General features: G+C 58.7%; 5 protein-coding genes across 11 annotated transcripts in view; 4 read left to right on the top strand and 1 right to left on the bottom strand.

The window, feature by feature from the left end:
• The window catches only part of LOC114022452, a 6,601-nt gene extending 1,270 nt beyond the window's left edge, over window positions 1-5,331 (top strand). The window contains exons 2-5 of one of the 6 annotated variants that reach the window (XM_037885950.2): window positions 2,883-2,967; window positions 4,052-4,100; window positions 4,197-4,359; window positions 5,069-5,331. In XM_037885950.2, coding sequence (XP_037741878.1) covers window positions 2,883-2,967; window positions 4,052-4,100; window positions 4,197-4,350 — 288 coding nt within the window. In that variant the 3' untranslated portion in view covers window positions 4,351-4,359; window positions 5,069-5,331. Of the gene's footprint in view, window positions 1-2,882; window positions 2,968-4,051; window positions 4,101-4,196; window positions 4,370-4,853 lie in introns of all 6 variants that reach the window. The other 5 variants (XM_037885948.2, XM_037885951.2, XM_037885947.2 and 2 more) reach the window with 5 other exon arrangements.
• Window positions 5,332-6,124: 793 nt separating this feature from the next.
• Window positions 6,125-13,345, top strand: LOC114022453. Its single transcript, XM_037885873.1, has 6 exons — window positions 6,125-6,280; window positions 9,124-9,391; window positions 10,137-10,233; window positions 11,022-11,070; window positions 11,461-11,631; window positions 13,284-13,345. The coding sequence occupies exons 2-5, from the start codon at window positions 9,167-9,169 to the stop codon at window positions 11,597-11,599; spliced, it is 510 nt and encodes a 169-aa protein (XP_037741801.1). The 5' UTR covers window positions 6,125-6,280; window positions 9,124-9,166; the 3' UTR covers window positions 11,600-11,631; window positions 13,284-13,345.
• A 1,034-nt stretch (window positions 13,346-14,379) lies between these two features.
• On the top strand, window positions 14,380-24,347 carry CCDC194 (coiled-coil domain containing 194). 2 transcript variants are annotated; one of them, XM_043535840.1, is made up of 6 exons: window positions 14,380-14,441; window positions 14,893-17,834; window positions 20,048-20,144; window positions 20,830-20,962; window positions 21,706-21,786; window positions 22,788-24,347. In XM_043535840.1, exons 2-6 carry the CDS (start codon window positions 17,505-17,507, stop codon window positions 22,795-22,797), a joined length of 651 nt encoding a protein of 216 aa, XP_043391775.1. In that variant the 5' UTR covers window positions 14,380-14,441; window positions 14,893-17,504; the 3' UTR covers window positions 22,798-24,347. The 2 variants fall into 2 exon arrangements, with proteins under 2 accessions (XP_043391775.1, XP_037741800.1); XM_037885872.2 differs by having other exon boundaries at window positions 21,706-21,835; window positions 22,788-24,344.
• A 9,286-nt stretch (window positions 24,348-33,633) lies between these two features.
• Window positions 33,634-44,826, top strand: LOC102942123 (plasmalemma vesicle associated protein). The gene is made up of 6 exons (XM_037885864.2): window positions 33,634-34,127; window positions 37,107-37,203; window positions 39,970-40,616; window positions 42,132-42,288; window positions 42,852-42,942; window positions 43,939-44,826. The coding sequence occupies exons 1-6, from the start codon at window positions 33,747-33,749 to the stop codon at window positions 43,943-43,945; spliced, it is 1,380 nt and encodes a 459-aa protein (XP_037741792.1). The 5' UTR covers window positions 33,634-33,746; the 3' UTR covers window positions 43,946-44,826.
• Window positions 44,827-50,147: 5,321 nt separating this feature from the next.
• Window positions 50,148-63,651, bottom strand: GTPBP3 (GTP binding protein 3, mitochondrial). The gene is made up of 9 exons (XM_027834401.3): window positions 63,392-63,651; window positions 62,302-62,540; window positions 57,443-57,529; window positions 56,829-57,031; window positions 55,892-55,964; window positions 54,672-54,815; window positions 53,473-53,638; window positions 51,923-52,213; window positions 50,148-50,740 (listed from the first exon to the last, which is right to left on the bottom strand). Exons 1-9 carry the CDS (start codon window positions 63,454-63,456, stop codon window positions 50,509-50,511), a joined length of 1,500 nt encoding a protein of 499 aa, XP_027690202.2. The 5' UTR covers window positions 63,457-63,651; the 3' UTR covers window positions 50,148-50,508.
• Between the last annotated feature and the right edge of the window lie 3,353 nt (window positions 63,652-67,004).

The raw sequence follows: 67,004 nt of genomic DNA, 5'->3' as shown, positions 1-67,004 counted from the left end.
AAGATGAGGGCCCCTTTAGTAGTGCAAAGCTGGCTGGTCTAGTCAGTCCGTGTTCGATGGCCTGTTCCTGACCCTCTGTTCCTGTTTGTTCCTGAGCATCAGATCTGGTCGTCTCCTATCATTGATCCAGGCTGTCCTGGAGATCTGGAACAGGAGAACCCCAGGTCCTGCAGGTCCAGTGGGTCTGGTCTAACATGCTGTGACAAAGCGGGACTGTTCTTAATGTTTCCTCTGAATACTGTAGGGGTGCCTCAGTTTCCTCTATGCATTTCTTAAGTCTCTAGGTGGTAGGATAAGGCAGGGGGTGTCACTGTTGTAGAGCAAAGGGCCAGTGTACATAAATGGCTGACACTGTCTCCTGGCAACTGATGGCCTGGGCCCTTCCCCCTTACAAGGTGAGAGCTAAAGGGTCGGAGAACAAAGGAATCAGGTGATCTCCTGGCCCGGGAAAGGGACAAAGCCCAGAGGAGGAGGGGCTGCAGGGGGAGTCGGTTGGGGCTGGCTGGGGACGAGGAGTGAAGTGCAGACGTGGTTGTCTGGCTCACTGCCCCCCAAAATGGACCCGGCTGAGGGGTCCTGTTCTCTGCACCTACAAGCTCTCACAAATCTTGGGAGACAGGCCAGTCCTTGCCTACAGACAGCCCCCCAACCTGAAGCGAATACTCACCAACAACCACATACCATACAACAGAACCACTAACCCAGGAACCTATCCTTGCAACAAAGCCTGTTGCCAACTGTGCCCACATATCTATTCAGGGGACACCATCACAGGGCCTAATAACATCAGCCACACTATCAGAGGCTCGTTCACCTGCACATCCACCAATGTGATAGATGCCATCATGTGCCAGCAATGCCCCTCTGTCATGTACATTGGTCAAACTGGACAGTCTCTACGTAAAAGAATAAATGGACACAAATCAGATGTCAAGAATTATAACATTCATAAGCCAGTCGGAGAACACTTCAATCTCTCTGGTCACGCGATTACAGACATGAAGGTCGCTATCTTACAACAAAAAAACTTCAAATCCAGAGTCCAACGAGAAACTGCTGAATTGGAATTCATTTGCAAATTGGATACTATTAATTTAGGCTTAAATAGAGACTGGGAGTGGCTAAGTCATTATGCAAGGTAACCTATTTCCCCTTGTTTTTTCCTACCCCCCACCCCCCGGCCTTCTGGTTAAACTTGGATTTATGCTGGAAGTGGCCCACCTTGATTGTTATGCACATTGTGGGGAGAGTGGTCAGTTTGGATGAGCTATTGCCAGCAGGAGAGTGAGTTTGTGTATGTGTGTGTGTGTGGGGGGGGGTGAGAAAACCTGGATTTGTGCTGGAAATGGCCCACCTTGATTTTCATGCATGTTGTAAGGAGAGTGGTCACTTTGGATAGGCTATTACCAGCAGGAGAGTGAGTTTGTGTGTGTGGTTTTTGGAGGGGGGTGAGGGGGTGAGAGAACATGGATTTCTGCAGGAAATGGCCCATCTTGATTATCATACACATTGTGAAAAGAGTGGTCACTTTGGATGGGCTATTACCAGCAAGAGAGTGAGTTTGTCTGTGGGGGGGCGGAGGGTGAGAAAACCTGGATTTGTGCTGGAAATGGCCCATCTTGATGATCACTTTAGATAAGCTATTACCAGCAGGAGAGTGGGGTGGGAGGAGGTATTGTTTCATGGTGTCTGTGTATATAATAATGATATTCTGCAATTTCCACAGTATGCATCCGATGAAGTGAGCTGTAGCTCACGAAAGCTCATGCTCAAATAAATTGGTTAGTCTCTAAGGTGCCACAGTCACTCCTTTTCTTTTTGCGAATACAGACTAACACGGCTGTTACTCTGAAACCTGTTTTAGACCATGTTCCTGTCGTCTCATAAACCTCTGTTTTACTGGCTGGCTGAGAGTCACGTCTGACTTTCAAAAAGTTGGAGTGCAGGACCCCCTGGCTTCCCCAGGACTCCGCCTGGGCGGACTCGCTGTGGGAAGTGCATGGAGGGGCAGAGGACGCTGAATGCTCCAAGGTCAGACCCAGGAAGGTGGAAGCCGTATGAGCTTCTTGCCCTGGGGACAGGCTGCTCCCAGAGAGGAGACTTCCCCAGAGTCCTGCCTGGCTTCGTAGGGAGCAGCTCCAGAGCCTTGCCCAGGGACTCCAGGACACGTGCACCCCCACATGCCAGCACCACTGGAGTCGAGTCCAGTTCTCCACGAGAGGATGAAAGGCTGATTTGGGTGTTAGCCGGGACAGAGCTGGGGAAAGGGGAACCTTGAACTAGGAAAAAATAAGGCACCTATCAGATAATAGCCTAAGAGGCCTGTTCACTGAGGCCTGAAGGCCATGGGCCTGGTGCTGCAGTAGGAGGCTCCATTCCCTGTGAATCCATGCAGAGCAGTGCCCCGGCGCCGGGCTACGGTTATTGCTGGAGATGCCAGCTTTCAGGCTGTTCATCCATCTCCAGTAATTCCACTCTGCTCCCCGTGGAACAGCAATGAGTAGGTGTCCACAGTCATTAATGACAGGTTTCACAGTAACAGCCGTGTTAGTCTGTATTCGCAAAAAGAAAAGGAGGACTTGTGGCACCTTAGAGACTAACCAATTTATTTGAGCATAAGCTTTCATGAGCTACAGCTCACTTCATCGGATGCGTGAGCTGTAGCTCACGAAAGCTCATGCTCAAATAAATTGGTTAGTCTCTAAGGTGCCACAAGTACTCCTTTTCTTTTCACAGTCATTAAGCTGCCCTGTGGTGTTTTTCTCAGCTGCCACCTTCCGCCCCAGAGGTGGCTGCAGCCTGCACAGCACAAGTGGGCAAGGGATTTCCTGTGTGCGTCACTGTCAGAGATGCTGATTCTTCTCTTTCGTTTTCTCGCTCAGCACGACCTGCAAAACAACATCACTGCCCTGAAGGATGAAATCACCCAGCTGGGAAGCCGAGACACTGAGCAAGGACAGGTACAAGGTAAGACAGCTGCTCTGGGCAGCTCCTGGCTAATGGCCACCAACCCTTTGGGTGGCTTAGGAGAGGTCCTCTCTAAGACAGGGGACGCCTTTCTGGGGTGCACGCATGGAGCTTCCGGGGTCACGGTCATGGAAGTGCGAAGCCCCGTGTGCTGGGCCAAGTCCTCTCAGCCAGATCCAAGTAACATTACAGGAGTGGCGGCATCAGGACAAACCCTCCAGATTCAGTATGACCTGGGCCAGCCTGCTCAGAGCCAGGAGGCCAGGTCACTCCAGGAGGGGGATTTTCTGCTGCCCTGAACTGGGACCTACTTCCCCACTCCTTGAGGAGACAGGGAACTGGTTGGCTCATGAGGTTGGTAATCGGCTATGGAGCCTTGCACCCCTAGGTCGCTAGTGCCCTAGGTGCTGTTTGCTGACTGTTACGATAAGCTCAGCCTGGTTCAAAGGGGACAAAGGTCTCCAGCCCAAAAACGCCCACCAGAGCCAGCAGCCAGTGGCTGCCCCAGCAGAGAGACCAAGGACTGGGCAGGGCACAGACGCTGAGCTGTCCTTCCTTGTACATTCCAGTGTGTCTATATCCACCTGTTATCTCTTGTCTTCTGCTGAGATTGTTACCTCCATGGGGCAGGGAGCATCTTTTTGTCGTGGGTTTTTACAGCGCCTAGCACCGTGGGGCCCTTGCCCCTGGCTGGGGGTCCCAGGCGCTGCCACAATCCAGTAAATTATCGTCATCATCAACTGCAGAAAGCCAAAATCTTCTTGGCTGATAAAGGGATGGGGGAGGTGAATAGGCAGGGCCCGATCCTGTGTTCGTATAGTGTGGTGATGACCAGCTCCTCCAGCACCCAAAACTTTCCTTTGACCCTCAGCCCCATTGACACAGGGGCCTGGCTCATCTGAAATAGAGGCAGAAGGTACAGTGCAGGCAGCTGTCCCCAATGAGGCAGACAGAGGGGTGGGGGTGTCGAGGGAACCCTAGGATGTAGGGATGCGCTCGAAGGGAGGGGGGCGCACGCTGGGGGAAAAGCACGCTGCCTTATCTGATTGGCACTGGCGTCTGTGTCCCCTCTGTCGTTTTTCAGGTGAAATAGTCAAGCTCAGACAGCAGCTCCAGGAGGCTCAGCAGCATAGGTGAGACCAGCCCGTCCCTGCCCCATCGGGCTGCACTGGGGGGGGGGCCCCAGAGCTCTCTGCTACCATCTCCTTCCCTTTCACTTGTTCTCCCAGTGATAAACTGCAAGCTGCCATCCGGCAGCTGAAACAGCAGCAGCTCCATAGCCAGAAGAATCAGAGCTCTGGTGGGAGCAGCCTCCGGATCCCAATCGTGGCCGGCTACCTGAGCCTGCTGGCTCTGTCCCTCACCAGGATCCTACTCCTGTGAGAGAAGCAGGTTTGTACAGGTACTGAGGAGCCTGGATGTGGACTCGGTTCAATTCCCCGCCCTCCTGCTATCTCACCCCCACGCTCTTAGGCTGCAGGGCCCCATTCTGTCCCCTCCAACTGAGACAGCTCCTGCCTTCAGCCACTACCTCCGCAGCATGAGAGCTTCCTCCTGCCCTGCAGCATGGCCCTGTACCTCTCCGTCCCATTCCAAGCCTCTCCCCAGCTCGGCAGGGCTTGCAGAACCCAGCTGTACCAGGCACGGAGACACAGGCCTGCCCAGTCCACACTGGGAGTAGCCAAGCCAGGCAAAGGAAGGATCCTTACCCTCCCTTTTACAGATGGGGGGGGGGGGCTGAGGCCCAAGGAGACGAGTGAATCACCCCAGGAACACAGGGCAGAGCCAGGACTTGACCCTAGATCTGCAGAGTACCAGCCCCATGCCATAAACACAAAGCCACCCTCACTCCCCATCTCCCCTTTCTCTCTCCCCTCTGCTATTAGGTAGCTCAGTGCAGTCGTTCGGTGGTGGGTAACGCAGGACGCTCTCTGTCCCTTGGGATTTGTGTTTCAGGGCTGACCACGCAGCGGGAGAGTGGAGAATCCCCACGGGAACACGGTGCACTGCATAGCGCAGCCAGCTTGCCCCCATCCCCAAAATGCTCACGGGAACTATTCTAAGTCACTAGCTTGCTTGGCATTTCCCCTGGGTCGCGTAGGGAGACGGCTCCTGCCCAGCCCAGCCCTGGCGGAAGGATCTCGGGTCCTGCCCAGCACTGGAAGACGATGGGGAAACGGTGAAGAAGATCCAGAGGGTGAAGAGCACAGGGAGGAAGGCGCCAATTCATCCAGAGCCCCTGGGGTTTCTTGGCTGGAGATTGCCCCAGACGACGATTGCCCTGAGCAGGGTTAAGCCCCAGCTGCGGTATTTGCTGCTCCCTTAGGGTTTCTATTTTTCTAATAAAATGTTGCCAACCCCAAAGGTTTGTGGTGTCATTTGTCCTCCCACATCCTGCCCGATCAGAGACACGGGGCTCAGAGTGAGCAGCCCCGGAGCCGTGTTCGTGGCCATCGCACGCCTGACCTGCCTTCAGAGAGCAGGGAAGGGGCAGCTCAAACTTTGCTGCTAGTTTGGAGCACGGGGCAAACCCCCCTCCCTGCTCCTGGGCTGGGGTGATGGGTTCTGCACAGGGTGCTCTTAGGGGAAAGCGCTGTGGGCCCATTCCTGGGGCCCCGCTCCGGGAGCCAGGGGATGGCATCAGACCCGGGGCTTTCACTGAAAACCAATCCGTTTAAAAGGTCGGTTTCTAGCCCGCCTGCTTGCCAAGAAAAGCTTAAATACGTGACCCGAGTGTAACCACTGGAGCGCTGTTGCCTGAGTCTGCAGCCAGCCTGAGCCCATCGCTCTGAGAGGGCCCCTTATATCAACGGGGTGCTAACCCCCAGCCCACAGGGGGACCCTGCCAACCCCAGCTCAGCACTGGCTTCTGCGCCTAGCCAGAGAAAAGTCCAGTGAACCCCGCCCCCCCCCCCAGGTGAATACTGGGGGGTCCTACTGCCAGCACTGCAGAGAGGGGACCCCGGCTGCTCCTATGGGGAGGGGCTTTGCTGTTGCTCCTGGAGCAGGGAGCCCCATGCCTCTGCCCCGCCAGGAGCTGGGGGGGGGCCCTTTAACCCCGCTGGGTGGCAATGGGGGGGGGGCAAGCCAGAAGCCAGCTGCCCGGCCCGCTGTCCCCAGAGTTTTGGGGTCCCCCATGAACTCCGGAGCGCCCCCTCTGGCCCCAAGGGTTCGCCGCAGGGCCGGACCAGTCCCACCCCCTCCCCGCCCCGCGGCAGCTCCGGCAGAGAAACGAAACCGAAGCCGGGGAGGGGCGGAACCGAAACCGACCAGCCGGGACTTCCCGGGCCCTGGCGCGTCCCGTCGGGCTGAGGTGAGAGCGGGGCGCTGCGGGGCCGGCAGGGGTGAAGGCAGCCCCCCCTCGCACCCCGGGGGCGCTCCCCGTCCCCGCGCTGGCGGCCGGCTGGGCTGCCCGGGGCCGGGACGCAGCGGCCGGCCTCCCTCCCCTCGGCTCGGCTCGGCTCGGCGGCGCTTTTCCTGCGGGACCAGCGGTTTCCTGCCTCCCTGCTCCGGCAGCGGCCGAGCGGGTCTCGCAGAGACACGCACAAAAGCCGCAGGGTTCAGCAGCTGCCAGCCCCGGCTCGCCGAGGGTCGCCCCGCACCTCCTGGGCTGAAGTCCCCGGCTCGGGAGCCCCAGCCACCCTAGTGCCTGAAGCCCCGACCACGCTCCGCCGAGCTGGCCTGAGCCCCCCGCCCCTCTCCCGTCCCTCCTGCAGAGCCGGCTCTCGCTCCCCGGCGGTGGAGAAATTCAGCCCAAATCTACCCACCTGGTATCTCCATTTCCCCCATCACCACACAGCCACGAATGGGTTTAGCCTAGGAGGCAGGGTCAGTATTAGCCCCAGGTGGGATCTAGGGCACCCAGAGGTGAAATGACTTTCCCAAGGCTAAGCAGGGAGTCTGTGGCAGAGCAGGGAATCAAACCCAGAACACGGGAGCCCGTGGCCTGCGCCTTAACCACTAGGCAACCTTCCCACCCAAGGAGGGGGAACCTCCTCTGCCACTTTGAGTGTGTGGGTGGGAGCAGGCACTAGACAGAGGGGAGCAGGGAGAGATGGGGAAAGGGACGTAGGTGGGAAGCAAGAAGGGGGAAACATCAGGAAGGGGAGCAAGGACTTAGAGAAGAGAAAGGGGCGGGGAGAGCGAGAGGAGGGGAGAGGAGAGAGACTCTCCATTGCTCGTCCCTCCCATCCACCTTCTTCCCACAGCCATCAGTGGCCTCAGCTCCCAAACAGGCCCTAAGCAGGCGTGAAGCCCAGAGCGAAGGTAATGTCTTTAAACTGGGGTGTTAGTGAAGACAGCTGGTCGCTGGGTGTAATGAGTTTAATATACTGTAATTCATGACCACGTAATGATGTATTTCATGACTATTTTAATAATGATTACGTTGTTCAGATGCCAATGACAGACACACATTCAATAACAGAATATGAAAGACGTGTATAAATACGCTGAAAATTGCCAGTTTTGGGGGAGGCTGAGTCCTCCCAAACACCCCTCCTCCCTCGCCTTCAAGGCAGGAGGAGGCAGAAAGGAGTGAGCAGTGGGCAGGAGATGCTCTGGGGAGAGGACCTACAGGGAGGGGGCAGAGCGGGGGCAGGAAGAGGTGGAGTGGGGCAGAGTGGGAGGGGGGGCCCTTGGGGAAGGGGGCGGAGCCGGGATGGGGCACCCATCGGCAAAACCAAGAGTCATCACCTATACCTGCATCTGTACCACCCCGATGAGCCTCCCCACTGAGCCCCAACCACCTACCCCTGGACCCCCACCCAAATGAACCCCACCTCCCCTGAACTCAGACCCCCCCCCCGACCTGCTGAGCTCCAACCACTTGCACTTGGTCCCCCCTGCAGACTCCCATTGCCCCTGCACCTGGAACCTCCCTGTGCATCCAGATCCCTCACTGAGCTGCCTGCACCCAGACTGCCCCACACAGAACCCTCTTACCCCCCACACAGAACCCTCTTTCCCCCAGCTGGATCCCTCCACACTAAGTCCCTTTGCAATTGGATCCTGCTGCCAGGCTGAGCCTCCCTGCCCACATCTGGTGTGCCTGGCGCAAAAGGGGCAGGGCCCCAGGGTGTTTCTGTGGCAGGCATGGCCCTTGTGCTGTGTCAGGGTCAGGTTCAGCCTCACTGCCAAGTCCCTGTCCCAGGGGGGCAGGGGAGGCTGCACGGTGATCTCCCACCTCAGTGGCCTGTGCGCCCCACTGCCATGGCGGAGCTTCCACATTTATTTACTGTAAAAACAAAGTGCAGAATTTTAAAATATTATACCCAGAATCTGATGCAGAATTCCCTCAGGAATATGGGGCGCTGTACAGCTGTGATGGTGGGACTGTGAAGGGGGTGCAGGACAGTAGGGCCTCTGTGGGTGAGGGAGCTGGGCAGGGGGTATGGTGTGCAGGGTGCTGTGCAGTTGTGGTGGGAGGTCAGCAGGAGGGGTCTCTGGGCAGGGGGCACTGGGCATAGGGATCTGAGGGGGGAGGTCTCTGGGTGAGGGGGCCCAGGGCGTAGGGATCTGAGGGGGGAGGTCTCTGGGTGAGGGGGCACTGGGCATAGGGATCTGAGGGGGGAGGTCTCTGGGTGAGGGGGCCCAGGGCGTAGGGATCTGTGGGGACGGTCTCTGGGCGAGGAGGCGCTGGGCATAAGGGTAGGGCACTGGGCAGGGGGGTCTGTGTGGAAGGGGCATGCTGGCAGCGCAGGGCTGGGTGGGCCACTGTTCGCGTAGCAGTTGTGGGTTTGTAAACAGAGCCCTTGTGCTGGGCTGTGCCCCATTGCCCGCAACTGGCCCCTCGTTCTGCGGACCGCCCCCCATCACATGCCCTTTTTCCCCAATGGGGGCCCACAAAAAGTTAATCCCGCCCTGCTGCTCTGCCCCAATTCGCCCCCAGCCCCGCACTTCCCCGGGAGGGCTCGTTAATGAGGGATATGCTAATGTGCGATAGGCTAATGACGAACAAGCAGCGACAAGGATGAATATATTAATGAGGTGTCTGCTAATCACCATCTTAAATATGTTAATTACTGATGGTAATGAATTTGCATGCAAATACGGACTCATCTGGGCTGTGCTATTAAGGCATATATTAATGAGGGGTATGCTAATGAGGAGGCCGCTAGAAACTCTACAGGGCCAAACTGCTCCTTTCCTTTGCAGGGTGTGGCCACACGCCTGGCTCCCCCAGGCCCCTCTGACCCCGATGGGCGATCCCGGGGCTCTCGCCTCGGGCGGCAGGAAGGTCTGGCTCGCCGTGGCCACCGCGGAACTCGCCATCATCCTCATCCTGGCGGCCGGGCTGGGCCACTTTGTGGCTGAGGAGCGCTGGCTGCACAGCAAGGTGCTGGCCCTGCGGGAGGAGATGGCGAGTACCAACAAGACAGTGCAGGAGAAGTGGGAGGGCTGGGACGTGTGCAAGAACCACACGGTACGTGAGACGGCTCCCTCCAGCTGACGGCATCGCGGCGCCTGCCTGCCAACACGCCAGACTCCTGGGAGCTGGATCTGAGCCCCCCACCCCCACCCCCACTTCCCAGGGGGCCCCTGTACGCACCGCTGGGTACAACACAGCCGGGATTCCCTCCTCCCCTTCCTAACCAGTGCCAGGGGATGCCAGCCCTAGGCAAAGGCCAGGGCCAAACAGCAGCAGGAGGCAGATGGGATGGGAAGGTGCCGTGCTGAGGTTAGCACTGCCCCCCCCCCGCCCCCCAGCTCTTCTGCTCACAGGAGATGCCAGCCTGAGCAGCACACTGACATGGGGATAAGCCAGGAACAGGGCACCTTGGGGGGGTCAGCAGGAGAGAGACCAGGCTGGAATCCAGCCAGGACGTGGAGTTGTTTGGCAGTCCCCAGCCATCCCAGTGCACGGCCCCCTACGAGTCCAGCCTGAGGCTCCCTCATGCCTTCCGTCCTGGCCCGCAGCCCCACCTCTGTTTCAGTCCTGGGCATCTAGTGAGCAAAGGCTGTTGGCTCCGTGATCCTGACCAACACCTATGCCAGGTGACTGCGTCTGGCCGGTCGGCTGTTCCAGTTGGATTCAGATGTCATGCTCCACCCCAGAGGTGGCTGCAGCTCAGCAAGGGGCTGAGTGAGTCCCAGGCAGTTTGGAAAGCGCTTTGAGGATGCAGGGCTCTCTGAAGTCTAAGGCGTTTCGTCTTTCTCTCCTCCTCCAGCACGTCCTGCAGAGGAATGTCACCAACCTGACCCAGGAGGTCACCCGGCTAAACAGCGACATTGCCCAGCAGGAGGTGGAAAAAGGCAGGTTACGAGGTGAGACAGCTGCTGTTCTCAGCCCCTCTGCACAGGCAGAGCCTGCTCCTAGTTCTGCAGGAGCCTGGGGGCTCGTGGGAAGTCCTTCCTGAGGGAGGGGGTGCCTCCATGGGGGGATAAGGCAGGCAGAGACCTCCCTGGGATATCGCCCAGTGCCAGCATCTCCAAGGTTTCCACACACTGGTCCCCTTGCCACTGCTGTGTGCCGGTCACGACCCAGACCGGTCTGAGCTCCAGCACCCCCAGGGCCGCCCTGGGAAAACAGTCCCCTGGCTGTGTCCCTCACCGCAACCCTCTCCTGCCCGGTTGAGCTCATGGGAGGACCCATCCAGGGTAAACTGCATGGGCCAGGGGCCTGCTCTCGAGACCGGATGGGCTTCACAGGCAGGGGGGGAGCTCCTGGGAACAGGGAATGATAAAGGGGGGAGCGGGCGGCTGATGGGAAGGGAGAGGAGGCTGCAGTGTGGTACAGGCAGCCGGGACAGGTCCCTGACGACTGGTGCTGCAGATTCAGCTAAAGGGAAAGCGCGTGGCGGCCAGTCCGTCCAACAGAACAAAGTGGGCGGCAGGGGGTCGTCAGCACAGCGCGGGGAGCGGCTCAAGCTTCCCATGTGTCCCCAGTGCAGAAGTCTGGCCAATGGACTCGCACAGAGATTGGGCACCGTCTGGTGTTTGCGTTGGCAGGGGTGGGGAGAGGAGAGGGTTAATTGTGGCCATCAGGATGGGGAGGGGGCAACTAGCATGATGGCGGTTCTGATCCCAGCTTCCCTCCCACTCCTGTTTTCCAGATGAAATTAGCACCTGGAAAAACACAGTCCAGCATCTCCAGGAGCAAAAGTAAGGCCCACCTGCCCCCTTGGGCGATCCCTGCACTGCAGTTCTCCCCCAGGGGCTCTTCCCCGGGGACCAGGCCTCGCGGTTCAACGCCTGCAGTCCCTGGCTCCCAGGGTTGTGCTCGCCCCATTGCCCTTCTCTGGGCAGCACGCTGTGGAGAGGGAGGGTCTTAAAATGAACAAACAAGCCGATGTTTCCAGGGGGCCAGCATGGAAACGTGGTGCAATGGATGCAAAAGGTCAGGGTGAGTCACCCTTCCCTGGGGGCTCCTGGAGTGGATGAGTGATTGCCCCCCATGACCCCAATTCCCAGGCAGGGGAGATGCATTGGCAGGGTATGAGGACCACCGAAGGGCTATTTTTCACTCTTCTTTATTCCCCTCCCCCCCCGCAGGGATCAGTACCACAGGGAGGTCACCTGGCTGCAGCAGCAGCTCCAAAGACACCAGGAACTTCGCTCCAGTGTGAGCAGCACCAGGCTCCCCAGCCTCCTGCCTCTGCTGGCCGCCCCCCTCGCTGCACTGCTCCTCTGAACGGAGCCAGGCAGGGAGCCTTCAGCACCCAGGTATTTAAGGACTGGGTGGGGGCATGATTAGCGAAGGGCTCATTGACAGAGCTGCTGGGGCTGGTTCTGGCCTCTCCTTGGGTGGGGGGAACCCAGAGAGCATTGATACCCCGGGCGTCACTGTATTTACACAGACAGGCCCCAGTTCTCAGCTTAATTGGGGGTTGGGTGAGGCTGATTCCCTCCACTGGAGTCAGTGGGGCCAGATCCCCAGCTGATGTAAATGGGCCCAGCTCCACTGCAGCCAGATCCCAGCCAGCACACTTCGGTTTATGCTGGTGCGGTCACACTGCCATAAAGAGAATTAGGCCATGTGTGAAAAAAGGCCCAGAGCCACCCAAGTATTCAGGCACTGAAATCAGTGGGAATCAGGAACCTAAATACTTTTCAGAGTAGCAGCCGTGTTAGTCTGTATTCGCAAAAAGAAAAGGAGGACTTGTGGCACCTTAGAGACTAACCAATTTATCTGAGCATAAGCTTTCGTGAGCTACAGCTCACTTCATCTGATGCATAAAAGTGGAAAATGCAGTGAGGATGTTTTTATACACACAGACCATGAAAAAATGGGTGTTTATCACTTCAAAAGGTTTTCTCCCCCCATCCCACTCTCCTGCTAGTAATAGCTTATCTAAAGTGATCACTCTCCTTACAATAAGAACAGGAGTACTTGTGGCACCTTAGAGACTAACCAATTTATTTGAGCATAAGCTTCATCCAATGAAGTGAGCTGTAGCTCACGAAAGCTTATGCTCAAATAAATTGGTTAGTCTCTAAGGTGCCACAAGTACTCCTTTTCTTTTTGCGAATACAGACTAACACGGCTGTTACTCCGAAACCTCTCCTTACAATGTGTATGATAATCAAGGTGGGCCATTTCCAGCACAAATAGGTTGTAGATCCTTGAGGATGCGTTGGAGAGGTTTTAGTTGGGGGCTGAAGGTGAAGGCTAGTGGCGTTCTGTTATTTTCTTTGTTGGGCCTGTCCTGTAGTAGGTGACTTCTGGGTACGCCAGCCATAAAAATGTTGGCATACTGTGGGGCCACGCGGGTACCCATAGCAGTGCCGCTGACTTGAAGGTATACATTGTCTCCAAATGTGAAATAGTTATGGGTGAGGACAAAGTCACAAAGTTCAGCCACCAGGTTTGCCGTGACATTATCGGGGATAGTGTTCCTGACGGCTTGTAGTCCATCTTTGTGTGGAATGCTGGTGTGGAGGGCTTCTACATCCATAGTGGCCAGGATGGTATTTTCAGGAAAATCACCGATGGATTGTAGTTTCCTTAGGAAGTCAGTGGTGTCTTGAAGGTAGCTGGGAGTGCTGGTAGCGTAGGGCCTGAGGAGGGAGTCTACATAGCCAGATAATCCTGCTGTCAGGGTGCCGACGCCTGAGATGATGGGGCTCCCAGGATTTCCAGGTTTATGGATCTTGGGTAGTAGATAGAATATCCCAGGTCTGGGTTCCACGGGTGTGTCTGTGCGGATTTGATCTTGTGCTTTTTCAGGGAGTTTCTTGAGCAAATTGTTTCTTTTGGTAACCCTCAGTGGGATCAGAGGGTAATGGCTTGTAGAAAGTGGTGTTGGACAGCTGCCGAGTAGCCTCTTGTTCATATTCCAACCTATTCATGATGAGAACAGCACCTCCTTTGTCAGGTGGGCCAACATTTTTATGGCTGACTTACAACAACGCTTCCTCAGCTCTCGTCCCCTAACGCCCCTGCTCTACTTGCACTATATTGATGACATCTTCATCATCTGGACCCATGGAAAAGAAGCCCTTGAGGAATTCCACCATGATTTCAATAATTTCCATCCCACCATCAACCTCAGCCTGGACCAGTCCACACAAGAGATCCACTTCCTGGACACTACGGTGCTAATAAGCGATGGTCACATAAACACCACCCTATACCGGAAACCTACTGACCGCTATTCCTACCTACATGCCTCCAGCTTTCACCCAGACCACACCACACGGTCCATAGTCTACAGCCAAGCTCTACGATATAACCGCATTTGCTCCAACCCCTCAGACAGAGACAAACACCTACAAGATCTCTATCAAGCATTCTTACAACTACAATACCCACCTGCTGAAGTGAAGAAACAGATTGACAGAGCCAGAAGAGTACCCAGAAGTTACCTACTACAGGACAGGCCCAACAAAGAAAATAACAGAACGCCACTAGCCATCACCTTCAGCCCCCAACTAAAACCTCTCCAACGCAATATCAAGGATCTACAACCTATCCTGAAGGACAACCCATCACTCTCACAAATCTTGGGAGACAGGCCAGTCCTTGCCTACAGACAGCCCCTCAACCTGAAGCAAATACTCACCAGCAACCACACACCACACAACAGAACCACTAACCCAGGAACCTATCCTTGCAACAAAGCCCGTTGCCAACTGTGTCCACATATCTATTCAGGGGACACCATCACAGGGCCTAATAACATCAGCCACACTATCAGAGGCTCGTTCATCTTCATATCTACCAATGTGATATATGCCATCATGTGCAAGCAATGCCCCTCTGCCATGTATATTGGTCAAACTGGACAGTCTCTATGTAAAAGAATAAATGGACACAAATCAGATGTCAAGAATTATAACATTCATAAACCAGTCGGAGAACACTTCAATCTCTCTGGTCACGCGATTACAGACATGAAAGTTGCGATATTACAACAGAAAACCTTCAAAACCAGAGTCCAGCGAGAGACTGCTGAATTGGAATTCATTTGCAAATTGGATACAATTAACTTAGGCTTGAATAGAGACTGGGAGTGGCTAAGTCATTATGCAAGGTAACCTATTTCCCCTTCTTTTTTCTTACCCCCTTCCCCCTCCCTTCCTCAGACGTTCTTGTTAAACCCTGGATTTGTGCTGGAAATGGCCCACCTTGATCATACACATTGTAAGGAGAGTGATCACTTTAGATAAGCTATTACCAGCAGGAGAGTGGGGTGGGGGGAGAAAACCTTTTGAAGTGATAAACACCCACTTTTTTCATGGTCTGTGTGTATAAAAACATCCTCACTGCATTTTCCACTTTTATGCATCAGATGAAGTGAGCTGTAGCTCACGAAAGCTTATGCTCAAATAAATTGGTTAGTCTCTAAGGTGCCACAAGTACTCCTTTTCTTTTTGCTAAATACTTTTGTAGATCTGAGCCAGCCAGCATAGCCTAGAGCCCCAGGGATTCACTGGCAACATGATCCCAACCTGACAACCCTTTATTTGATTGGTCTGTTTCAGGACTGAGTCCCCCAGCTGGGAGATCAGGAATCTCACAGGGAATACGCAACACTGGATCCTGTGGCCCGCACATGCTGCTCCTCCATGTGATCTGTACTGAGTGATCAATGGGACTCGAAGCTGACTCTTCCCTGGCATGCATGTGGAGGAAGCCTCGTCTCCTGCCAGAGGACTGTTTACTGAGGGAGGGGGGCTGTGACGGACGAGGGGGACGCAGTGACGGGTCCATGGATGGAGATAACCCTGCAGTTTAGACACGTCACCCAAAGCCCCAGATGACAGTTGCAGCAAGTTGGGCCTGACACATCCTGCTTGGGTAGGAAATACCCATGGACCGCAGACATTTTTTCAGAGGTGGCCATTGATTTGGGGTGACCGGTTTTGGGGTGCCCCCGGCCCCCACATGAGGCACACCCAGTCTGACACTTAGGGGAAGGGGAGGGAAATTAAAGTGACTGTAACAAACCAGCCCTCGGCTGGGAGAACGTTTGCAGAATAAATGGGCTTTGCTGTTCACCACCATGCGTCCCACTCCCATTCTGCGCAGGGGTCAGTTTTGAAGGGTCTGGATTTGCCATACTGGGGCCTGCTGGGAGCACAGGAAACAGAGTGTCGGAGCTACAGGGTGGTAGGGATGGAAGCTCCTTGTGTGGAACGGGAAATTCCAGCCCTCTCCAGCCACAGCCTCCGTCTGAGTCTTGTTCTGCGCCCTAGGATGGCCCACAGATTCCTGAGCGACGCTGCTCTCTGCCTGCTTGGCAGGCAGGTGAGACAAACCGTTATCTGCCACGGGCTGCAGTGCACCTCACTCGGAAGGGCTGGGAGGGAGGAAAGATGCACCGCCCCAAGGATCCTTCCCCCTGTCAGCACCCAGGCCTGGGCCAGTGCCAGAGGCAGGATACAGGAATGGCTGGACCAGGGCGCTGAGCTAGTGTCTGCAGGGGTGAGGATGTTTCACCAACCAGCTGGCCTGCCCCCACTGTAATTATCTCTTCCTGAGGCGCCAGCCGACTTGCACACGGAGGAAAAGCCTCTCTTGATTCTGCCTCCTTCCAGGGCAGAGGCCAGCCCTAGGTTTTGTCTGCAACTGAAATCCATGGTCCCCTTAATCAAGCGGCACTCGTGGACAGGAGAGGTTGGGCCGAGCGGCTGCAATTCATCCCCCCAGCCGCACCCAAACTCTTCCCCCTGCCACGGAACAAAAGCTCCCCCCCTGCAGAGCTCTCTGCAGCTGGGGCCAGCAGGAAAGGGACAAGAAAGGCAGCCCAAGGACAGGGGAAGCAGTCTGACCCCTTGCTGGTTCCAGTGGGTCTGGCTGTTGGGTGGTCGCATGACCCAGGAATTTGGCACCGGGTGGAGTGCCAGGTGGAGACACCAGAGCCGAGTCTCCCCTGCACATCCTGCAACATCCAGAAGGGCGGGAACCTTACTGGAGAGGAAGGATTGTCCAATGGTTAGTATACGGGCTTGGGAAGCCGCACTCGGGGTTTCTATTCTTGGCTCTAGGAGGGAGCTGTTAGAGCATGGGGACTGGGAAACAGGACTCCTGGGTTCCATTCCCAGCTCTGCCGCGGTGTGACCTTGGGTGAACCACTTCCCTGCTCTGTGCCTCAGTGTCCCCCTCTATCAATACAGCAATGGCTGCCTGCCAGGAGAGCTAGTGCCTCCAATGGTTGCTGCTCTCCACCCCAGAGGTGGCTGAATTTTGGTCTGGGAAGCGCAGATGCAAAGTCTGAACCCAGGAACCGAGGCTGGCCTCTTTCCCTCCCCTCCCCGTCTCGGAGCACTCGTGATTGCTGTAGAAACTCCTGAATGAAAACAGGTGGTGCTCCACAGACGGGGGCGTTCTCAGCCACAAGCCACTGAACAGGCCAGTCACCCCACAGGAGAGCGAGCGCCGCTTCCTGCCCTGCTTAGCCCCACAGATTGACCCGCGTGGGCCACTGGCTCAGCCTGGGTTCTCGGCTTTTAATTCCTCCCGACGGTTGGAACCAAAGAATCTGACGCTGGCTAGAGGCTGTACACGTGTCTACCAGCCAGCTCTGCAACTGCCCTTCGATCCTGACCCACGGTCCCCTCCGCTAGCCCAGCCCTGGGCACCCCCTGGCTTTGCCGGTGCCCCCCAATCCCAATTCACAGCCCCCTGCTATTCCAGCCCTGAGCTCCCCCAGCTCTCTGTAAGGGGGGGCCATGGAGTCTCAGCCCTTGGCTCCCCACAGCCTACGGGCAGCCAGCCCCCTCCCCTTTAGACCCCCCCCCGAACAAGCCCCAGTTGAGGAGTTCCCTCGAGGCTTAAGAAGCTGAGGCAGCTTTTCCAGGCTCAAGGTTCCCCTCCTGCTTAATTCAGGGGATTTAAACCCCTTCCTCTGCAAGCCCCCCCTCTCTTTGGGGAGCCCAGAGCCCCCCAGGGCCCAGTCCGGGGCCCTCTCCAGCCTGTGACAGACAATTCTAGAATGGTCCCTGGTCCGTGACCTGCGGAAACCAGAGGCAGGAGCTTTTTTGGTCAAGGAAGCCCACACGTAGTAATTAAAGTGACACAGGCAGTGACCTGGCTGCTGGTTCCCAGCACACGGCGGCAGCAGCTGCAGGCGGCAGGTCGCGGCACGGGGACCATGGACCCCGCGGTGGCCAAAGCCACCCTGAAGGTGCTGGGGCTGTGCGTGGTCCTGCTTTTCCTGGTCGCCGCGGTGACGGTCTCCGTGGCGGTGATGATGCGGCACTCGGAGGCAGCACAGAAGCTGCAGGGTTGCCGGGAGCGGGCAGCCAATGAGACCTCGGCTTTGGGGGGCCGCGTGGCCGAGCTGGAGCGGGACGTGGCCGAGCTCACGGGGCGGCTGCAGGAGGACGCCCAGAAGGAGAAGCAGCTTCAGAGGCAGCTGGGCCAGGCCAAGGATGAGGGCAGGAAACTCAATGCCACCTTGCTGTCCTGCCGGGAGCATGAGGTATGAGCTAGGTTGGTGGGGGGGTGTGTGTGTGGAGTCCAGGGAGCCCAGGATTTAGCGTAATGCTGGGCTCCCTAACTGGCCCCCTATAGATTCTCCAAGGGGCATCTGACAGGCTGAGTGCCCAGCTGTGGCTGTGAGGCTGTAGGAGATGCCCTGGCCTGGGGGTGGGTCTGGGTATTATCTCACTTGTAACCCAGCCAGCTGGCGCAGCGTCCTCCCATGCTAATGGCTTTCTCAGCTGGTGGGTCTCAGGCACTATCATGCTGCAGCAATGTTCAGCTTGCAAACTGGGCGGGGCCTCGGGCTGAGCTGGGGGGGGCGGTTTGAGGGGTTCGCTGGCATCCTTAGAGGCCCTGGTCTCCCCAGGAGGGATGGCATCCGGCAAGCAAGGAGACCAGAGCTCCTGGTATCTGGGCTCTGCAAAAGACCCCAGGGCGTTAAAAAGGCCAGCGAAAAGTGTTGGCACTGATGCAGACCCAGCGCCGTCCCCAGGAATCCCGGATCTCACAGCCTGGAATGCATGGGAGCAGGAGGGATATGGGGGTGCTGGGGTACTCCCTCTGTTAAGAGAGGAAGTGGCCCCAATGGGCCACCAGTGCAGGTGGTGGGTTGGCTCTGGTTGGGTATGACAGACATTCACGGGGGCAACAGCCATACCACATCGGGGACGGGGTCATCTGTCCCTGTCTGACCATCCCCTCAAACGAGGGATGCCAGGGCTCCTGCCCCAGTCCCAGGGAGCCCCATTGCTGAGATCCCAGTAACCCACATGACTTCCCTCCATCCCTGCTGTGGGATAACTGGGCCCAGGGGCTGCTGAGGGTCTTTCACCCAGCATGGCTGTTTCCTGAGCGAACAGGACTGAGCCCTGGGGCGTGACCAGCAGCTGCTCCCGGGGCTCTGCTCAGGACAGGCCCAGCCCTCGGCTGCAGCGAGAGCCCCTAGGATGGTGCTAGGCAGAGGTTGGAGCAGGAGCCCTGCAGCTATTCCTAGCTGAGACACAGACCAGAGCCATTTGGGACACGTATAATTAGGTGTCTCAAGGCAGCAGTGGGGGTTGGATCCTGGTCTCTCGCAGCCTGTTCTTTCCGGCACGTTATTATTAGCTCCAGCTCCCAGCTGGGAAAGGGCCGGTCCCAAGGGGCAACCAGCCCCACCCCCATCTCCTTGCTCTCAGACTGGACTGGTCCAAAGGGCTGGCTTTGGACGCTTCCTGCTAAACAATGGGCTGCTCTAGGCAATGAAGGGTCTGGAAAAAAATCACTCCTGCTTCCCGTTGTTCTCCCAGCCCCACTTCCTGTCCAGCTGCTGGAGGCGCAGGGGACGCACGCAAGGGCCTGGGGTCGGTGCATACTTGGGGTGGATTCCATTTCTTCTAACCCCCTGGAAGGGTGAGGCCACCCCCCATGTGCGCTGACCGCACCCTGCATCCCCTTCAGGACTCGTCTGAATGCAGTTGTTCAAACAATAGGTGGGTCCACTGGGGGCACATTGGCCCTCCAGGCCCCGCCCCGAGTTCAGTCCCCCTCTCCCCCGGCCCAAAATTACCCAGGCTTTGTAAAGGAAACACAAACTCTCACAGGTTTTACCCCAGCGTCAGGAGGGCCCAGCTCTCCCGCTTAAGAGCCTCTGTCTGTTTCCCTGTATCTCACGCCTGGATTTTGTCCTTCTCCACAGGCTTTTCCAGCTGGGCCTGTGCAGCCCCTTCCCCTGCCTGGAGAGCTTGCTCCCTCCTTGCAATCTCCTGCAACTTCCCTCCTTTACTGCAATTTCCTGCTCTTTTTAGCCTGGGAGCCCCTGATCCAACCGGCGTAGTCCCAGGCTCTCCAGCCCAAAGGCAAGCCACCCTGTTACACCCCCTATAAAAAACCCTTCTGCCTTAAATCATCACAGACCAGTGGGACAACCTGCCCTGCCAGCGGGGAGCAGGGCTCTGCTGACCCCATGGGGTCACACGTCTCCCCTGCACCACAGCGGACCTGGCCCCGAGAACAGCTTGGTTAAAGATTCGCCACCGGATGGGAGCTGGGTTGCGCCACGTTCAGCGCGCACGCTGCCCCCCGAGGGCTGGATTTCCAAGCAGCCTCGAGCAGGGGAACCTGGCGTGGACCCCTGCTTTGGGAGCGCAATGGCCACCCCTCCCCCTGCCCAGCCAGCCGTTTCTAAGCCCTATGCCTGCTTCTTTCCCTTCTAATTGTATTGCCCCACAGAGCACGCTCTCCGCCAACGTGGCAGCCCTGCGGAATGCGCTCGCGGCCATTCAGCTGGAGGGCACCGAGATGGACACCAGAAACATCGCCTTGCAAGGTGGGGGGAGGCAGGGGCATCCGGCGTGAGGGACGTGTGGTAGGGGGCAGGAGAATCCCCCCCCGCCACCAGGCTCCACTGCTGAGCAGGGTGAGCGTCTGCCCCATGGCGTCGGGCCCATCCCACCGTGGGATGCTCTTGTGCCATTGCCAGGCAGCGCCCTGCATGGGTCCGGCTGCACTGGGAAATCCTGGCAGGGCCCCACATGGCAGCTCTACCCCAGCCTCATGGGAACTGGCCTCAGTCCACTATCCACCCTATTTGCCCTTCACTGAGCAGCCACAGTTGGGCTGGGCCCTTTCCATACAGTCGAACCCCACCTCCGTTGGAGCATGCCGGGTGAGCACCCGATCCCGCTAGCACTGTTCCCTCTAAGCCGTGCGCGTGTGCGCGTGCACACAGATCCTAAACCCCGCGCACGCGGCGAAACACCGCACACACAAAAATTTGCACAGAAGCACAAAAATTTGCACAAAAGAAATTTTTTGTGCACAGGGCCTGTCAAAAATTAGAGGAAACATTGCCCGCTAGCCCCATCCCCCGGGGGGTCCTGCGGCTGTGAGCATGGCCACTCCCGGGCCCAGGGCTTGCAGGTCAGGCTCTGAGGGGAGGAGGCCCACAAAGGGGGTGGGTGCCCCCTGCCCTGCGGTGGGTGTGAGCCCCGCTCTCTGCCTTCCTCCTGCAGCGCAGCTGACCCAGTGGCAGGGGAAAGCCACGGAGCAGGCGCAGCGGCTGGAGGAGGCCCTGCAGCAGCACCAGGCGTCGGAGGCGCGGCGGGGGCGGTGCGAGGCCCAGCAGAGTGAGCTCCAGCGCAGCATGTAAGGAACTGGACAACGGCCTGGCCCCCACTTCCGGCTCCCAGCCAATCGTATCCTGGGGAGGTATTAGCTCCAAGGCAATCCTATCATCAGGGAGCATTAACATCTGGCTCACAGCCAATCATATCCTGGCCAAGCATTAACCCCTACCTCCCAGCCAATTGTATCATCAGGGAGCATTAACCACCTGGCTAACAGCCAATCATATCCTGGCCAAGTATTAACCCCTACCTCCCAGCCAATTGTATCATCAGGGAGCATTAACCACCTGGCTAACAGCCAATCATATCCTGGCCAAGCATTAACCCCTACCTCCCAGCCAATCATATCATCCCTGTCCATTGACCCTGATTCCATCGTAGCCTCCTGGGGCGTTATGCCCAGCCCGCCAGCCAATCAAATCCCCAGCCATCATCACCTGACTTCAACCCAGCCCCGTCCCTCTTGCTCCCAGCCCGCCACCTCCACTGGGGCCATTAACCCCTGGCTCTCAGCCAATCACAGTCTTGGGAATTGTTCCCCCCCCCACTCCTAGCCAAGCGACCCCTTGGCAACACTGAGGTTCCTCCTGCCGCCTGGCCTCCCCATTCCTGCTGCAGGGGCCTGGAGGCTGGAGTCCCCCCATCACTTGTGGGGGGACGGGGCCGGGACACGCTGGGGCTGCTGGCTCTTTGGGAAGGGGCATGGTATAGCCAGTGGGTTTGGCTGGACCGTCCGGACCTACCTGTGCTTTCCCACCGCAGGCGGGACTACAGGGCCGAAATCGACTCCCTCCAGCGGCGGCTGAGCTCCCGAGCCACCAGGCGCAGGTGCCCCCCATTCTGGTATTTTGTGTGGGTGATGGCAAGCACTTCTTGCTTTATTTTCTTGCTCGTAAGTCCCATGGAAATGACAGACTGAAAAAACAGCATGCGTGTGGGGGGGAGGGCTGGGCGGAGGGGGTCGGGAGGGAGGAGTCACCCCCTTGATCGCCAGGGGGATTGCTGGCACTCGGCCCCATGCCCAGTTCCACTCTTGTGTCCTGAAAACAGCTTTCCTCGTATGGCTGGACAGCAGAGCTGGGCTTGGTACACATAGCCTGCACACACCTGCACACACACACACACAGACACACACACTCATATGCGCGCACGCACACACACACACACGTGCAAACATACTCACACAGGCAAACTCACATGCTCACACACACAAACACAAACACGTGAATGCATGTACACTCATGGACACATACATGCACATAGGCCCAAACATGGACACACACACATGTGCCTACTCATGTACACATCCATGCCTGCACACACACACACACGGGTTTTGGACACACACAGCTCTAAGGACACCCTGCCTTTTCACTGCGGCCCACACTTTATCCTAATGGCCTCTCCCTTGTGCGCATAAAGCCACTAACTTCTTCCTGCAAATCAAGGCCCGTTGCCATGACACCAAGGAGAAATTGGCCCAGTAGCGATGGCTTGAAGGGCAGATGGGGAGAGTGTCCGTGTAGATGAACAGCTAGAGTCATATCTTCTTCAGCTGGCTCCCAGTGGCACAGCTCCATTGACCTGGCTACGCCAACGTACACGAGCCAAGGACATGGGCCTTTATGTGCAGAGACCCTTCGCATGGTGCTTCGACTGTACGAACAGGGACTGCCTTGCGCAATGGGCTTTTGCTGCTGATTTCACTTTGAGTACTTACTGCTGTGTATTACCATTAACCCTCTGTGTGAATGATAGAAACAGCCTGGAGTGCAGACATGTATATAGCGTGTGTGGATAGACGTGAATGACTTACGATTCCATATATGTTCGCTCTTGTGCAGGAAGGCTTGAAATCTTATGTCTGAGGCATCTAGAGGAAGCCAGGCTTAAAGGAGATGACAGGGCTCGTGAGCGACCATTTACGATCCCCCCCCTCTACAGAGCGGGACACGCTGCAGCTCCACACCAGAGACAGCTGCAATGACCCGAAAACAGCTCCATCCCGCCCCAGAAGCCAGCAGCCTCCTCCTGCAACAGTAACAGCCATAAACAAATTGAAAAGACACTGAGTCCGCTGGATCCTACTAGGCCGAGGCATCCCAAGGGATGCTGGGAAATCTGTCATTGTACGGTTCAGAGTCTGCGGCGTGGACTTCTCTCTCTCTCTGTGTCCTGGCTCCATTCTGTCTCCCTCTCCCTGCTCCTCCCTTCCCTCCTTTGCGACATGCTTCTGCTTGGGGTCTACTGAGCTCTGCATAGCGTGTGCCTGCGTGTAAGCTGCCTGGTGTATAATCTACTCCCCACGAGGAAATCAGACCACCTGGTGCTAATTTCCCCTCTGGGCCTGGACTCACCCATGGAGGAATCTAACCAGCATTTAACAGTCTGTGTTTGTATGCAGATCTGCTCATTAATATTCAAAAAGTAGCTGCCTGACAGGTCTCATTAATGACACCAGCACCACGCCAAGGACCAGGTATCCCTGCAGGCCCTTTGGCCTCCAAGAACATAAGAACGGCCAGGCTGGGTCAGACCAAAGGTCCATCTAGCCCAGTGTCCTGTCTTCCGATAGTGGCCAGTGCCAGGTGCCCCAGAGGGGATGAACAGAACAGTGAATCATCAAGTGACCCATCCCCTGTGGCCCATTCCCGGCTTCTGGCAAACAGGCTAGCATTTCAGAGAAGATGCTAATTCTGCCCCACACCTCCATGCAATCCTTTGGTTAACAGGTGTTAACGCGAGTTAAGATTTGGCCCTGTCTCCACAGGGATCTTTCACCCACCACTGAAATCTACCCGCCCCTGGGGAAGAACTTAGCAATTGTTTAACCGCACCCAGCCAGGCAGCATCACCACAGCAGGGTTTGGGACAGGAATAAATTCTCCAGCACAAACTACAGAGAACATTAGGGAAGCTGAATTCGATGCTTCAAGACGGGAACAGGCCAGGGTGCCTGGGTGAGGATTAGAAATGTTGTTCTAGGACTACGCCTGCTTTTGAGCTGGGAGGCGGGATCCCCAGCTCCTGTGGACGTTCCCGCACTAGCTGTGCTCGAGCAAGCACCCAAAACCAGCAGAGCGTCCGCCGCAGCTTGGGCTAGCTGCTCTGAGTACAAGCCCACCTCAACCCCAGGCATGTACTCGGGTGGTAGTCTGAGCCCCCCCCCCACATGGGCATCCTGCTAGTTGTAGGGGCTAGCACCTGGGAACCGCTACGCCTGCTGGAATCACACCTCCCTGCTCAAATGTAGACGTACTCTCTGTCTCCTCTGAAAGCTGCTATTTCCTGCCGCTCAATAGCACATTAGTCCAACCCCGACTTGAGGCATAGCCACGGGTAACTAAATTCCGCTCTTTCAGTAGTTTATAAGAGTCATTTCTATCAATATTAAATACTTCTATTTTTACTGCATGGGCCAGATTTCTCTGCAGGGGCAGAGCAATGAATAGCCCTTGGAACACTGGTTACTTAGCTAGATCTGTAGAAATGCCATTTAGCAGCTAAAAACCAAGCAAAGAATTGTGCTGTTCTGTCTCGGGTAACTCTGCCCCAGTGCCCCCTGTATCTGCACACATTTTACTCATATAGTTCATATACATATGCATTTAGTGCACTGGTCTTGGGTGGCAACTAGTTTGGGAAGGACGTTGTTTGCCCATAGGAAGGCAGTTTTGTAACAAAGGCAGATTGGTTACCCAGAACGTCGCCATGTGTGAAGCAAATTCCAGCTTCCCCCCCAAGGTCTTTCTCTCCTGCCTGTCCCAGCCCTGAGGCCACAAAGTTAAACAGTTGGCCAGGTGGATGGCTGGATTTTAATGTTTGCTCTCTCAGTGCTAAAGCCACTGTGAATTTTCCTCTGTTAAAGCAAAGGGCTCTTAGAGTCAGGAGAGCGACTCTGCACAAATAAAGTCCCAGGGATTCCTGATCCAACCAGCTCAGTTTATGACCTGCAAGGATATTTCTAATGCCACCTGGGTGCTGCTAATCCAGCCTCATGTTCCCTGCCTTCCAAGGCACCAGCAGTATTAAAAACTCTGCCATGGGGAGTTCAGCTACCATTTGTGTTAGTGGTACTTGGCAGGATAGGCGCCATTTCGCCCACCCGTAGCTGCGTTGGCTCCCAGGGGACTGGCAGGGTGACAATGCAGCAAGACAGGCCGTGGAGAGCAGAGATGAGGGGTATGCAGATGTTGTTGTTACAGAGACATTTATCGGATTCTGCCCACACTTGAAACCAAACACAAAAGGTTTCCCGGAAAAGTCACAGATTTTTCTGCCCCTGCTATAGCAACTTCCTGTGCAGAGGGCAAGTGGTTAGTGTTTGCATAAGAGCTTCTGGCCTGCAGCCTGCAAAAACCATCAGAGAACTACGCCAACAGCACTGAATTCTGAGACTCACAAAGCAACGGGCAGGCAGAGTCCAATCCGGGTGAAAGTGTCCCAGCTGGTCCACACACCTATGCAATATGGATGCACACATACAAACGTTGTCCCGTGCATGTGCTCAGACCCACCACGTGTGAGCACTAATAACACTTCTATGAACATGCTAAGATGGGGATGCTCGACTCTCATGCTTCAGGCCATCAGCTGATCACAGCAAGTGTCAGGAGGGAATTCTTCTCCTGCGTGTACAGCGCTGACTAGACATGCAGAGGGAACTTGCACCTGTTTGTGATGCATCAGACATTAGGCCAAGATGGTAAATCCAGTGTCCTTGCGTGCACATAAACACATTCATAGACACCCACATATATGCAGTTATCCATATACACATCCATGCACGGTTACACACCTCCATATACACATCCATGCACACTCATGCATATACACATACCAGGCACACACCATTATGCATGTGCACACACACGCTCCACACTGCCCTGCCTTGCCCTACAGAGGTTTTTAAACCCTGCCGATCCTCTCCTCTCAGCATTCACAGTATGCGGGAGCCCTGTTTAGACTTCGCAGCCCTGGAGATTCCGCCCAGAGAGGCAAACACACCATGAGATTCACTTTCATGGCTGGGTTTCAACCTGCTTTTCCCTGTTTGTAATTGAATCTTCTTTGAAGATTGCTCTTTGCTGGCAGAGTTTCACAGGCAGCACTGACCAGCTTGTGGAGCAGGTGCTGGGCTGGGGCTCGGGAGATTTGAATTCAGTTCCCAGCTTGGACACGGACTCTTTGGGTAAGTCCCTGCAACTCCAAGCCCCAGCTGCCCCATGGGGAAATTGATTCTTCTTTTCTCCCTCCTTTGCCTGTTCAGGCTGTGTGGGCAAGGCATCTCTCTCCCTGGGTCCGTGCAGTGTCAGGCCCGATGCCCCTGTCCTTATCTGGGGGTTCTAGGTGCTACCCCAATGCAAATAATATCCGAGAAGAAGGTGATTTTCACTGAGTTGTCCACTGCCTGCCACTGCCCATCCCCCTCTACTCTGCTGATGGCTCCCACTTGCATGTGCAAAATCGGGCCCTGCTGAAAAAGGTCCTATGGAAGCACAAGCAGAATCCTTCCCTCCCGTTGCTGGAGCTGCTCCCCCCAGGCCTGCAGATGGCCCTGGCTCCCTGGGTTAGGATGGGGAGTCACAGTAGGAGGGAAACTGCCCGCTGGCTTCATGGCCCAAGGGTCTGGCGGTGCTCCCGAGAACCCTCACGCAGGCTGCACGGCTAAACCACGAGGGGGAGCTGCAAGCTCGCAGGCCCGGCGACCCAGAGAGACCTACTGCTCGGAAAAACGAACAGGAGGACTTGTGGCACCTTAGAGACTAACACATTTATTTGAGCATAAGCTTTCGTGAACTACAGCTCACTTCATCGGATGCATTCAGTGGAAAATACAGTGGGGAGATTTATATACATAGAGAACATGAAACAATGGGTGTTACCATACACACTGTAACCAGAGTGATCAGGTAAGGTGAGCTATTACCGTGGGGGGGAGGGGGGGAACGGACCTTTTGTAGTGATAATCAAGGTGGACCATTTCCAGCGGTTGACAAGAACGTCTGAGGAACAGTGGGTGGAGGGAATAAACATGGGGAAATAGTTTTACTTTGTGTAATGACCCATCCACTCCCAGTCTTTATACAAAGTAAAACCACTGAATGCATCCGATGAAGTGAGCTGTAGCTCACGAAAGCTCATGCTCAAATAAATTGGTTAGTCTCTAAGGTGCCACAAGTCCTCCTTTTCTTTTTGCAAATACAGACTAACACGGCTGCTACTCTGAAACCTGTCATTACTGCTCTGAGTCACCAGTGGGAAGGGAGGGTTTTAGCTCAAGCCCAGGCCACTTCATCCACAGGCTCAGCTCACAGCAGCCTCACTAGATCCCAGGGGGAATCGATCCTGCAAGAACAGGGGAGAGGATGGGATTCACGCTCCACCATCTTTGCAACCCTTCTCGAAGATATTCCATGAATAATGCACCAACTCCAAGGGGGCGCCCACTATGGAGCCACCCGCCCCATTCCCTGCAAAACAGCGCCCCCTACGGAGCCACCCGCCCCATTCCCTGCAACGCAGCGCCCCCTTGCACCGCACTGGGGCCAGCACTGACTCCAAAGGGAGCACGCCTCCTGCTAAACCACCTGCCCCATTCCCTGCAAGACAAGACCCCCTTGCGCCACACTAGGGGCCTGGGGTCAGCGCGGACGCAGAAGGGAGGGCACCCACCGCGGAACTGCCATGGGCACTTTCTGCTGCTCCCCTGGCCCCCCATCCCAGGCCTAGCTGGGTCTCACCCCAGGTCACTGCGAAGAGTGGAGCCCCAGGAGTGATGCTGGGAGTCCGGCTGAGCTGTGTGGAACTACCAGGCCGGCCCCACTCCCAGCCTGGGGCAGAATGACCCAGACAATGGCGAGCGGGGAGCCGGTCTCCTGTCCCAAGGGGGGCTGGGTGGGAGGTGACTCACAGCTGCTATTCCCAGTTCAGGAAGGAAGCAGCAGTAGCCGGCTGACACTGGCCTCAGCAATTACAGACACTTAGCAGCCCCCAGCCAGCCCAGCTGCCTCTGGGAAGATGCAGAGAAGGGAAACCAAGATTGCTGCTGTAGGATCAATGCCCGGCACGGAGCCCCCCGTGCACACGCGCTGCTACCCCAGGGCAGCCATGCCAGTCGCCCCAGGCAGACATCTCTCCGCACGCCCCGAGTCGCCCCGGCCCATTCGCTCCAGGTCCGTGCTGTGCCCACGTGGGCTCTCTAGGGCTGCAGGGGTGTACGCGAGGGCCCCATGCAGCCCGCTCCTCCACGGGAGACCTCAGAACGAAGTCCCACCAGCCCATCTTCGTCCACCAAGGCTCCCCCCCAGCCGTGGGCACGTGGGCAACCCCAGCTGTGACTCACATCCCGCACTATCGCTAGACAGGGTGAATTGATGTCAGGACCAGCACTCTGCCCAGCCCACCAGACCTGAGACTCCCCCTGCTCGGCCCAAGCCCAGGGCCTCAGAGGCAGCTCCTATAAGTCTGGTGCGCCCCAGCCCCCACTACAGAGAACCTCACTCCCCTCCCCCCGCCTCCAGCTGGGGCAGGAATGGGATCAGAATGGTTGCATGGTAATTTGGTAGCACCCTGCTCGTGAACGGCCAGCCCCAGAGACCCAGCTACTCCCCCCCGCCCCAAATGGGGCGCCGTGGTCTCGGTGCACCACCCAGCCCTGCCCCATAGTGGGCACGCTGCCCTATGCACCTCACAGCCCCAACTCTAGCTCCTTTCACTCTATCTTCACCCGCTTCCCCCACCCCACTGGGAGAAGCAGCCCTGTCCCGAGCCTGGCCTCCCATGGCGCCCCTGTCTGGGCCATGCGGCGTCACGCGCCCTCGGTCCTCCACGCTCTCCTTGTAGGAACCTGAGACCCGCCCGGAGAAGGGCCCTCTCATCTCCTTCAGCCAGGCTACAGCAGGGATCTTTCCTCCCAGTGTGACTCCAACTGGCGGCCTCCTCGCCGCGGACTCTGGATAAGCCAGGAGACCCAGGGCCCGATGCCTACTGCTGTCCAGAACTTCCACTGGCTTCCCGAGAGCATGCGGTGCAGCCGTACCCCGCCCCGTTCCTTCCCTCCAGCCTCCTCACACTGCTACTGGACGCCGGCATCCCGACCTTCCTGGAACTGCGTAGCCCTCCAGTTCCCACTCCTTCCTTCCGTCCACACCTCCCCGCTCCCTCCACCGAGCTTGCAACAGCCTCCCCGTATGACCTCCCCACTGCGGGGTCACAAGCTGCCTCCGCTGCATCACCTGCCATGGGGGGCAGCCAGCCTCCCTGAACCTCTCTGCCTCGCCCCCGAATGTCCATGTCCCCCCGCAAATCCCAGCTGCAAAGATCCCCTTCCCCCTGGCTTAGGCCTCCCCCACTCCAATCTGCTCTCTCACTTCACCTCTGGGCACAGTCTGTAGGGGGGATGTTCTGTACAGAACCAAGCCGGGTCCCTGTGTATTTAATGCAAATGGTGCTGCTTTTCTGGATGGTTGCAGGTGCCTCATTGCACATTTCCCTGCACTGAAAAGCCCCTTCCTGCCCCGTCCCCAGCCACTCAGCCCCTCCTGCTATCCCCACTCACCTCCCTGCCTCACCCATGTCTCAGCCACACCACCAGGCACCCGGCTCCCAGCTCCACTTTCTGTGCCCACAAGGACGCGGGCCGTAGAGTCCATCCTGGCAAGGAGGCCTGGGGCGGTTCGCTTGGCTTGGGGCTGTGTCGCCATTTGCTGTGGGCCTGGCTCGAGGGGAATCTACTCCTAGAATGGGAATGGGGGGAAACACCACAAACCCAGGTCTGTTTTCAGCCACGTCCCAAGACTGTGAAATCTGGCAGGATTTGGCAGCAGTGGAATTAGCCTCTGGCCTAAAGTATCCCCAGAGCTCTCCTACGCTCTGACACTTTTCCCCAGGCCAGGGAGGGAGCGGGCAGGGGGTGTCTGGGAGCTGCCACACCCTCGTAAAGAGCGAGGATTTCGATGCGTCAAGATACAATCCAAGCTATTTCCTCCATTGTCCCAGTGCATCAGTGAGTTACACAAGTGGGCGGTTCGTACCAAATAGACTCAAAGCCCCCCAGGAAAGCTTCTCTCTGACCCAGCACTGGGTCCCCATGACCCCGGGCCCCTAGGATTAGCCAGAGAGCTGTAAATTGGACGATGGCTTGTAATTCTCTTTCCCAGCTCGCTGGTTCTCTCCAATGCGTGAGCTCTCTCTTCATTTTCCAGGTGGGATGCATGGCACCCCTCCCCCAGAGTGTGGCACATTATCTCCCTGGCCTGTGCGGCTATCGCCTGCTGCAAACACCTGCGCTAGCAAACATCTATGGCATGAGCTGGCAACATCTGTATGAAAGCCTCCCTGCTGGCAACATCTGCACCATGAGAAACATCTGCATTATGTCCTGCCTGTGGGAACAGACCTGTGCTACCTGGTGAGAACACCAGTGGTGCGAGCTCCCTGCTGGAAACCCCTTTGCTACCTGGCTGGAGGGAGCCGAGAGAAGAAGCCGGGCCGGTGCCTCCTGGCTTAGCTGGCAGAGAAACCCCCCTGGTATCTTTAAAGGCCCAAGTCCCTGGAATCCTGACCCGGCTCTTCGGAGAGCAGATTCTGCCAGCTGTCCGTGATCGGGTTCTCCTTGTTCCCCTGAATTGCTAGTGATTCTCCAGATGCGATGGGGGGTTGGCTCCATGCACCTTCTGCCCAGTCCAGGCATCTGGAGTTTGCAAACAGCCCCCATTACATTCACAAGACGCTGGGGCATGGAACTGCAGCCGGAAGCAGGAATAACAGGCTGTTCTCCCCAAACCATCTGCCAGCTGAGAATGGCGAGAGTACAGTATTGCCCCTGCCATACTCCCTCCCACCCCACAGGTGTGCTGCTTGCTCTGGGGCAGGGGTGGCAGAGAAGCCAGCTAGTGACTCCCCCATGCTGGGAGCCTCTCAGCTTGGCCAGATCCAGAGTAGTGTAAAGGGGCCAGAACAGGTGACAGAATGGGGCCCTATTATTCTCACAGGCCTGATTTGTTCACGCCCCTGCCCCTTGTTTGGTCATGTACACCAATGCCCCATTTACACGTGACTCTGGCGCGTGCCCTGTGAGTGAAGTGCCACCTTCTGATAGCAGGGGTCCTGTGGGGCCCTCCCCCAGCTCCAGCCCAGCCCGGACGTCTACATTGCAGTTTTATAGCCCAGCAGTCTGAGCCCCCGTCAGCTGACCTGGGCCAACAGCGGGTGTTTAACTGCAGTGTAGACACATGCTCCATGTCAGCCCCTAGATCTTCTCCTCAGCCATTTCTCAGGGAGGTTTCCCAGCAAACCCCTTGAAAAACAAGCCAGTTTCACGTCACACGACTTCGTTTCAGTTTCAGCCTGTGTCAGTTTCCCCTTCCCGAGTTCTGGGTTCAAGCAAACGCAGGTCGCACAGCAAGTCAGGCTCAAAGCCAGGCACAGAACCCAGGAGTCCTGAGTCTCACCCCTTGCCACACAACTAGAATGCAAGCGGGTGAGAAGAGCCAGACCCATTTGCTCCACTGCATCCTGCCCATCGCCCTTAAAGGTCCCAGGAGCGCGCTGGCCCAGGGGGCTGAAGGCAGATGAGAAGAGTGGCCCGTGGAGCGAGATGCAACCATGAGATGTCTAGTCCCAGCTCCGATCGGCCCCTGACACCAGCCTCCAGCACCCACTTGTTACATTTTCTAATGAGCCACTTCATGCTTTCTCCTCTGCTGCCCCGTGCCTGGGAGGTCCTCACCATAAACCTCTGCAAAGCTCCCTCATTGTCCTCCTCCTAATCCCATGATAACACGCCCCTTTGCCAGGAGGCCTGCACCCCACTGATGGCTCTGGTGCGCTGAGATATGCTGACCCAGCACTGTCTTGCAGTTTCTTGGGCACCCCCATCGGCCTGTCTGTACCGTGTGCTGGCTTGTTTTATACTTCCATTGTAAGATCCTTGGGGTAGGGTCGGTCTTTTGTTCAGTGTTCGTACAGCGTCTAGTGTGGCCAGGTCCTGGTCCCCGCGTTATGTTAATACAGATAATAAATAACAACAACTAGCACCTTTGTTCTGCAGGGAATTCAGGAGACCTGGGAACAGTAGGGGCGTCAGGGCTGGGCTTTTCCTGTCCCACGTCAGGGACTTCGGGGTGACTGTGCCCACCAATCCCTTTAGCAGGTGCATAAGAGAAGATGCCAAAAACAGGGTATTCAGACATGTGACTATGCCAGGGACGGGCTGGCCCGGCTCACAGAGAGCCCCTCAATGGGCCCTAGCCACAAGCCAACACACACAAGCCCAGATCTCTGTGCAGCTGAACCAACTGGTGTTTTGAGGGCCAGGCAGAGTGACCTAGGGACTGAATCTCCACCCCGGATCCCACAGAAATCGGGCCTCGGTTTCTCAGAACGAAACGTCACCTGCTTCCGGGCAGAAACAAACCACTGAGCGAGTGGGGTCAAGAGGGAATTTCCCCCAAGGGCAGGTTACTCCACAACTGTCCACTAGGGGCTTTCTTGGCCCCTCCTCTGAAGCAATTGGGCGAGACAGGATATGGGACTAGATGGCTGACTAGGACCAGAACAGCCCCCCTGTTGATATTGATACCAGTCCAGCAAAGCACTTAGGTACATGCGTAATTCGTCATGCGAGTAGCCCCAGTGATGCTGAGGGGATGAGTCACGCGCTGGAAGTCACACAGCGTCTGTTCTTAGCCCTGCCATGCACCACCAAGGGTCACTGGCTCGTGAGATCCATTGTTAGTCTAGTGCAGAGGTGGGCAAACTACAGCCCGCGGGCCACGTCCGGGGACGGGGAACAGGGGCGGTTGGATAGGTGTGGGAGTCCCAGGGGGTCTGTCAGGGGCGGGGGTGTGGATAGGGATCAGGGCAGTCAGGGGACAGGGAGCGGGGGGGTTGGATAGGGGGTGGGGTCCCGAGGGGCGGTTAGGAGCGAGGTGCCAGGAGGGGACGGTCAGGGGACAAGGAGCAGGGGGGGTTGGATGGGTTGGGGGTTCTGAAGGGGGCAGTCAGGGGGCGGGAAGTGGGAGGGGGCGTATAGGGGGCAGGCTGTTTGGGAAGGCACAGCCTTCCCTACCTGGCCCTCCATTCAGTTTTGCAACCCTGATGTGACCCTTGGGCCAAAAAGTTTGCCCGTCCCTGGTCTAGTGCAAGTGCCCCCAATGGAAAAACCCCCTCCAAGCTAATGCAGGAGGAGATCTTTCCTATACCCTGCACAACCCTCTGTTAATTACATTCTACGGGCTGGCTGAAAGCTTCGGTAAAGGGGTCTCGTTCTCCAAGAAGTCTGATAGGAAGCAGCGGGATCTGACATTTCCCATAAGGAGCGGAGCTGGCTGGAACCAGAACCAGGCTATTTCCTGTGGAGACCGCAGCCTGCTGGGATGGATTCGGACAGGAGATTTTCCATTGATTTCACAGAGCCTTAGACCAGGCCCTGTGAGCCCGTCCCAGGGAGCATCCCCCTCGCATACACACACAACCCAGCTCTGAAGTAGCAGCGGGGTCGTCAGTTGGAGATGCACAAATAAAGCTGCGGGGCGGGGGGGGGGGGGGGGGGGGGGGGGGAGTTTTTCCCAAGTTTCGCCCCTGTCCATTACAGGCTGGGAACAATAGCCCGTGTGGAAACAGCAGCTGTGTTGTGCCAGTGCATCCGGAGAGGCAGGAAGGAGCCAGGCAGGAGGAAATATTAAATAGAGCAATATAAACACTCGGCTAGGGGGATAAGAGGCGGACACACCCCGCCCCACCATCACTGCCTGTGAAAGCGGGGCCAGAGAGCCGCGCGGCGGCAGTGAGCCGGCAGCATGGACAAGAACGCCTATGCCATGGCCAAGTTCGGCCTGGAGTCCAGGGACAACCTGATCCCCAAGCGGGACTGTGGCTTCTACATGAAATACATCTTCCTCTTCACCTCGGTCATCCAGTTCCTCATCATCCTGGGGCTGGTTCTCTTCATGATCTACGGCAACGCCCATGCCGGCACCGACGTCCACCTGCGGCACCTGGAGGAGCAGGTCCAGGAGCTCTACAGCAAGATGATGCTGCTCAATGCCAAGAACAAAAACCTCACCCAGCAACTCAACGCCACCAGCAAGGAGAAGCTCGGCTGCTCCCAGCTGATGACGGCAACCCAGAAAGAGCTGGAGAAATGCAACGGCAGCCTGCAGGCCTGCACCTCACACCAGGTAGGCCTGCCTTGGAGAACCATCCCCTGGGGGCATGTGCCCCCGTACCCGAGCTGTCTGTCCTTCCATCCATCCCTCCTAGTGTGTGTCTCTCTCTCACCACCCTAGAACCTAGCATGTGTATCTATCCCCTTAGGCTGTCTGTCCATCCCCCCACAAAGAACAGAGAGAGCAAGGATCCCCTTGGTCGCAGCCAAGAAATAACAAATGCAATGCTGATTTCGAGCCAAATTCACACTCAGGGTAATTCAGTGGAATCCCACCATGCCCAGCCCATCCGTCCATCTCTCCTTTCTGCTCAGGGGCTGACCAGGGCAATAAGATCCACTGAGGCACGGAGGTTCTTTTGCAACCAGAAAAGTGACCGATTCAAATTTCATCTCCAAATATCCTCATCCCCTGACTCGGCCGCTACAAATGGTTGTTTTGTTAGCGTGGGTAACCTGGGACCACACTACCAAGCATCCTCTCCATAGGGCTTAACTGTAATACTCATAGACGTGATACCACTAAGCAGGGGAAATTCGGAATTTAAAGAGAGATCTCTTCTTGAGGGTGGTGTGCATTGTTAAACATCTGTCACGCTCCACCCTAGAGGTGGCAGCATTTCAATGGTGGTGGGTGAAATTACTCCTCTGTCATTTCTCCGTTCTTACCATGCTCATTGAAGGAGTTTCTTAACACTTCTCTATTGCTCATTAGCTAGCCAGAGAATTGGAAAATGGAATGATTTTTTAAAAAAAGCCAAGGTGCTTTTCATTCTGCACCTTTCCGATAGAAACACTGATTCAAAAGTTTCCATGAAAATTCTTATATGTTCAGTTTCTTGGTCTTGGGCTCCCCCCCTGAAAAAGGAGAATTCAAAGCCACTAAACTCTATTTCATGGTTGGTTTTCGGGTTTCTGCTGAGAATGTTTGTTTTCTAACAAAGGTCGATTTTGGAGCAAAGAAAAAATAAAAAGGTTTTCTTGGAAAAATGTCAGCTCCTTCGGGGTGTCCACAGGGCTAATCAGCTCCTGCAGCTGTTCTGATGCCCAGAGTGCGACCGCACCCTCCTGTGCCCTCAGGGTCTGCCCCGTGTTAATTCCTTAAAGACACAGTTTTCTCCCCTTTGAGTGTCTAACAAAAATCAGACTGTTTTTCTTTAACTTCTCATAAAAATCAGCACAAAGATCGGCTTTCCTCAGAGACTCAAGCTCTCCTTCCTCTCCATCTTAGGTTCTTATATGACCCTGCCTATCCAAGCACCTCACCACCCTCCGTAGAAGTGCTTTTGTCCACATTCTCTACGTGGGGAACCTAAGGCACAGAGAGGCTAAGGGTCTGTCTCTGTTGCAATTAGACAAGGAATCAAGGAGCAAGGCCCTGGCACGGGTTTGCCCTGAACTGGGAAACGGAAAACTCACTTTGCCAGAAATTAGAACCCGCTGGAAAAATCTCAGGTTCTGGATTGAGGGCAGCGTTCAAGCCATTTGCAAATGCAGGTTCTGTTTGGTGCCAGCCACATGCTGGGTGCCACAGAACTTTTCATTCTGTTCCCCAGTCGTCTCGGCATGGGGGCGAGAATGCCTTTCCAACTGAGTTTTGATGATCTGATTAGAGCTGGATTCCAGCTCGTTACAAGTGTGTGGGGGGGAAAGGTTCGCTTAAACAGATCGGGGGGCTGGGGGGCACTTGCAAAACTCAACATCATCTTGCAAACCCCAACACGCCTAATGCAAAAGTCTCCCAGGTTTCCCTGGTCCCAGGCCCCCCCAGCGTCTCATTCCATCCCGTGAGCTATTCTGAAGAGGACAAAGAATCCATCAGAAGCACAGACGGGGTCACAGCATCCACTGAGCAATTCTACCCTCCCCCTGAAACATACCTAACCCCAGTGAATCCCTGCTTCCCAGAGATGGGGCTGAGACAGATCTGGATCCACCAAGTTCACTGGGGAGCTTGGATCCAGGATTTTGGCTCAGGTCTTCTTATAAAGACTTCGTGTACTAACCATAATGTGTTCTGATCGGCTGAGCACCCCACAGCTCCCAGGGATGAGCGAGACCTAGAGTTCAGCACCTCTGAACATCAGAAATGAGTCAGAGGGATTCTTTAGTTACCGAGCACGGTCTGGTATGTTGCAACATTCCTGTTTCATCAATGAACGTTTCTCTCCGTCCGTCCATCTGTCTCTCCCCGCTCCCTATTGATCAGACAAACAGACTCACCGGGACTCCCTGCAAAGTTCCATTGTGGTTTAGAGCGACGCCCAGGAGCAGAATTACAGAGACAGGCTTGGGGCTGGGAGCTTTGCCAGCGCCAGCACTTGAGGAAAGCGAATGCACCCAGTGATTCACCCACAACCTTTGTCCCACTGCAGAACACACAATTCACACCACACTGCCAGGCACACGGGGAGGAAATCAGCCAGGGAACTAGCAGGCTTCTCTCCTGGTCACTTTGTACTGGATTCTTCCTCTGAGCTAACAACCCTTCGCCTTTCGCTGGCTCCTTCCACCTCTCAAATGTTCTGTTCAAATGTGTTCGGGGCAGCAGGAGCAGCTGGTCTGCGCAAAGCCACACGGCAGCAGCCTGGTCAAGTGTCTGGTCAAGTGTCTGCCCTCAGGAATGGAAGCGCAGGGGGGTGCAAATCAGGACTGAGGGGCACTGGCAGAACTGTGTGTAAGGCGAGCTCAGGGCTGGGATAACAGGGGGGCTGCAAGTCAGGACTGAGGGGCACCAGCAGGGTGGGAACATTCACAAGGAAGCAGCTTCCACGGTGCTTGTCTCGACAATGCCCCCCGCCCCCCTTGTCTCCAGGAGTGCCCACGTTCCTCACCGTTCTACAAAGGGAGAGCGGCCAATTCCCTCCCTCCATCTCGCCTGCCCTCCCAGGAATTTCCTGGGCAGGGCTCCCCTGGTGCCGTGGTGGCCGCGCGTCCCTTGTGGAAGGGAAGCTCTGACGCTCTCCGCCCCCCCCCCCCATTCTCTCCCCAGACCCAGTGCCAACAAATCTGGAACTACGCCGGGTACAACAAGATGATGGCGGACGAGTGCTACAGGAACATGAACATCCTAAACGTCACCTGCTACGGTGCGTGAGAGCTCCCAGCTCCTCTCCCTCCCCTGCCCAGCTCAGTAGCAGTGGAGTCACGTCAGGGCCAGGCGGGGTCCCCGCAGGCTCTCCATGGCGTGGATGCAGCCAGCCCCCAACACCCCAGGCAGCAGGGAACTGCCTGACTGCTCACCGCACCCGCCTGAGGTCAGAGATTCTGGCCTGCTTCCCCCTGACACCACTGGGGCTGGTCATCACCTAGGCATGCCCATCCTCCCCGAGGGAGCGGGGCACCTGGGGCTCCAGGGTGGCCCGTGGTGAGCAGGAAGGTCACATGGCAGCATTGTGCAGCTCACTGTTGCGGAGAGTGGGGTGCAAACCCTACTTTGTCCAGGCTGCGGGAGCAGGGGCCCTCCCGGCCCCAGTTGGAGCCCCTGGGATTCCTCCCTCCAGCCCCCCAGTTTTAGCAGCAGATAGTTTTAGCTTTGTAGGACCTGATCCCAACCTAGGGTTGTCAACTTTCTACTTGCACAAAACCGAACACCCTTGCCCCACCCCTCCTCCAAGGCCCCGCCCCTCCTCACTCCATCCCCCCACCCTCTTTCGCTCATTTTCACCAGGCTGGCTCAAGGGGTTGGAGTGTGGGAAGGGGGTGATTGAGGGCTCCGGCTGGGGGTGCAGGCTCTGGGAATGACGGTTTGGGGTGCAGGAGGGTGCTCTGGACTGGGCCTGAGGGGTTCAGAGAGCAGGAGGGGGATCAGGGCTGTGGCAGGGAGTTGGGGTGCAGGGGGGGTGAGGGCTCTGGCTGGGGGTGCAAGCTCTGGGGTGGGGCCAAGGTGTTTTGGTTGCAGGAGGGGGTATGGGCTCTAGGCTGGGGATGGGGGTTCCAGGCTGGGGCCGGGAATGAGGGGTTTAAGGTGCAAGAGGGGGCTCTGGGATGGGGCAAAGGGGTTGGGGTGCAGGAGGTGGATCAGGGCTGTGGCAGGGGGTTGGGGCACAGGAGGGGTTGAGGGTTGCAGGCTCCAGGCAGCGCTGACCTCAGACAGCTCCCAAAAGCAGCAGCACGTCGCCTCTCCGGCTGCTACGTGGAAGCGTGGCCAGGTGGCTCTGCGCCCTGCCCCGTCCGCAGGCAGCACCCCGCAGCTCCCTCTGCCCATGGTTCCTATGCCTAGGAGCCAGAGGGGAGACATGCCACTGCTTCCTGGAGCCACGCAGCGCCACGGCAGACAGGGAGCCGGCTTAGCCCCAGTCAGTGGTGCTGACCAGAGCCACCGGGTTCCCTTTTCCACCGGGCATTCGGGTCGAAAACTGGACACCAGCCCATTCTATCCCAACCACAGAATTCCAGTGGGGTCACCCCTGCCCTGTGGGAGCAGGGTGCTGTATTGCACCCCCACGTGGCCCCCCTGGATTTCTCCCCCACTCAGGACTGCTAACCTGGGGAGTTCAAACGTCAGGAGTCGGACCCCGGGAGACCACCAGGGCTGTGACGGTGCTGAAGCTTCGCGCTACTGCCCACACCCCAGAGCCTAATTAATTAATTAATCCTCTTCCCCTCCCCCACATCTGCCCCTTCCCCAGCCCGGCAATTAATTCTGCACACACACCCCCACCCCCATCACAGCTGCTCCTTACCCCCAACTCACGCCAGGGTCCTGTAGCTCCGGGGGGAGGGGGGAGCAGACTGACTCATTGTTCACGTGGGGGGGGCAGAGTCACCCTGAGCTGCTGGGCTCTTCCTGTCCCCTCCCCTCCTGGGGGAATGGTGTTGGCTGCTCCGTCACCCTCCCTCCCCTATCCAAAAACTCCTCTGGGCTTCTGGGAGGGGGTTGCGCCGCCTGCCTCCTGCAGCAGCTGTGATTGGCTGCTCTTCCCCAGGAGTTCCCCCCGCCCCCAGCAGGGCTGACTCCAATGGGGGGATTGGGTCCGGGGAGGGCAAACCGAGGGGAAGGGTACTGTAGGGGGGAGGAGGGACCAGGGGGATGGGGGTGCTGGGGGAGCAGGGTCCACAGGAACTGGGTGCTGGGGATGGGGTGCTGGGGGATGAGGGTCCAGGGGGAGTGGGTGTAGGGGATGGGAGTGCTGGGGGAGGAGGGTGCAGAGGTTGGGAGTGCTGGGGGAGTAGAGTCCAGGGGGCGTGGGTGCTGGGGGAGGAGGGTCCAGGGGGAGTGGGTGCTGGGGATGGGGGTGCTGGGGGATAAGGGTCCAGGGGGAGGGTGCTGAGGATGGGAGTGCTGGGGGAGGAGGGTGCAGAGGATGGGGGTGCTGGGGGAGTAGGGTCCAGGGGGAGTGGGTGCTGAGGATGGGGGTGCTGGGGGATAAGGATCCAGGGGGAGTGGGTGTAGGGGATGGGAGTGCTGGGGGAGGAGGGTGCAGAGGATGGGGGTGCTGGGGAAGGAGGGTCTGGGGGGGATTTGGTGCTGGGGGAGGAGGGTCCAGGGGGAGTGGGTGTAGGGGATGGGAGTGCTGGGGGAGGAGGGTGCAGAGGATGGGGGTGCTGGGGGAGTAGGGTCCAGGGGGAGTGGGTGCTGGGGATGGGGGTGCTGGGGGAGGAGGGTGCAGAGGATGGGGGTGCTGGGGAAGGAGGGTCTGGGGGGGATTTGGTGCTGGGGGAGGAGGGTCCAGGGGGATTGGGTGCAGGGGATGGGGATGGGGGTCCAGGGGGAGTGGGTGCAGGGGATGGGGGTGCTGGGGGAGGAGGGTCCAGGGGTTGGGGGTGCTGGGGGAGTAGAGGGCAGGCAACCCGGATCCCAGGGGGAAGTAACCCCGTCGGCCCAACCCCTGCTTTGTCCTCTCCCGGCACAGCCGAGAAGCTGAGCCTGCGGGAGACCCGGGACCGGCTGTTGCGGGAGGCCCAGCAGCAGCGGGAGAACTGCTCGCAGGTGACGGAGAAGCTGAAGCAGGCGGCCAGCACGGCCAGCGGGGAGCGGGAGCTCTGCCGGCAGCAGAGCATCGACCTGCGGGCCCAGTGCAGCGGGCTGAGTCAGGGGCACGACCTTTGCTGCAGCCTGCAGGAGAAGGTGACGAGAGAGCTCCAGGCCGTCCGGCAGGACATCCAGGCCAAAGCGGGGACCTCCCAGTTCTACCAGCCCAGCAGCTGCTCCGCTCTGACCCAGCTGGTGACCTCGCAGCTCCAGAGGGTGGGGGACAAGGTGCAGCAGGAGGTGCAGACCCTGGCGCAGGAGAACGGGCGGCTGCAGGGCGAGAAGCTGCGCTGTGAGGCGACCCTGCAGGCGTGCGGGCAGCAGCGTGCCGGGGAGAGCCAGCAGCACCAGCACCAGCTGCAGACCCTGCAGGCTGCCTGCGATGCCGAGGCCAAGCGGAGCTACCAGGAGAAGCAGACGCTGACGGAGGAGAAGGGGCGCCTGAGCCAGCAGCTGCAGGAGAAGAACAAGCTTCTTGCCCAGGCTGAGGCCACGAAGGCCCAGCTGGAGAGCTGCAGGAGGGCAAAGGTGAGGGGGGCCCCATGCTGCCTGCCTGTCCGCACCCACCTCCGTCCCGACGCGGGGGGCGGGGAGGTGCGCGCCTCCTTGTCGGCACATAGGAACTTGCCCACAAAGCCAGCCTGCCAGCTGGGCATGTCCGTCCCGCCGGGTGTTTGTCTGTTCATTAGGGCTGCCAGGCGTCTGGTTTCCGACCGGAGCGCCAGGTCGAAAAGGGATCCTGGTGGCTCTGGTTGACACCACCGACCGGGCTGTTAACAGTCTGGTGGGCAGCACAGCGGGGGCCTGGGGCTAAGGCAGGCTCCCTGCCTGCCCTGGCTCTGCGTGGCTCCCAGGAAGCAGCCGCCAGGTCCCTGCTGCCCCTAGGCACATGGGCGGTCAGGGAGGCTCCGTGCGCTGCCCTTGCCCCCGGGGGCCGGCTCCTCAGCTCCCATTGGGCAGGAACCACAACCAATGGGAGCTATGGGGGCGGCGTCTGTGGGCGCGAGGTCAGCACATGCAGCCTCCCTGGCAGCGCATGCGCCTAGGGGCTGCAGGGACCTAGTGGCTGCTTCCCAGGAGCAATGGTAAGCACTGCTAGGACCCCGAACCCCTTCCCACACCCCAACCCCTTGCCCCTGCCTGGAGTCCCCTCCCACCCCCAAACTGCCTTCCAGAGCCTGCACCACCTCCCCACAGCCCCCTACATTCCCTGCCCCAGCCTGGAGCCCCCTCCTTCACCCCAAACCCCTCATCCCCAGCCCCACCCCAGAGCCCACACCCCCTGCTGGAGCCCACACCCCAACCCCCTTCCCCAGCCCGGAGTCCCCTCCTGCACCCCAAACCCCTCAGCCCCAGACCCACTGCAGAGTCTGCACCCCCAGCCGGATTGCTCAACACCCCCCCACCCCCATGCTCCAGCCTGGAGCCCTCTCCCGCTCCCAAACCCCTCATCCTCGCCCCCACCCCAGAGCCCTCACCCCCCTCACATACCCTGCCCCAGCCCGGTGAAAGTGAGGGTGGGGGAGAGGGAGCAAGGGGAGATGCAGGGAGTGGGAGAGGGGCCTTGGAGAAAGGGCGGGGCCTCGGGAAGGGCCAGGTTAAGGGTGTTCCTTTTTTTGCCATTAGAAAGTTGGCAACCCTACTGGTCATCCATTGATGTCCTCGTAGGTTGTGGCGGGGGCATAAATAGTGTGTTTATCCTCTCCCCCCCACCCCAGCCTCCTCCTCCCCACATGCACACCCTGGAGCAGATCCCCCAACCCGTACGACTCCCCCAAGGCCTCCGTGCTGCCTGCTGGCTCACGGGGCCCCCAGGGCTGGGGCAGCACATAGCAGGGGACAGAGGCCTTCCCCGCAACCTCCTCCAGCCACATCCTTGCCAGGAGTCAGCCCGGGAGGGTCTCCCCAGTTCCTTCCGTGCACATCACCGTCTGGTGCCAGCTGGGCAGAGTCAAGCGTTCCGGACTGCCCGTGTGCTGGCTCCGTGGCTTGCAGCTGAGCTCCAGGCCCCGCTAGCCAGCGTGACTCTCCTCTCGTTGACAGGGCAGTGCTTTCCCAGGGAACCCAGGCCTGAGAAATCCTGGCAACCCCGGGACCTTCGGCAACCCCGGGGCCTTCGGGAACCCTGGCACATATGGGAATCCCGGCACCTTTGGAAACCCAGGGACACTGGGGAATCCCGGGACTTTCGGAAACACTGGTGAGTGCCCGTGCGAGGAAGGGCAAAAGGCAGATGTCCAGATGCTTTCCCAGTCTGGCCTGTAGCTTTGGCAGGTGGGCGCCAGCCTCTGGGCACAACCCTCACCCACTTTCCTACCCCTGCTCTGAGAAACCCCAGCCCCACCGCCACCCTCGCCATCTATCGTGAACGAAACCCTGCAGTGTTGGTGAGGTTGGTGCCACGGAGCAAGTGGCATGGAGGTTTCCACCCACCCGGCTCTGCCGCTGCCCACAGCCCCTTGGGCTCCCTAGCACTGTTGTGCATTCCTGTCATTCCCGACTGGGACCCGTTATTACAGCAGCTCCAGACAAGGCCTGCGTGCAGCTGGGGGACGAGGGGGACCCCTTGCTGGGTCATCGGCATGCCGAGCCAGACCCCTCTTGTGTTCCTGCCACACCAGGAGCCCCATGTCCCCGACTTGTCCAGGAGTGGCGAGGCCAGCCCTGGATTGGGGGCTTGTGAGCGGGAGGGAGGCCCCTTCCCCTGCACATATGGGCAGTCGATTCCAGCCAAGAGACCTCTGGTGCTTCTCACCCTGTTAGACCGAGCCAGCCTGGAGGAATTCAGAAAGCGAATCCTGGAGGAGGCCAAGCTGCCCAACCAGTTCCCCCCAAAGCCCGTGCCGCAGCCCAGGTAAGGAGCGAAGGGCAAGGCAGGTTGGGGTGTATCCCCTGCATGAGCACTCCGAGCAGCCTAGCATAGCAGCTGTCCCTCTAGCACCTCACCCCACGCCTCTACCCCGGTATCCCTCACCACCATATTAAAGCAGACCATTGGCCCCTTGCAGCCAGTATCCTGCCTCTAGCACTGGCTGCAGCTTCCCCGTCCCACTAGTGCGCCTGGTTGATTGCACAGGACAGTCCGTGTGTGTCTAGAACCCTTCCTGACCCTTCACACCCTGAAGCATGAGAGCTGGGGTCCGGCAGCATCTGGCCTCTCGCTGCTGCTCAGTTAAGAAGCCCCCTGACTAAACACCATCTCAGCGTAAAGCAGCTGGCATGTGGGTGAAGCCTGGGATAGAACTAACATCTCTTGCTGGACGTGCTCAAAGAGCATTTCCTGGGGGTCGGGGCGCAGAGCTCCTGTTTCACAGGTACACGCACTTGCCCCCTGGGGGCGACGTGGAGGGAGACGTGGTTAGTGTTTGCGAAGCTCTTTGAGCTCCACCGAGGCAAGGCGCTGCGGGCCAAGGAGATATCGCAGGCGCCGTTATTGTGCAATAGTGCAGGGAGTTGCAGGGATGCCGTGGCGGGGGAGGAGCGTGGGGTCAGACCCCCACAGAGCATTTCCTGAGCGGCTTGGGGTGGGGGGGCCTTGTGCACGTTACTAATTATCAGTAGCTGGACAATACTGCGTCTGGCCAGTGACTCCAGCGGGCGCAGGATCAGGCCCTTTGTTTTCTGGAGACAAGGGCTAGCCTGGGGGCATGAGAACCTGCCGGAGCCGAGCCGCAGCCCGCCCAGGCTCTTTGACCGGGGGAGAGGGCAGGGGCCACGGGAAATCCTGGGGCAGCAGGATACCACAGCAGCCGGCGACTTCCTCGCGGGGCAGGAACCCGGGCGCAGCCACACGGGCTGCGTGTGAGCGACGTTAGCGCCGACCCTCTCGCTGTTTTCTTTTCCACGCCAGCGGCTAAGCAGAGAGCGAGGCCACGGGGAGCAGAGACCGGGAGCTGAGCTGGAGCAAAGGAGAGGAAACCGCGACTTGATTGGCAAGACACTTAGGAGACTGAGCTGGTGCACGGCCTGAAATCTCTCTCTCACTCACACAGCCAGACAGACAGACACGCCTGGGCAGAGACGTACAGACAGGCGCCCGCACATACATGTGAATGCCCCCCCACGCACACAGCTAAAATACACGCCCCCCCAGCTGAAATCTCTCGCGCGCACACACACACCCCCAGCTGAAATCTCGCGCGCACAGACATTTGGACAGACTCAGATCGTCCCACTCCCGCTCACCCCAGATACACATGCTCTCTGGGCCTCCCCCTCCTGCCCCTTATTCCTCGTCCAGTTACCCCTGGTTCACCAGCCCCCGGAAGCTGATCTCGTCCTTTGGCAGCCGTCCCTCGGACTTGTAGCTCTTGGGGGTGGGGGTGTCTGGCCAGACCTGGCAGCACTGCACAGGCCAAGCCTGGAGGGGGTGGGGGAGGACCGTGGGTCCCTCTGTCTGACCCCGCTACTACCCCTGCTGAGATCCCCTCCATCCTCCCACCCCGGGCCTGACCCCCGCTCCAGCCTCACCCCCCGCCCTCCTCCAGCCACTCATGCATCCCTGCCCAGGCCTCGCTTCCCCCAGGCCTCAAGCCCCTGTTCTGCTCGGGCTCCGCGGCCCCAACACCCCTCCAGTACTGCAGCCCGTTCCCGTCCGGGCCCTCTTTCGGCTCACCCCATCCCAGGCAGCCGTGGGGCTCAGGTGCAGGGGGCCAGCCGAGCTGAATGTGATTAGCTCATGGCACTTTGCTGTAAATTCTTCCACCCCGCATGGAATACACGCCTGACGGCAGCCCGGCCTGGCTTTTGTGTGCTTTGTTCTCGCCCGCTGGCAAGCCGGTCACGGGGGGCTGGGCAGGGAGCTAGGCGTGTGACCTGGTGGGTCTGGTTCTGCTCTTGCTGACCCTGGCCCAAATCAGGGGTAGTTCCCTTGAGCCACCGGAGTCCCCTGCCCTGAGCCAAGGCTGGAGACTCGGAAGGTCCTGGAAGGCCCCTGTGCAGAGCGGGGGCTGAGCGCTGACGGTCCTGGGGTTGCATGTGAGGGTGACATTAGCTAGGGGGCTGGGTTCCCAAAGGGGTTTTTGCCCCCGAGTTCTGACGAGGACAGGAGAATTGGGGGAGGGGACACACGTCCCCATGTGCCTCGTCTCTTCCGCCACCCCCCAGCCTGCCCCCTCCACCATGGCCATCAGCTGCTGTCCTGAGACAACTGCCCCTGCCTTGGGCCCAGCCACGGCCAGCGTCCCCTCAGCCATTGCACCAGTTCCCATGCTGCCTCCCCCAGGCAAGTGGTGCAGAGGAGTCTGGGTGGCTGTGAGCGGGGCCCAGCTCTCAAGCCAACGGGGAACGTCCTGTTCTGGCCGCCCCGGAGGAAGGGACTGACAGGTGCCGCAGGAAGAGCCAGGCCAAGCTGGGACCCAAACAAAGGAACATTGAAGCACGTTCCCAGAACTGCTGGGATCAGGATCCAAGCCTGGCCCAGTGGCCCCCGGCCAGGAATTCTGCACGCTTGGCCTCTGGCCTCGTTCCTGCTCCAGCCTCGGCCCGGCCGCCAGCTCCGGCTGCGCCGTGGAGGGGCTGGTTCCGGAGCCTGGTCTCAGCCCCAGAGGAGCGGGGTGGGGGGGAGAGGGGCACAGATGCTTACCAGAGATAAGAAGCCCCAGGCAGGCAGCCACACACCTGTGCCATCCGCGCCTGCCTTTCCAGCTGCAGGGTGGCAGGAGTGGCAAACAGACGATGCTGGGATCATGGTTGGGGGAGCCAAACTATCTGCTGCCAGGCTGTAGGCCTGTCATACCTGCCTCCCAGGAAAGGGAATCCCCCTCTCCTGCTCCACGGAGCCAGCTCTGGTGGCCCCACAGAGGGAGACGAATCCACGGACGGGTGGATAATCCGTGGGAGTTTTGCTGGGTAAACCAATGGCATCTGGCCCCATTTAGGTCAGTTGCTCACTTACAGCAGGCTGCACCCGCCTGGGGTCTCTGCTCCCAGTCCCACCTCTGTCTCCCCCTTGGGGACGTTCCCCTTTCAGTCCCCCAGCCGAGGGGTAGCTCCCCCCCAGAAGCTGACACAAGAGCATCCCCTCCAGGCTGGAAATCTAGCCCCAAAGCCTTGGTTTGTTGGACAAGGAAAGTGGCCTGAATAAATGGCCTCCCAGGACTTCCCCTGCAGGCCCCATTGGCTCTGTCGCCGCCAGGGAGGAAACGTGACATGGCCGCTGAGGCTGGATGCTAGAGGCCCTGGCCCTCAACTCAAAGCCACTTCCCCTCTAGACCTGAGGCCACCCATGCTGAGCTGGGTTTCAGCAGCCCTCCGCTGGGGCTCAGCCATGAAAGTTAGTTAAGTCTCGGAGCTGCCCCACAAGGGAGTTATCAGGCCCACTTACAGAGGGGTAAACTGAGGCACAGAGCAGTGGAGTGGCAGAGCTGGAAGTAGAACCCAGGGGTCCTGACTCATGTGCCTCTCACTGCTAGGCTGCACTGTCCCTCCCAGAGCCAGGAACAGAACCCCGGCGTCCTGGCTCCCAGACACCCCCCATGATTCATTATGTACAAACAGTGCCGCAAAAGTAGGAAACCGAGCGACTGACAAAGCGATTCCTGTTAAATACATTAATTGCGCCTTGCGGCTCAGTTCTGGGCCAGGCTGCGTTTCCTAAGGATGCCCCTGAGCCTTGGCAGGATGAGAGGGTTAGTTTAGAAACCCGCAGGACACGCTAGAGCCAGCGATCAGCCGTGTTGTTGCCGGGATATGATTTATGGCTGGACTTTATCTCCCCTTACTAGTGTGTAATCGGTCTCTCCTAACACAGTGTGCTAGATTGTAAACTCCTTTGGGAAGTCCCTGCATCCTCCTGGCTCTCTGCACAGCGCTGAGTGTGTGGTCAGGGTTTTAGATTACATCCTAAAGCCAGTCACAAGCCCTGTTCACAGGAATCACTTACTTTCCCCTGCCACCAAAATGCGGCCACCTCTGGGGGCAAAGGCAGCAGCTTAACAGTGCTCAGCAATGCTATGGGAGGACTAAAGGATCATTATGTATCCAGCTGACATTTAGAATTGGGTGGGGAGCAGGATGTAGGAAGGTCAAAGGAACCCCCAGAGCTGACGTTGGGTCAGGACAAGGGGGTTAATGAACAAATGGTTTCATGAGATCCTTCAGGACCTCAGTCTCACACAGCGCCCCCTACCTGCAGGGCAGGGCTGAAGGGAGAGTCCCTCCCCGCATGGACAGTGGGGCCAGCACTGGCTGCCAGGGGAGAGCCCCCCACCCCACTTCCTGCCTTTTCTCTCCCACACAATGGCAAATTGGCCTGAACCCCAATTAGCAGATAAGGTCACAGCCCAGGGGGAGCAGAGACAGGGAACAGAACAGCCCCCCCACCCCTCCAGGAAAGGGTCATTCATCCAACAGTGGATTGCTCTCTGGTTACACAAGGCCACAGGGTAGGCGCTTGCCACAGTGATGGACTTGTCCCACGCCACTGGGACTGAAACAGCTTCCTCCTGGCCTATCGCACGTGGAACCCGGGACCCGCCCCATCCTTCCTCTCCCCGCAGCTGCTGGCCGCACGCTCAGGAGGCAGCGCAGCCCGGGGGAGGAGCACCCAAGGGTGACGGCTATCAACAGCCCTGCTGCACCCTGGGAAACGCTGCGGCAGCCACATGCACCAGGGCTGGAAAGGCCCCCCAGGAGGCTAGATTGCCAAGTATTGCACCCTAAACCTTGAACTTCCTTGCACCCTAAACTCCCCTCCCCCAGCTCCTGCCAACTAATTGGCGCCCAGCAGGCTCAACCTGGGCCCAACTCACAGCTAAACCAAGGCCCTGCTAGGCCCCTCTGGCCGCACAAGGGGACCTTAAAGCAGGTGGAAACAGCCCCCCGCCACTCCCCCTGTGCACGGACCTCCCTGGCCCCCATGGAGCTGGCATAAGGACTCTGCACCTACCCTGTCCCCAGCCCCAGGGGACAGAGCGGGGCCAGGGGGGAGACACTGTGCTGCACTCTTCCCTGGAGTTATGGGGAGCAGAGTGTAAGTCAGAGCAGCCCCGAGGCTGCTGTGACTGGCACCAGCCAGGGCCCTGCTCTAGAATAGGGGGTGCACAAAGGTGGCTTAAAGCCAGCCAGACACCCCCACAAATACACACGCTCCAGGAGGAAGTAACAGAGAATCAGGCCTCTGCAGTGGTTTCACCCTGGGCCCTGCTGCTGTGCAGGGGGAGCTCACCCTGCTGCTCCCAGGGCACAGGGCAGCAGCCCCAGGGCTGTCGCTCCAGTGCCCGTCCCCACTACTGCCCAAGACAGGCCTGCAGGGGACTTGGCTCCTGGGTTCTGGTCCCCCCGCCCCACTGGAAGAGCAGGGGGAGAGCTCGTTACTTGGAGGAGCATCAGGAAATCCTCTATAAATAACTGTCAAAACAAGGGCTTCCTCAGTAGGAGGCCAGGAACCCCAGCGGTAATGAGCCCCAGGGGGGAGCTTGGGGCCAGTGAGGCAGAGAAGCCAAAGGTCACACACTGGAAACAGAGCCAGGCTGCCAAGGGGGGGCCGGCCCAGGGAGCAGGCTGCAGCAGAGAGTGGGGGGAAGGAACCAGTGCTCAGCTCTGAACCAGCACCAGGTGGGGTCCAGCGAGTTGGGGGCGGGGGGTCAGGACTCCTGGTCTCCATTCCCAGCCTGGCAGTGGAGGGGAGGGGAGTTTAGGGATACGCACCTGGAACACCCTCAGCCACCTGTAACATCCCAGAAATTGGATGCACCTCTGCCCTCTGCTGGCTGGACTCTGAACTGCTCAGCTGTGTGTCATAGGCCCCGTACAGCTAACAGGGGTTCTCCCTTAGCTCCAGGGGTCGCCCCACAGAGGGCCCAGAGTTCAAGTCTTGCTGTAGCCGCCGTGATCCCCGACGGTTGCCCAGGCCTGTCCCAAGGCCTCCAGCTGTGACAGTTCAGCCGCCCCACAGCCTGCGGGCAGGGCTCCTGGTGCCACGGCCCCGTCACCCAGCAGCGCTGTGGATGCGTTCGCTGAAGGCTACAGCCCTCACCTCCTGCCAGACAGGGCCCCGGCTTTCCCGGCGCTGACTGAGGGGAAGTTCAGGCCAGTTTTTCCCTTCCAGCCGCTTGAGGGCCTTGTTTACTCTCCTCCTCTGGAAGCAGAGCCGGCTCGCCCAGGTGACCCCTGCTCCGGAGACGCCCCCCTGGAAGACAGGCAGGGAGGAGCCACCACAGACAGGCTCCCTCACCCCCTTGGCACCCTCCACACTCAGGAGGTGCCCCCAAATATAATCCCCACAAGGGGAGGGGTGCTGCCCCCCACTCCTGGGCAGGTTAGAGCCTAGGGTTGCTGCTTTTGCCAGCCCTGCCTGTAGAGAAATGGCCTAACCTTGCTCTGCGGCACCCCCAGCTGGTTAGTCTAGGAACAGCACTGGCAGGCTCCTGGCCCAGCCTGGGCCCTGGCAGCAGGGGAGAAACGTGCATCCATGGCAGGAGCAGAACCTGCATGGCCCCAGAACCATCTCCTGGCGAACCCACTGCGCCAGGGCACCCAACGCCCGGCTGCTCCCTAGCTGCTGAGGTTTGTGACCAGAGCCGGCGGCTCGAGGGGCTGGACGCCTGGGTTCCATTCCTGGCTCTGCCCCAACTCATGGACAAGCCCAGGCAGCTCCAGCACCCCAAGGCGCTACCCACCCCTCACTCCATCAGCAGCGCTAGGCGAAAACCCTCCCAGCACACCCCTCCCCGCCGCCTTGTAGCAGCCAGGCCCTGTACAGCTTCGAGCACACGGCTGGCTCTGAATGGAGAGACTCCCTCCCCCGTGACTCAGTTTCCCCCCTGTAAAGTGCGGCTGCCGGGGCTGGGAGGCTGAATTCATTTGTGTGAGCAAAGTGTTCTCAGACACTGGCAAAGGATCATTGACCCTCCATGTTAAAGGGAGCACCCCCCCAACCCCAGCCAGCCTCCCCACCCAGCTGGTAAGGCTGTACAGGTATATGCATAGTCCCGTCTCCCCCCCAGCAGGACGATCTCCCCTTGCCTCCCCAGGACCCGATGGTCACAGCGCAATGGGAGGTTGGGCACCTCCATGGGCCTCATGCTGGTGGGAGGAAAGAACAAATCACAGGGCAGGGAAGGGGACCAGGGGGTTTAATAAACACAACCTGGGGGGCAGACAGCCCCGAGAATCAGGTGCAGGTGCGGGAGGGGGCTGTCCTCTGCCTTCTGTGCCCCCAGCACACCCAGCTGTGCCGCTGCCCCTCAGTCCTGACCCCCAGCCTCCTGGGCTCCCCCCTGAGACCTCTGCCATTGCCCCTCAGTCCCAATCATCAGCTTCTCCAGCCCCGAGGACAATTGCTGTGGGAGCTAAGCTCAGACTGGCAACCTCATCGCTGCCGAAGCGGATCGCAGACCCAGCTCCTCCCGCGCCCGGCGTCTCTCAGTTGAAATATCCCCTCGCTCTTCGCACAACGCCGCGCGGGCGCCCCGGCCCCTCACTTCCCAACACAGAAGTCCCTGAAGACGATATCCAGGATCTCCTCGGCGCTGACTTGGCCCGTGATCTTCCCCAGGTGCCTGCGGGCCAGCCGCAGCTCCTCGGCTGCCAGCACCAGATCCAGGGACTTGTAGCCGTGGTACCGGCCCAGCGAGCCAAGGCAGCTGGTGAGGTGGAGGCGGTGCCGTGCCTGCGTGAGGCTCGGGGAGCCGGCCAGAGGGTCGCCACACCTGGCAGATGAAAGGAGGGGTCACACCCGTAGCCCAGCTCACTTAGGAGACCAAAGAGAAGCTTCGGGCAGGTGGTGGCACTGCTGCTCTCTGCATCGCTGTGTGTCATAAACCCTGTACCGCTCGCAGCTGATGGCGATTCTCCTCTAGCTCCTAATCCCGCTGCCACCGGAGCGGAGCCCTAGGGCATCACCAACCTCAGACACTATGTGCATGGGGCCGGTCTTCCTTTGCTGTGGACTGGCAGCAAGGAAACTCCCTGTGGAGGATCCACTCCCATCACCCAAGGTGTTAAAGGCACCGTGAATGAGCCAAGGTGCCTTAACAGCTCCATTTCCAACCCTCGCAAAGCCACTCCCCCCCCCGAGCTGGGACGAGGGCACAGAGCAAGGCTGAGGTCCAGCTTCGCCGGTGGGAACCCCTGGAAAGTGGAGGCCTCTCAAACCTCTCGCCAGTTCTAGCTATTCTGGGTGTATTCCACACATCCAACCCGCTAAGCAGTTCCGTGATCTGAAGGAGGCCGTGCTGTCGAGTGGACGGAGCACTGGGCTGGGGCTCGGGGAGCTGGGTTCTATTCCCAGTTCTCCCATTGCCTGCTGAGTGACTGCACGTGCGTCTCATCCCTCTGTGCCTCAGTTTCCCCTCCCAGCCTTTATCTATTCAGGCTGGGAGCTCCGTAGGGCAGGGCCTCTCTCTGTGCAGTGCCTGGCACAGCGGGGCCCTGATCACACCTGTGGCTTCCAGGTGTTACTGGGACACTGATAACAGACAGCCACAGTATGCGTTCGGGCCTTGCCCCCCGCGGGGAACGAGGCCCCGCTGGGCTGCGAGCCGTGTGGACACGGACGGGATGAAGCTCAGCCGCTGGCTCTGAAAGGCTCCGGTGGTTAGAGCCAAGCCAGCAGCTGAGTTAACACCCCAGAGAGTCTGCAGCATCTTCCCCGAATTCCAATGTCAACAGATCCCCTCAGCCCCACTCCCCGCCCCAGACAGCGCCCCCTGCTGCCAGGGGGCATCACCGAGTTCTCTGTCACAGCAGTCGCCTGGGACAAACCTGGAGCCCAGCCCATGAGATGCCTCCCCACCCCCAAGGCCTGGCCTAGCTTGTCCCACCCACCCCTGCCCCTCATATCACACATGCAACCCCACCCCGCCCCTCAATCCCGACCCCTGGGAACTCACATCTGCTCCAGCTGTGTCCCCAGCAGGCTCAGGAGGCTGTCCACGCCCTCTCCGGTCTTGCAGGAGAGCAGGCAGGCGGGGGGCAGCGCCCCCTCCCCACAGGCTCCCAGCAGGGCCCCCCCACGCCCCTCCTCCAGCAGGTCAGCCTTGTTCAGAACCAGGATGCAGGGTGCCCGCTGGGCCGGTGGTCCGGGTGGCAGGACGGCTCGCAGGGCATCAGCAAAGCGCCCGGGCTCCGGATCAACGTCCACGGCGGCCAGCACGGCCAGCACCACGTCCGCTCGCTGCAGCCTGCGGGGGAGAAGGGCCATGACACTGGCCACCGAGACACACCCCCCCTCCCATGCACACCCTGGGAGTGCTGCCCGCTGAAGAGCGGGTGCTTGCTCCGAATGGATGGCAAACATGGGGTTAATGGTACCAAGCGGGCACTGAGCATGACTCCAGCCTGCCCCGTCACTGTGCCTGCCCCACACCCGGAAAGGGACATGACCCTGCCCCCCCATCACAGCCCCCGTGAGCAGGTCTCGGAATCTGCCCCACAGTCAGTGCCCTCCCACCAGGGAGCCTGAATGCACGGGACAGAGAGAGGCCCAAGCCGCACGCCCTTTGCCAGGGGGCACTGATGATGTCTCGGGTGGGGCCGGGATGGGCCTGGCTCACGGGAAGGATCCGGCTGTTTGTTTAGCGCCTGCCTGACACCCCGCAGGCCACGGCCAGAGAGGGCCAGCCCCATGCATCCGGCCCCCAGGGACCCGCCGGCCCGGGACAGCCAGCAAGCAGGGGCTTCCCAAGGGGAGGGGTTGTTTGGCAGGCTGGCTGCCCGGCAGCGGCTGGGAGAGGAGCCTGCATCTGGGCTGTGGGTCACTGAGATGTCAGCTCAGCAGAGCAACACGGACCTTACAGCTAAACGGGAAATCACTGCCGCTCAGCCCTGCTGGCGCCCCCCCGTTCCGACCCGCAGCCCCCTGCTCTCCCAGCCCCCTGCTCTCCCAGCCCTGCCAGCGCCCCTCAATCCCGACCCGCAGCCCCCTGCTCTCCCAGCCCCCTGCTCTCCCAGCCCTGCCGGCGCCCCTCAAACCCGACCCACAGCCCCTGCTCTCCCAGCCCCCTGCTCTCCCAGCCCTGCCGGCGCCCCTCAAACCCGACCCACAGCCCCTGCTCTCCCAGCCCTGCCGGTTCCCCTTAATCCTGACCTACAGCCCCCTGCTCTCCCAGCCCCCTGCTATCCCAGGCCTGCCGGCACCCCTAAATCCCGACCCACAGCCCCCTGTTCTCCCAGCCCTGCCAGTGCCCTTCAGTCCTGACCCGCAGCCCCCTGCCTGCCGGTGCCCCTCAGTCCTGACCCACAGCCCCCTGCCTGCCGGTGTCCCTCAGTCCCGACCCGCAGCCCCCTGGTCTCCCAGCCCTGCCGATGCCCCTCAGTCCTGACCCACAGCGCCCCGCTATTCCTGTTTCTCAGAGCAAAGCCGCTGTGAGGCACAGGACAGGGCCACGAGGAAAGGCTTCCGGCTGCCTTTTCACCCGCCCCCAGCCAACACCTGCCTCACCTCTCCCGAGCTCGGTTCACACCCTCCCGCTCAACGATGTCCTGGGTCTCCCGCAGCCCGGCCGTGTCACTCAGCACCACGGGGTAACCACCAATGTTCAGTGCCGACTCCACCACGTCCCGCGTCGTTCCCGCAACGGGGGACACGATGGCCGCAGGCCTCTGGCCTAGACAGAGAGAGCGAGGGGAGAGCGGGGCAGTTACGCGGGAGTTCAGGGACCACGCTGGGAACAATCGGTGGGGAGGCCTGTTGCTAGGAGTGAGACTGGAAGGAGGAGCCCTCAGCACAGGGGTGCCCCCCCCCCAGACACACCTTCCCTGGCCCCGAGATCTGGCAAGGCCTGGGCCCCCCACCTCTCCCAGGGCCCTCGCCAGGGGCTGCTCTGTGAAGAGTCATCCCATGAATCCAAAGGATCCCCACCTTGTACGCCCCGAGCCTGGGCCTAGCCTTCCCCTCCCTCAACAGGGCACCCTCTGTACGGCCACCTCCCCCCATGGAACAGGGGCCAGAGGCATCTTGTGGCCGTCAGGGCCCGTAACTGGCGAGGCCAGGGGCCCAAAGGGACAGCTGCAGACATGTGGGGAGGCCAGACCCAGCAGCTCCCCCCCCTGAGTCTAACCCATACAGGGGGAGCACCCCCACCCCCCCGACACCAGTACGAGGCCACTAGTCCTTCATGCTGTCGCCGGGGGGAAGGCGGCCGCGTCACCCCCTTGCACCTCCTGGGGCCCTGCTGCGCTGCCAAAGCCAACCCATTCAGCCGGGGCCCGGCAGCCCCTGGTTACACAAAAATAATGAGCAAGAGACTCCCTGCCCCATGACAGCACCCGGCCCAGCGGGGACTCGTGCTGCCATCTAGTGGGCACTGGGGAGCTTTCCCGCACGTTTCCTAACCCCGGGGAAATCGGGACGGTTTCTCATTAGCAATAACAAGCGACTCGCAAGCCCAGATAAGTAGGTGGAGTCCCCACCCCGGGGGCTCGTGCCCTGATCCAGAGCCTCACCCCGACCCTGTCCCATCGCAGCCACTCATCCAGCCACATGCTACCAGTGCAGGCCTCGAGCCTGGGCCCTTGTCCTTGGCTGTCCAGCCAGCGCCTAACCCCACACGGGACTGAACCATCCTCTGGGGTGCGCAAGGCACCGAACGACTGGGGACACCAAGAGCTGCAGATGGAGGTTCACCTGCCCCGACTCACACAGGAGGTTAAGCAGGCTGCTCTTGCCAGCGTTGGTGGGGCCGGCGATCACCACGTGAACTCCTCCGCGCAGCCGCTCCCCGCGCCGCCCGTCCTGCAGGTGTCCGCTCACCTCCTCCTGCAGCGTCTGCACGGCAGCATCCACTGAGACCGGGGCACCGGGTCAGCACCCCAAGAGCAGGGAGGAGAGGAAGGAACAAAAAAAGCAAAGTGAAATGAAATGAAAACACAGCACAGATGAAGGGACCCCAGCAATGCACTGAGGCCCCAATCTGGCAGTCAGGCCCGCACAGGGGACAGCTGCCTGGGCAGGCTGTTATCATTTCATGCATTACGGTAGCACCTAAAGAAAGACCCCGCCCAAGAGCGGGGCCCCACTGAGCCAGGCGAACCTCGCCAGAGAGCGGGGCCCCCTCCTGCAGACACAATCTCTGCCCCACAAAGCACTCAGTCTGGAGGGACAAAGGGAGGACCGTCACCCCCCCCCACACACACACACACAGCATAAATGGAAAAGGAGACCCAGGATAGATTAAGTGACTTGCCCCAGGCCACACAGGGAGTCTGTGGCAGAGCTAGGACTTGAATCAGACCAGTCCCAATCCAGTGCCACAACCAGAGCAGCGCTTCAATCGACCACCAGTTCGAGGGCTCAGGATTTAGATTTTGGTATGAAATCAAGGGGAGTTCACCAAACTAAACAGGAACCCAGGGTATTTTTCCAGAGTTCCAATTAAAACAGGCTCCCTCCCCAGTATTTAAATTCTTTCCCCTGCTGTCATGGAAACTGGGCCACAGCTGCTGTGTGGTGCCCTGTGAAACTGACCCTGGACAGGATGAAACTGACCCCTGGCCAGCAGAAGGGTCGGGCACCTTTCGCCCCAGTCTGCCCTGTGGCACAGAACAGGGCCATGACTGGATCATGGCACAGCCTGTGTCGAACCAACGAACCAGATGGCAGCAGAGGAAATTCAGATTTCCAAGAAGCCTTTGCAATTTAACGCTCCAGGGCGTCGCAGACAGAGATCTGCAGGGTCCTAGAAGTCACGGCCCCAGGTCACTGCTGTCCGGACCCATGTCATCATTCACACCAGCCCAACCGAGCGGGGAACGCTGCCACGGCAGCATCTTGCCCCTGCTTCGCCCTGGCGCAAGGGACAGAGCAAGGTGCAAGGCACGGGCGGACGATGACCCTTTAAAGGCAGGTCAGCACCACTCACCTTGAGCCAGCACCCCCTCCTCTAGATTGTCATCTTCGCTGAAGTCGATAAAGGCTTCTACATGGGCCAGAGCCTAAGGGGTGGAAAGGGGGACAGCACGTCGCGAATTACAGCCCCGATCCTGCCGTCAGGTCAGACTCCCGCACCCAGGCTGAGCCTCACCTGGCTCCAACGGCAGGATTTGGGGTCTATCTTTGCTCCCCCAGGGCCCCTCCATGTTCAGCAGCGACCAGCAAACCTGAGCTCAACAGCCAGAGCCCAGGGACCCTTCTCCGGCTCCCGCAGGTGTCTTAACCTCCTGGGGTGCAGGGGTCTCTTACACCAGGCCAGCTACTTCAGTGACCTGTGAAAGCCGCTAACGCCTCGCCCTTAGCTAGCGCTTCCCTCCTGGGAGCTCAAAGCAGGGTCAGCACTAGAGCTGGGGACACGGAGACCCAGAGAGAAGACGCCACTCGCCCAAAGCCACCGACGGAAGCGGGGTCAGAGCGGGGAGCGGAAGCCAGGACTCCCCAGCCCGCTCCTCAGACACCCCATCGGGAAGCCTTTCACATTACCCCTTGCACTGCGGAGTTCTGGCCTCCCAGAAAATGCCCCGGGCGGGCACAGGGTGGGCGTATTCAGATTCTAACCGTGTCTGCGGATGGAGTCAAATGCTGCCAAACGCAGCCCTTGGGAACATGGGTAATACCGCTTGGTGCAAGAATATTTAACCCCTCTGTGCCCACGGAGCTCAAAGGAGGGCTGATACCAGCACCCCCATTACAGATGGGAAACCGAGGCCCGGAGGGATGAAGTGACTCAGCCAGAGTCACACGGAGTCAGGGACAAAGCCAGGAGTCCCCCCTTCCAGCCCATGCTCCTAGCCACGCTGCCTCCCTTTGCTCCCAACATGGGCATTCAGGCCCCAGTCAGGGTTTGGGGGAGAGGGGGACCTTGCCTTGGTGAGCTCCTCGCTCCAGCGTTGGTACAGCTGCCCCAGCTCCCCCTCCATCTGCCGCAGCGCCTGCCTCCTCTGGGCCTCCGTCTCGGCGTGGATCAGGTCCCCCAGGCCCTCCACCTCGGTCAGGCCCAGCTTGCCGTTCTGGAAAGCTCGCTTGGTGAACTCGCCGGGGTCAGCTGGGCGCAGGCCGGGCAGGCGCCCTAGAAAAACCACACGCAGCAAACCTGAGCGGGGGCCCCCCCGGGGCATCGCTCCTCATGCAGTCAGGCAGGGCTAGGCAAGCTGCCCCAATTCTAGGAGACAAGAGCTCCCCAGCAGGAGAATCAGTGCCCGCGGGGGCCATATTCTGGGGCCATGCAGGACCCCTGCCCAGCCCCCACTGTCAGTCACAGGCTCCAGGCTGCTCTACCTTATACTCGGGGCACTGAGATACACAGAACAGCCGCAGCACGCTCTGGCCATGCCCCCGATCTGCCCCCGACGCCTGGGTGAGGGCCCCAACGCCAGCTCAACCCAGCCAGGGCTTGCCAGGGGCCGTTTCTCCCCCTCCAAGCCCAGAACGCAACAGGAACAGAAGCGACTGAGAATCCAGGACGGAGAGAGACACTTACCCAAGGCCTGGAGCACGCCGCCCACCACTGCCGGCCCCCCGTGGACGTGCAGCTCGGAGCAGTCCTCCCCGGTGAAACTGTGGGGCCCTGCAGAGCACAGAGCCCATCAGAGACTGCGTTCCCCGGGGACAGGGATAGGGCATTAGGAACCACTCTTTCACGCGGAGGGTGGTGAAGCCCTGGCATGGGTCCCCTAGGGAGGGGGTGGAATCTCCAGCCTAAGAGGTTTTTAAGGCCTGGCTTGACAAAGCCCTGGCTGGGATGGTTTAGCTGGGGCTGGTCCTGCTCTGAGCAGGGGGTTGGACTAGATGACCTCCTGAGGTCTCTTCCAACCCTGATCTTCTCTGATTCTCGAACACGTGGCCCTTGGGCGGCGGGGGAGGGGAGGAGCCACCCAACCGGGGTGGGCACGGGATGAAACATTAAAGAAACTCTTTCTGTCTCCGTGCTGGTGCTGTCAGGACGGGACACAGGCCCATCAGCTGTAATGAGGACGACGGGCTCTCGTGCTGCCGGGAAGGGACAGACAGCTGAGACTAAGGACAGCAGAGGAGGAATCAAAAGCTCCATCTGCAGAAAAGAACCAGACAGTGACTAGGAATGGAGAGGGAGGAGGCCTCTCCTGAATGGTGCCTTCACACGGAGCCTCATCTACAGATCGCTTCCCCCCACCCCTAAAAGGCAGCCACCTCTGGCTGGAGCACAGCAGCTTGCCTGACAGCGCCCAGCGATGGTCTGCAACAGTTCAGCAGGGAGCAAAGACGACTCCTCTGGCCAGGGCCTCAGAACAGAGTTAACGGCCCTGCTCTTGCAAAACGCTCCGGGGTATCCCAAGTGCTTCGGGTCTGAGCTTGAGGGGCCAGAGAGCCAAGGGCCCCATGGTGGGGCACTGGAGTCTGTACTGGCAAAGGGAAGAGTCACCCACACCATTCGCTGGTTCCACCCCTGAGGCAAGCAACCAGCCCAACCCTGCCTGGCTTCCTAGCGCAGAGATTATCCCAGCCCCCGGAAATCCAGCCGTGTGTGCCACGCAGGCTCAGCAGCATGGTGCTGTCCCCCTCGGGACGACGGTCTATGGCTGCAGAGGTTGAGCTAAGGCGCCCGAGTTCGTTAGCTCAGACAATAGAGACTGGTTTCAGAGTAGCAGCCATGTTAGTCTGTATTTGCAAAAAGAAAAGGAGGACTTGTGGCACCTTAGAGACTAACCAATTTATTTGAGCATAAGCTTTTGTGAGCTACAGCTCACTTCACTGGATGCATTCAGTGGAAAATACAGTGGGGAGATTTATACATATAGAGAACATGAAACAATGGGTGTTACCATACACACTGTAACGAGAGTGATCACTTAAGGTGAGCTATTACCCGCAGGAGAGTGGGGTGGGGGGAACCTTTTGTAGTGATAATCAAGGTGGGCCATTTCCAGCAGTTGACAAGAACATCTGAGGAACAGTGCGGGGGAGGATTGTTTTACTTTGTGTAATGACCCATCCACTCCCAGTCTCTATTCAAGACTAAGTTAATTGTATCCCGTCTGCAAATTAATTCCAATTCAGCAGTCTCTCGTTGGAGTCTGTTTTTGGAGTTTTTTTGTTGAAGTATTGCAACTTTTAGGTCTGTAATCGAGTGACCAAAGAGATTGAAGTGTTCTCCGACTGGTTTACGAATGTTATAATTCTTGACGTCTGATTTGTGTCCATTTATTCTTTTACGTAGAGACTGTCCAGTTTGGCCAATGTACACGGCAGAGGGGCATTGCTGGCACATGATGGCATATATCACATTGGTGGATGTGCAGGTGAACGAGCCTCTGATAGCGTGGCTGATGTTATTAGGCCCTGTGATGGTGTCCCCTGAATAGATATGTGGGCACAGTTGGCAACGGGCTTTGTTGCAAGGATAGGTTCCTGGGTTAGTGGTTCTGTTGTGTGGTGTGTGGTTGCTGGTGAGTATTTGCTTCAGGTTGGGGGGCTGTCTGTAGGCAAGGACTGGCCTGTCTCCCAAGATCTGTGAGAGTGATGGGTCGTCCTTCAGGATAGGTTGTAGATCCTTGATGATGCGTTGGAAAGGTTTTAGCTGGGGGCTGAAGATGATGGCTAGTGGCGTTCTGTTATTTTCTTTGTTGGGCCTGTCCTGTAGTAGGTAACTTCTGGGTACTCTTCTGGCTCTGTCAATCTGTTTCTTCACTTCAGCAGGTGGGTATTGTAGTTGTAAGAATGCTTGATAGAGATCTTGTAGGTGTTTGTCTCTGTCTGAGGGGTTGGAGCAAATGCGGTTGTATCGTAGAGCTTGGCTGTAGACAATGGATCGTGTGGTGTGATCTGGATGAAAGCTGGAGGCATGTAGGTAGGAATAGCGGTCAGTAGGTTTCCGGTATAGGGTGGTGTTTATGTGACCATCGCTTATTAGCACCGTAGTGTCCAGGAAGTGGATCTCTTGTGTGGACTGGTCCAGGCTGAGGTTGATGGTGGGATGGAAATTGTTGAAATCATGGTGGAATTCCTCAAGGGCTTCTTTTCCATGGGTCCAGATGATGAAGATGTCATCAATATAGCGCAAGTAGAGTAGGGGTGTTAGGGGACGAGAGCTGAGGAAGCGTTGTTCTAAGTCAGCCATAAAAATGTTGGCATGCTGTGGGGCCATGCAGGTACCCATAGCAGTGCCGCTGATTTGAACGTATACATTGTCCCCGAATGTGAAATAGTTATGGGTGATATATGCCATCATGTGCCAGCAATGCCCCTCTGCCATGTACATTGGTCAAACTGGACAGTCTCTACGTAAAAGAATAAATGGACACAAATCAGACGTCAAGAATTATAACATTCAAAAACCAGTAGGAGAACACTTCAATCTCTTTGGTCACTCGATTACAGACCTAAAAGTTGCAATTCTTCAACAAAAAAACTTCAAAAACAGACTCCAACGAGAGACTGCTGAATTGGAATTCATTTGCAAACTGGATACAATTAACTTAGTCTTGAATAGAGACTGGGAGTGGATGGGTCATTACACAAAGTAAAACTATTTCCCCATGTTTATTCCCCCCCGCACGGTTCCTCAGATGTTCTTGTCAACTGATGGAAATGGCCCACCTTGATTATCACTACAAAAGGTTTCCCCCCCGGCCCGCTCTCCTGCGGGTAATAGCTCACCTGAAGTGAGCTGTAGCTCACGAAAGCTTATGCTCAAATAAATTTGTTAGTTTCTAAGGTGCCACAAGTCCTCCTTTTCTTTTTGACAATAGAGACTGGTGCTTGTTTAGCTCAAGAAGTCCCGGGTTCAGTCCCTGCAGCTGCTGCCCCAGCGAGGGGCGCGCGCAGCATCACATGGGAGGGCGGCCACTGAAAGGGGACCCATGGCCAACCCCACAAAGGGGATCGGCTCGTTGGTAATTATGGTATCAGTGGCAGCCGTCCCCAGCCCTCTGATTGCCAAGGAGGTCAAGCCCTGCACGGACTTTACCTGGACTTAGCCGCAGGAAAGAAAGGCTCCCTGCAGCTGGGACTATCTCAACCCTTCAGCGTTTGACAAAGAACCGCTCATGCCTGCTAGGAAACCCTCAGACAACATCCTCTTTGGAATTCTGCCCGGGTGTCCTGTGCTTTCTGGGAGGCTCCGCTCTATAACCCCAGAGGCCACCTGCACCAGGTGTTTACTCCCCACCGAGCTGCGATAACCCAGCCGCTCACTGGCAGCCTCGTGGGACTGGGTGGGGAACAGATGAGGGAGCAAAGATCCTGTTTTCAGACCAAAGTACTCAATAATAGGAAAGCGGAGGTGGGGGGGGAGAGTGGGTACAGCGAATAGGCCGGAGCGTGCAATCCTGTTTGTAAATGCCATAAGAAACCCATAACCTCTCTGGAGCATCATGGAAGCACCAAAAATAGAGCCGGGATCTTCCTGCTCCACAAGCTCTTGAGCTAAAGGAAAACTCCCCATTAGCTGTTCTCGGTATAGGGCTTATGATGCACAGAGCTAAGCAATTCCGATTCCATCGCGCGCACACAGGGCAAGACGCCACCAGAGTTGAGAGAGAGGTTGCAGATTTAGCAGAAAAATGGAAAACCCATCTCACCTGCCACATCTCACAGGCCAGCAAAGGGTGCGAGGCTGCAGGGTGAACATACCCTCCCAGGGCTAGCGTGGCACTGGGGCAGGACAGGCCAGGGGGGCAATGTCTGCTCTGGTATCTAGTGTCTGCACAAAGCCAGGCAGAAAGGGAGGTGCTACCCCACTGCCAAGTGCTACGAGCCTCCATTTCGGGCCCGATCCTGGAATCTCTCTGCTTGCAGAACCCCAGACAAGATCAGTGCAAGATCCACTGGGAGGGTCAAGCCCAGGATGTCATTTGGCAGGAGCTCACCCTTGGGGGAGCGACCGGGAGAGCGGGGACAGTTCTTTAATGACCAGGAGAACACAACTGGGAATCCACCTGGTAGTGGGGTGGGAAGGAGGAGAGATCCCCGTGGGAGAGAGGGGCTGTGAATACACAGGCATGTGCCTACAGGGGGCTGGGCCGGACACCTTGCTGCAGGTTAATGCTGGGAACTGCAGACAGGGGCGAGCGAGCGATCGGATCTAGAAGGGGCTGCAGGAGCACACGCAGCCTGCGCAGGCAAAGCTGACCAGCGGCAGGGGTCCATTTTGGGGGAGCTCCCACCAATGAGCAGTTTCCATCCAGCTACCGAAGGCAGTAAGAGCCAAAGCAACTGTTATGGTTTGCAGCACAGAATCAATATCCCCCGGCGTCTTCACTCCCCATGTGAATCCGAGGTGGGAACTGCCCAAAAGACCCCCGGGGTGCAAGGGCTGGGCACCGCGGCCCTACAGAGCCTGCTGCAGCCTTCAGCTCTAACCTGGGAACCAGATGACCAGGCCCCTGTCCAGAGTCTCCGCGGAGCTGGGGTCAAGGATCCTCCGCAAGGCGACGGCTCTAGGCCGGGGTAGCTCCTGCTGTCCAGTTAGACTCCGCAGGGCTGCCCCGCTGGCGGGGCCGCTGGTCCGGACCACAGCCACGCCGCATTTCCCACGGCCCGAAGACAAGGCGAAGATGGTGTCTCTCTTCCCCGCAGGGCAGTGGAGCCGCTTGACGGCCCTGAAAGCAACCAGAGACAAAGCCCAGAAGTGAGACTGCCCCGAGCGACGGGGACAGGGGCAAGAGAGTCCCAACACCCACATCTGCTCAGTAACCCACGGCTGGATACAGCAGCAAAGAGCCTCTCCTACCCCACGAGCAGCACCATGCCATGGGCCAGGTGCATTGTGGGGTGATCTTAGCACCTTCCGCCGAAGCACCTGGTACCAGCAGCTGCCAGCAGACTCAATGCACCACGGCCAGACCCAGCGCCCTCATGCCGACGCTCCCCACCCCTGCCCTGTCATGCAAGAGGCTGGGATCTTCGCTCGGGCCGGTTCCAGCCACCCATCCAATCCCCCTAGGCTGCAGCAAGGGCTCCTGCCAGGCCAGGGGAAACCGTCGCGGATGCACAAACTGCTCCACCCGGGCAAGCAGATGCCCAGGCACGAGCAAAGGGACTGTTGCTGTTTACTCAGCCAGAGTGAGCGGGGAAATGCCAGGGACTGCAGGCAGGCCCGTGTGCGCCCCTGTATCCGAACCCACCTGGGACGGGACTGCACGGCCCCGACTCACAGACGGCAGCCACCCGGGGCCCCGCAGTTAGGGGACGGCCCCGGCCAGGTCCGCAGAGAGAATCCCCATTAGCGGTTTGCCGCACGGGGTCTCTGACACACCTGAGCAGTTCAGATCCCGGCTACTGGCGGCCCGTGGGCCACAGGCTCCTGACCCCCCGGCACGCAGGGACCCCAGCAATGAGGCAGAGGCCACTGGCTCCAGGTCATGCAGCCAGGGGCAAGCCAGGGCAACGGCAGCCGATGCCACCGGCGGCGGCGGCTGCGCCCCAGGGGCTGACCCCCCCCCCACCGCACCTGAGCGCAGCGCCGGACACGGGGTTCAGCGCCGCAAGTAGCTTCCTCCACGTGCCAGGCCACATGGCCCCCCCGGCAGGGCGCAGCCACAGGGGGAGGGACGTGAGCGAGCCCCCGCCCCCAGCGGCGCCCCCTCCATCCGCCCGACACGCGGGGGGCAGCCGGCACCGCGCCCCGGGGCTCCCGCTCCTGGAGCAAGCGCCGGGAGGCTGCAGAAGCCCCGGGCCGGCCTCTGCCAGCACCTGCCGACGCGCTCGGCAGCCTCCAAGTGTGGGCAAGAGGCCCCGCCTCGGCTGCACACGGATTGGTCAAGACCCAAGAAAGGGGCGGGCCGAGGCTAAGTACCGCCTCCGGGCTGGGTTTTGGGGAGCCGGCTGCCCCCGGGCCTTTCCCTGCCCGCTTGCGAGGGCTGGGGCCCAGGGGAGGGCAGCTGGCTCCCAGCCCTGGGATGAAAAGGCCGGAGCGTCCATCCACTACTTCCCTCTTGCGGTGACAGAATTTCTGGGGTGATGCTAATTTAGCCCCAACACCCGGGATCTCAGCTCTGCGCCGTCGAGTGGGGGCTGGGCCCGGCGTGCATCGGCGTTTGCACCTGCTTGTGCCCTCTGCACGAGGGACTCCGAACTCCCCCGTGCAGAAGGCCAGGAGCCACCTCAGCGGGGAGGCGAAGGCGCAGTGTGGGAGCGTTGGGTGGTCCCTGCCCCTAAATGAAAATACTAGTTTCTGGCGTCGTTTTAAAAACGAACAGACCCTCTAACTGGAGAAAGAAAGAGATCTCCCGTTGATCTCATGTGTTTCGCGGGTGGTGGGGAGTGTTCCCCTGGGAAGAGACAGGAGTGAATTATTTATTGCAGTGAACTGGTAGATCCAGGAAGCTTTCTAGATCATCATATACTGCAAAACAAAATGACCTCATCCACCCGCAGGGCAACCCCACCCTCCTGGATGACTCCCTGTGACTCGGTGGCACTGCCCCAGGATGCAGACACGGCTGCCCCAAAGGGGAAAAGGACACGAGACAGGGCAGGTTGGTGCATGGACTCTGGAGCCAGGTCCTGAGGAGGACTCCTCTCCTCTTAAGGCTTTTTCTAGGCTTAAATTTAAATGTCAGACACTGCTTGGCCCGGAAATCATGTCCCATTGGCTCCCAGGGCCCAGCATCAAGCTGCTCCCTAGCTAGCCCCCCTCCTCACCCCACTAACCATGTCTAATTCCCGCCACCTTCTGCATCCCCCTATTGACCCAGCTGCTCCCCTTTTTCAATCTTTTCTTTCCTTCTTCCTGGGATTAAGGGCAGGAGGTTTATTTAGCGCGAGTCACTGGGTGGAGACGAGAGTTTCTCATTCACCCCTTCCCTTCCGGCCTCCTCTGCTCCACTATCCCGCCTGCTGCCATGGTGGCTGTTCCCGTGGGCCATTCAAACCGCAGTGGGGTGTAGGTGCCCCACCCGCTGCATGGGGCTGGCCAGGTGAGCATGGCTGGGCCAGCCCGGAGCTGGTCAGTTGCGAGGTCAAACAGAGAGGGCAACTCACTGCATGTTGTCCTGCCCTCGGCACAAGAGACGAGATGCCACCATCTAGCCTCGCGAAAGAGGGAAAGCCAGAGACATACCCCACGGGGGCCCCGACCCGAGCTGCATCCGGCAACTAGAGCCAGATGGTCTGACAGCTCCCAGACAGCTCTTGGCAGAGAAGGAGACTCCAGGAGCATGTTATAGGGGCTCCCAGCCTGGCCACCCTGGATCTCCCAAGTCTGGGAGGATCCCACTACCAGCCAGGGCTGCAAATGCCTCGGGAGCTGCGAATCCAAGCGGATTCTCTCCACCGCTCACATCCCCCAAGAGAATAAAGACAGTGGAGTTGGGAAGAAGCCGGGATCTCCGCTAACACTGGGCAAGGCAGAACAGAGACCTGCAGGACAGGACAGAACCCAGCTCTCCCCCTGCAGGGACAACAGTAGTCAGAGCTTGTGTCTGAGCATCAAGGAAGTAGCTGGGACTCCAGAGGTGTCTGGGGTAGGAAGACTGGTCCAGTGGGCACTAAAGTGGGGCTCAAGAACCCAGATTCCTTTTGGGCAAGTCCCCTAGAGGCTGGTGTCAGCATATGCTACAGCTGCGCCACTGTAACCCTACAGTGTAGACGCAGACTAAGTGACAGAAGGGGTTTTTCCGTCACTGTAGGAACTCCACCTGCCCAAGCAGCAGTAGCTAGCTGCGATTAGGTCAATGCAGCTACATCTCACTGGCAGAAAACAGCCAGGGCAACCAGTTTAGGTGTTCAGGGTCCCATGCAACTTAGAGAGCCCCAGAAGGCTCCAAGGTTTGTATTATTAAGGCTGCAGATCTGTCTCAGCCCCAAAAAAAGTCGCAGTTTGCCCACGACTTTTTTCTGCCTTCGTGACTTGCCCCAGAGCACTGCTCCGGTGTCCCGTCAAGTGGCCTGGCACCCTGCACTAGGCATTGCAACTTAGCGTCTGGAGTCACAGCATGGGTCAGGTTTGGTGCCAAACCTGAGTGGGATGGCAACTCCATACACCAGGCTGCAACTTCCAGAGTTAGGGGCCTGGCCCAGTCCTGTGGGGCACAGGAGCCTCTGCTGGGGGCGGTGAGTGCAGGGTTGGCATCCTCTCCCATCCTGCGCCCTGCTCCCCCGGCCTCCCCGCCAAATGGTGACAATTAGAGTTACGGAGCCGCGTGGGGAAGGGTACGGCTGCTGTGGGAGGGGGGCCGCGTGGGGAAGGGTACAGGGCTGCTGTGGGAGGGGGCCACGATCAAACCTGCACTGGGGCCCATCTATCTGTCCCTCGCCACTACTATGGCTCTCAGGGGTGGGACTTGTTAGTACAGACCAGACCGTTATCTCCCCTGCACCTCCATCCCCTAGAGGTTCTGTGGGGACAGATCCGTTAGGGATTGTGAAATGCCTAGAGAGGAAGCAGAGGAGAGAGAGAAAGGGCCATTCATACAGCATTTTCTGCCCCTCCACAGCCAGGGCTGGGGATGTACATTAGCTGGGATCTTTGGGGATTCCTCGGCTATTATCCGGAGCAGCCCCCGTCAGCCTGGCTTTAAAGTGCTGACTCTTGGCTACCACACAGGCACCGATAAAATGGGGATCCACCAGCCCAGAGCACCCCGCTGTGCTCTCCGCTCGCTGCTACACAACGCCCTGGCGCCCGCTGCGGGCTCTGGTGTTGCCTCTCGAAGGCTAGTCGCTCGCCCGCTTGGAAAAGGCGGCCTCCCGCAGCGAGCTGCATGTGTGAACCACGGAATTTATCTCCAGGGTGGCGGTGTGTGGGGGGCAGGAGGTGGAGGAGCTGGACCAGCTGGAGTGGGGGCTGCCTGCCCCCCCAGCCCTAGGACACAGGAGCTGCAGGAGCCCCTGGCCCAGCACAGAGAGGGAGCTCGAGGCCGCGCTGTCCAACTAGGGGCTGGATCTAGTGGTTACGACAAAGGGCTAGGAGCCAGGACGCCTGGGTTCAATTCCTGCCTCTACCTGTACCCGCAGGTGAGACAGTGTCGTGCCTCAGTTTCCCCCTTGATATAAGGTCACTAATGACACTTTCCTACCTCCCAAGGGATCTATTCATTTGCCCTTTGTCCTGTCAGTCCCCA

The sequence above is a fragment of the Chelonia mydas genome, chromosome 25 (genome assembly GCF_015237465.2).
Source record: "Chelonia mydas isolate rCheMyd1 chromosome 25, rCheMyd1.pri.v2, whole genome shotgun sequence".
NCBI lineage: Eukaryota > Metazoa > Chordata > Testudines > Cheloniidae > Chelonia > Chelonia mydas.
This window is presented reverse-complemented; position numbering and strand designations above follow the sequence as displayed.

Excerpts from the sequence above, each read along its gene's own strand:
- LOC114022453 (XM_037885873.1), top strand. The coding sequence starts at position 9,167 with ATGGGCGATCCCGGGGCTCTCGCCTCGGGCGGCAGGAAGGTCTGGCTC. Across the intron at positions 10,234-11,021 it reads GGAAAAAGGCAGGTTACGAG|ATGAAATTAGCACCTGGAAA; the intron begins GTGAGACAGCTG and ends CCTGTTTTCCAG. Across the intron at positions 11,071-11,460 it reads CAGCATCTCCAGGAGCAAAA|GGATCAGTACCACAGGGAGG; the intron begins GTAAGGCCCACC and ends CCCCCCCCGCAG.
- CCDC194 (XM_037885872.2), top strand. The coding sequence starts at position 17,505 with ATGGACCCCGCGGTGGCCAAAGCCACCCTGAAGGTGCTGGGGCTGTGC. Across the intron at positions 20,963-21,705 it reads AGTGAGCTCCAGCGCAGCAT|GCGGGACTACAGGGCCGAAA; the intron begins GTAAGGAACTGG and ends TTCCCACCGCAG. Across the intron at positions 21,836-22,787 it reads CTTGCTTTATTTTCTTGCTC|GAAGGCTTGAAATCTTATGT; the intron begins GTAAGTCCCATG and ends GCTCTTGTGCAG.
- LOC102942123 (XM_037885864.2), top strand. The coding sequence starts at position 33,747 with ATGGACAAGAACGCCTATGCCATGGCCAAGTTCGGCCTGGAGTCCAGG. Across the intron at positions 40,617-42,131 it reads AGAGCTGCAGGAGGGCAAAG|GGCAGTGCTTTCCCAGGGAA; the intron begins GTGAGGGGGGCC and ends TCTCGTTGACAG. Across the intron at positions 42,289-42,851 it reads CGGGACTTTCGGAAACACTG|ACCGAGCCAGCCTGGAGGAA; the intron begins GTGAGTGCCCGT and ends TCACCCTGTTAG.
- GTPBP3 (XM_027834401.3), bottom strand. The coding sequence starts at position 63,456 with ATGTGGCCTGGCACGTGGAGGAAGCTACTTGCGGCGCTGAACCCCGTG. Across the intron at positions 57,530-62,301 it reads CCTGGTCATCTGGTTCCCAG|GGCCCCACAGTTTCACCGGG; the intron begins GTTAGAGCTGAA and ends TGTGCTCTGCAG. Across the intron at positions 57,032-57,442 it reads CGGCGTGCTCCAGGCCTTGG|GGCGCCTGCCCGGCCTGCGC; the intron begins GTAAGTGTCTCT and ends TGGTTTTTCTAG.